Raw genomic sequence first — 72,089 nt, 5'->3', positions numbered from 1 at the left:
TATTTATTTATTTTAAATATATATTTATTTAATTAAATATTAAATTTAGAATAAAATTCTAAATAAAATTTAATTTAATATTTATAAAATTAAACTTAGATGGTTAAGAAAATAAAATGAATTATTTCCATCTTAGTATTAATTTTCCAATAAATATTAAGAAAATTATTTAATTTAAGTTGTATTAATTTAAATTAATTTGCAACTCAAATTTAAATTTTCTATAAAAATATATATTGTATTTCGAAAAATTAAAGTATAAAATTATACAATTTTTGAAATATTTAAAATAAATTAATCTTTACTAGAAAAAATACTTCAAGCAAAAATACTATCTTTCTAGATTTTCTTTGACTAATTAATTCAATTTCTAATAATAATATATTTTAGTTCCTTTATTTTAAATTAATCATTAAATGAAAAAATCATTGATTTAAGTTGATTCAAGAATTAATTAAAATAAATAATTAATTTACAACTTTAATCTATTTTTCAAGATAAATTTAAAGTCATCTTGCATAATCAAATGCAATTTCGAAAATATTGATTAATAAAATAAATAAAATATATTTTGAAAATTATTCAAATTTAAGTTGTTATAAAAAGTTTCCAACTTAAAATAATTTTCTATTTAATTAAATGTCATGAAAATAATAATATTTAAGTATCATGATGAAAATCAACTTAGATATTTAATTTTCAATTTAATTAAATGTATTAAATTCAAGAAATAAATAATTAAGTATAGAGAAGGCTTAATTATTAATTTCTATTTTAATACTAGGAAAAATATTCTTAACTTGAATTGTACCAAAATTAATTATTAAACAATTAATTTTACAATCAATAATATTTTCCTATTTTAATATTAGAAATAATAATTAGTATAGAAATAACTATCTAGAAAATATCTCAATTTAACTAAGTATCTTTTCAAGATTTGGAAAATATCTCATTTAAGTTGTTATAGAAAGAATCTAAAATAAGAAACTTAAAATTTTCCAAATAAAATTTAATTAAATATCAAAATTAAGTGGTAACTACCTAATTTAAGAATATTCCATTTTAAGTTTAAAAACAACTTAAAAAAATATCTTAAAATCTTCAATAACCAATTCCTAGAATTCCTCAACTTAATATTAAATTCAAAAGATATTCAAATTTAAGTTGATAAGGAAAATTAGTTAGAAATAACTAATTTATAACTTAAATATGAATATTTAATGAAATAAATAAAGTAAGTTTCAGAAAGAATCTAGTTAGTTAAAATTTTTTATTTAATTAAATACAAGAAAAATACAAATAGTTTATCTAGAAATAATATCTTAAACTAAGAGTGTTTTTCTTAAAATAAACTTTAAAATATTAAAATGAAAATAAATTTCATATAATTTAAAAGTTAATTATGTTGCTAATCAATTTTATTAGGTTAAACTAATTTAATTAACCTAGTACAGTTATTCAAATTAAGCAAATGGGCGTTCACAATTGGGGTAGTTCATGTGAGGGGGAGCTGGGTTCAGTATGTCGTACCCACTTCTATTGGCCCCCATCTCTCACACAAGGCCCGAAAGAGAGGAATTTAACCTTAAAATAAATAACTGTTATTAATTGAATAGGTCCAAAAACTTAAAGGACCTAAATAAAATCTATCAGGGTGTGACATTTTATTTAGCAACAACCTATATGCATCTATAATAAAATAAACATATAGGCTCACATAGACACACAGATTTGGATGGACCCTATCATGTTACTAGGTCATACACAGATAAAAGAAGAATGTAAAATTTACCTGTTACAAATTATTTACTTGACCTATTGATAATTGAACCATGGGTTAAAATCAGATCATTGGATCTGTCAACAAGTTAACCATGGCAATTTAGATCAAGCAATAATATGTTTCAGAAAAACTTACAAATAATCTAAAACACATACTCCTGCAACAAGTTAGATTGGATAGTTGGATGTAGAATTTATTTAATTTTAAATAATTAATTATATTTCGAAAATAATTGAATAAAAAATATTTTCGGATTTTTAAATGAAATAAAATAATATTTAAAATTAAACCTACAATTTTGAAAAATTAGGTTTCAACTAACCTAAATATAATTTTAAAAAAAATTTGTTAACCTCCTTTTAAATTTCATGTTATTTTATAAATTAAATATTCAATAAAATAAAAAATGATAAATACATACCCTTTTCTAATTTTATAATTTAATTTAAGTAAAAATAACAAAATTTAAAAGTTAGCAAAAATATCTTATTACTATTTAAAATACCATGATTATAGTAATCTTATTTTAAATCTGAATAAGGTCAAATTACTTAAAATAGAATATTTTATAAAAAAAAATTAATATCTGACCTTAGATTTAAAATTAAGATAAAATAATCAAATTTTAAAAAATAAGAAAAATAGTAAGCAAAAATAGATTTTTACCTATTTTTAAATTCAAATTACACTAATATCTAAAATTAATTTAAAAAATCAAATTAATTTATTTCTGATAATTAGATTTAAAATATGAAAAATCAAAATCAAAATACAAAACTACACTAAAAAAATCAGAAGTTAATTCCATGAAATAGCATGAAAAATCAAAGAAAACAAAAAAATTTGCGAGCTAAACGGAAGCACACCATCCAGGTGCACATCCTTGGGCGCAAGGGGCTCCTTGGGCGCATAAAGGGTGCTGCTAGCAGCCAGCCACGCGCACAAGGGTGTGTCACCATCCCCAATTTTTTCAAAACTTCAAAAAATCATAACTAATTCAAATAAAATCAAAATTGAGTTCTCTAAAAAAGTAAATTGCTTAATCTTTTCTAAACTATCCAATAAAATTAATTCCAGAAACAGTAAATTGATTATTTTTTCCCAGAATTTTACAAACGTCAATCAATCATCAATACAACACACAAAACAACATGATACCATCCAAATCACAAACAAATCGTTTTAATTCCAAATTTCTTGCAAGCAAATCAATTACCATGGCTCTGGTGCCAGTTGTTGGAATTTATTTTACCAGGATCTTAGATCTACTCACAAGTATGTTAATTAACAACCTAAATATGAACTTCTAAAACGATAATAAATAAACACATGTCAAGTATGAGAAACCTTAAAGTGGGTGCAGCGGAATAATATGTCTCCTTCCACTCAGATCTCTAACCCTTGATTGCTTTCTGGTGCAGAGTATAATAAAGATCTGAGTCTGAATGTCCTTCTCTTGGATTTGATCCTTCACAGTCTTCCAATCTATGATTAAGGTACTATTTGCTGTGTGTGGGCACTACTCTCTCATTAGGATATCAAAATTGTATCTTTCTTGTGTTGTGATTCACTCATGAAGAATAAGAGATGGGCGGCTATATATAGAGAGAAAAGGAAGGCTCAACTTTCTGAAAGAAGCAGTTTCCTGAATTTCTGAGTAATTGCGTAACTGCCTTATTTGGTGTGAGCCACCACTTTCCATTTATAGATAACTGCTAGGTTTAGGTTAGTAATTAATTTGGCATTAAAATTGAAAATAATAATTGGGAAACACACACACAAGTGGCCGGCCATGGGTGTGAATGGGCCTCACTTGGATTTTGCAGTTTCTACAATTTTATTTCTATTTTCCAAAAAATGCCAATTTTTCAATTCTAACCATTTAAATGCCAAAACTAATTATTTAATAACTAAAATAGATTATTAAATAATATTGTCATTTAATATAATTATTAATTAGACATATATAGTCTCTTAATTAATAAATAAACCTAGAATCTCTTTTCTTTACAATTTCACCCATGCTTAGTGAAAATTCACAAATTAGACATAGTCTAACTTTTAGAATTATAATTGATTAAACATAAATCAATTATTGAGTCTTACAAACAGTATGGTCTCAACTAGAATGGGGACCATGGATCTATATTGCTGAGCTTCCAATAAGTCGAACTGAATTTACCAAGTAAATTCCCTAACTTATTAATTCCTTGTTGAATCCACTCTTAGAACTTGGAATTGCACTCTCAGACTTATATAGAGCATTCTATATGTTTCACGATATAGATATGCTATCTCATTTAACCATTGTTATAATCTTAATGTGATCAAAGATCCTCTATATAGATGATTTACATCGAGATGGGATAAAATTTACCGTTTTCACCCCTCAATGTATTTGGCCCCTTAAAACACTTAGCTACCTGTAAATGATGTTTTAGTGATCTAAGAAATAGTCACTGAAACAAGAGCTCATCCATTTACTTTTATTTAGCTAAGCTCGAAGGGAATCATCACTTGACTTCTATACACCAGTAGAAGCTATAGATTCCATATTTATGTTCAGCGCTCCCACTCAGTCATACTATCATGTTCCCAAAATATACGTATCACCCTGACCCAAAAGTAGGCTTAACTAATAAATCAAAGAACATGAATAGCATTCCTGAGATTGAGCCTAAGCATATTAGGATTTAGATTCTTTTAATCTAAGATCAACTAGTGATATTGACTTGGAAAGATACAACGGTTAGTTTATAATATCTTGACCAAGTTCAATCTCGGTCCAGTCCAAAATATATTCCATACATTCGAAACTAGTATACTTCACCAATGTCCTGGAAAGAACATAACAATTACTCAAAGTGTAAGTATACTTCATCGCTGATTATCACATCAGTGTAAATCCAAAACACTGATGAAACAGGGACTTAGTCTTTTGAATCATATAATCACAATCACATTCCACTGTATTGACAATAATGTAATTGTGAATAAATATATGTTTTGGACTTAACAGATTTTGTGCATATATTAAATATATATTAAACCATAAACATGAAAAATACATGTTAACATAAACCACTTTAAAATTCTTAAATTGATAACTAGTCAGATTGTAATGGGTTTTATTTAGGGCACAAAACCGAATAGATAAGTGGGCTACCTCCAAGACACCCTCAAAGTCCTTCTCGATCTTAGAGATAGGATGTATACATGTATCTAAATAGAGGGCGTGTATCTAACCTCTTTTGAAGGAGAAGGTTGGTACAAGATGAAGCAAGTTCTAGTTCAAGACACTTAAGGTCTCGAGGACACAATCGATCGCATAGGCAAACACGAGAGGAAAGTAGACCTTGACGTTATGCTGACTAAGAAAGCATGAGCAACATGCAAAGCTACCAATCTAAGAGTTAATCACAGACAAGGTCTGTGAGTAATTATGAGCGAAGACAACCTGATCTTTGTGAGCACCTGAATCGAAGACAACCTGATCTTCTCGAGCAAACAAACCAAAATGCACCTAATTTGGGCCATCAACTTAATGCTAATCAGCAGCAGATAGATCCCATCCAATTGCAAATAATTGAACTAGAGGATAAGTTCAGAAAGTATCAGGATGGAAAACATGGAAAATTGCCTGGTTACGATTTGGATGAAGAGACAAATTCGTTTCACCCTGATATTTTGAATTCTGAATGTCCTCTGGAATTCAAAAACCCACATGTTTTGCAATATCATGGGACTACGGATCCAATCGCTCACTTAAACAAATTTAATACTCTAATGCGAGCCAGCAATGTCTCAAATAATTTGCGTTGCATGTTATTCCCGACTTCCTTAACTGGAGCTGCGAGTAACTGGTTTGACAAATTTACTCATCATTCTATAACGTCTTGGGAACAACTGTCTAAGGACTTTAAAAAACAATTTCAAGCTGCTAGAGACAGGTGACCTAAAGCGTCGTTCTTAACCAACATAAAGCAGCAACCATGTGAGTCACTTAAGGCTTACTTAAGTCACTTTAGCACAGCCACTGTAAAGGTTAGAAATCAGAATGACAGTATTCATCTTACAACTCTTTAGGCAGGGATCACAACTGACCTATCTACAGCTGGGCGAGTTGTGGGATGACCTACAAGGTCTCCCAATGAGGAACATTAATGAATTAATGAAAGAGCGCAAGTATTTGTGCTAAAAGAAAAAGCTACAAACGAGATGAAGTTGTTGAAGACTTCCTCGGGAAGTAAACCCAGCACGAGTACTGCAATAGCAAGTACAATCTCCACTAAGGAGGATAATCCTATGGTTCAAACACATAAAGAAAAGATGATTCAAAAGAATCTTCTAAAAATAAAAACAAAAAGAAAAAGCACAACAAGTATGTCTCGATTTATTCAATATACATCGAGTTAAATGAAACTCGTGAAAATATATTTCTCACAAATGAAAACAAGATTGCATTTTGCAAGCCTGAGCCCATGAGGCATGCGAGACATAAGCGAGACTCAACAAATATTGCCAATTTCACAAAGACATGGGGCATACTACTGAAGAATGTCGACAACTGAAAGACGAGATAGAGAGTCTGATCTCGCGTGGATATTTTAGATAATATGTAAGACATCAAGGAAACGAGCCAAACCAGCCCAAACCCTAATAACCCAAATAACTAGAGAATACAACCTCCCCTTGTTGAGGGCAAGGATATACTGGTCATTTCGGGAGGGCCATATCTCGCTAGAAACAGTAATAATGCCCAGAAAGATATATCAATGAAATAAAGAATGGACAATTAGTGTTTGCTCTAGAACCACTTGAAAGAAAAAAAAATTATATGAACCTCCGATTATCTTCTCGGAGGAAGACACAAAACATGTGTAGTATCCGCATGTTGATCCTCTCGTCATTACAATTCAGCTCGCTAACAAAAGAGTGAAGAGAGTATTGGTGGACAATGAGAGCTCAGTCAACATCCTTTGATACATTAAAGAAAATGGGGTTACAGGATGCAAAGTTGAAGCCTTGCATTGTAAGCTTCTGTGGATTCACACACGATAGTGTCACCAGCCAAGGCATCATTGATCTTCCGTTAACTGTAGAAGAGCCACCATTATCAACGATGCTAATCCAGGAATTCTTAGTTGTTGATCTTCCATCAGTTTATAATGTATTGATGGGTCTCCCTACATTAATTGGACTAGGGTAAGTAAGCTCAATCAAACACTTATCCCTAACATTCCCAACACAAGCGGGAGTAGGAGTAGTCCGAGGCGACCAATTATTGGCTCGCGAATGTTATCGCATAAAACTTTGAAATAGAAGAGCCAATCATCAATTGATGGTAGTCATAACAAAAGAAGGCGAGAAGGAAGATGAGGATCTAGATCATAGGATCCAAGACGAAAATAACCAGCTCAAACCTATTGAAGAGCTAGAAGAGGTTATTTTAGATCCAAATAATCTCACAAATTGTGTATACATTGGGAAGAATTTGGATGAAAACTAAAATAGCAATTAATTGATTTTTTGAAGGCAAACTAGGATCAATTTTGCCTGGAGCCACTCAGATATGATAGGGATAAACCCTAATGTTATACTTGAAATTTGGCTACACTTTAGAAGGTGACACGTGTCTTGCAGTGGAATACGAACCACCTAATATAATAAAATTATATCATTTAATGCAAATAACTTGTTAATAAAATGGTTAATAGAAAATATTCATAACTCGGTGACTACACCGTCTTAAGTGAGAGGAGGATATAAGACTATTAAAACCCATATTGACGAGACAAGCACCTGCCTCGAGTTATACAGTCGAAGAAGAAATTCATTATTTCGAAATAGAATGAATACAGTCACACAATGCAACCTTGGGATATATATATAATATAACGAGACAGTCACCTCGTAACATTAACATAAATGAAGAGATGTGACGAGCTGAATTACCTGCCAACACTTATTATTTTTTCTACATCAAGATAAATAAGGGAAATAACCCAGGTTAAGCGAGATACTATTGTCCAAATCAGTATTAACCAAACAGTTAAGCGAGATACTATTGTCCAAATCAGCATTGACCATCGAAAAGGATAAGAATAACAAGTAGTTAAGTAGTTATCAAGTGTTATCCAACATGTGATTTAAATGAAACGTGAGAATTATTCACGTTTCATTAACGATTATATTTTGAATTGATTGTAAATAACTGCCAACCTATATTCCTATAAATAGGGGCAGATTCCACTGTTAAAAGGAACGGAGAATTTCAGAGAGAAAAAAGATATATTATTAATTAAGTATTGTATTTTGTATTCAGAAAATATCTTAATAAGATAGACTCATGGAGTATGCAGATTTAACTCGAAAACCACGTAAAAATATCTGGTGTTATTTTATTAATTCATTTTATTTTTGTGATATATTTATTACAAAAAGGCTCATTAATTTCGGTTAACAAAAATTTGCGTCAACAGTTTGGTGCTTTCATTGAGAGCCTTAGTAATAAAACTCAGAAAATCCCTCCTTACAAACAAAAGTATATCCATGGTTGATAACAATCAAAGTGAAGGAAATTATCATGCAAAAACCACACATCGCCTTGGGAAAGAGCCAATGAGTTCTCAAAGACTCCATACCACTGGAACAACACGTTCAGGGAGAAACTATGGTGGTGATAATCAAAACCCAGAAGGGAGGAACGAAGATACCAATAATACTACATGATATGTACCTAGAAGTGAGGATGCATATGATCCAACTAGGTATGTACTGTTGGAAATATTTTACCAGGATCTAGATTTACTAACAAGTATATTTCATTAACATCCTAATATGAATTCTAAAACAATGAAATAAACACATATAAAATTTAGGAAACCTTACATTGGGTGCAGCGGAATATAATGACTCCTTCCGTTCAGATCTCTAGCCCTTGATTCCTTTCTGTAGCACAGAATTATCAAGATCTGAACCTGGATCTCTTTCTCTCCTTCCTTGATGTTGATTCTCCTTCTTGTTGATTGGATTCTTCACAATCTTCCACACTATGATTGAGATACCACTTGATGTGTGTGGGCACTCACTCATTCACTCAAGGTTGAATAAAATTTAAGGAGAAAAGAGAAGAAGAAGTGGCGGCTAGGGTAAATAGAAAGAGGCTCGGTTTTTATCTGACAGAGTTAAGTGTGAATGTGAGCCATCACTATCTATTTATAGGTAACCACCTAGGTTTAGGTTAGAATTATTTGGCATTAAATTAATAGAAAAATAAATAGTAAAATTCACTAAGTGTGGCCGGCCATAGGATAGTGGATTGGGCCCACTTTGCAATTTTACAATTTTGTCATTTTTCTATCCCATTTTTTCAAAAACGTCAATTTTCAAATTTAACCACTTAAATGCCAATTCCAACTATTTAATAAATAAAAATTAATTATTAAATAATATTGTCATTTAATATATTTATTAATTAGACATATAAAGTCTCTTAATTAACAAATAAAATCTAGAATCTCTTTTCTTCACAATTTTTCCCTTGCTTAGTGAAAATTCATAAACTAGAGATAGTCTAACTTTAGAATTATAATTGATTAATTAAAATCAATTAACTGAGTCTTACAAGCAGTATGGTCTCAACTACTATGGGGACCATGGGCCTATATTTCCGAGCTTCCAATAAGCTGAACCGAATTTACCAAGTAAATTTCCTAACTTATTAATTCCTTTTTGAATCTCTTCTTAGAACTTGGAATTGCACTCTCAGTCATATAGAACGCTCTATATGTTCCACGATATAGATACGCTATTAATTATCCATTGTCATAATCCTAATTTGATCAATGATCCTCTAATAGATGATCTACATTGTATAGGGACTAAATTACCGTTACACCCTTCAATGTATTTTATCCTTAAAACACTTAGCTTCGTATAAATGACATTTCAGCGAAGTGAAATGAGTACTCAACCATTTATCTTTGTTTAGCCAAGCATGAAGGATATCATCTTTTCACTTCTAAATACCTATAGAAGTTATAGATTCCATATCTATGTTAGCGCTCCCACTCAATTATACTATCATGTTCCCAAAATGTACGTATCACCCTGACCCAAAAGTAGGCTTAACTAACAAATCAAAGAACATGAATAATACTCTTGAGATCGAACCTAACCATATCAGGATTAAGATCATTTGATTTAGGATCAACAGGTGATATTGAATTGAATAGATATTACGGTAAATTTTAACATATCTAATCAAAGTTCAATATCGGTCCCTTCCGATATATACTCCATACATCCGATACTGGTAAACTTTGCCAATACCCTGGAAAGGACATAACACTTATCCGAGGTGTAAGCATACCTATCGCTGATTACCATGCCAGTCTAAATCCAGTGAACTGACAAATCAGGGAATAAACTTTCGAACATATAATCAAGATTATATTCTACTGTGTTGACAACACTATAATCATTAACAAATTCATATGTTCTGGACTTAATAGAATTTATACATTATATATATAATCATGAAATAAATCATGTGAACCATGCAACATAAACTGTTATTTCTGATCTTTATTAGTAAATCTGATTATATTGAAATGGGTTCTATTTAGGGCACAAAACCCAACAAACTCCCACTTGCACTAATATAAAACAAAAAGTGCATTTCAAATAATCTCAACACCTTGATATACAAATCAAGTGTAGTATGTAGTATACTCTCCGTAATAGGATCTAACAGGTTGTATTCAATACAACCTTTCCTTCACCATTACATTTCCTTAATCACAAAATCCTGGATATTGTGAAATTCCTCTCTATATGTCTACTCTCTTGGGATACTGGATTCTTTACTGTTGGCAACTACTTTTGTGTTAATCAGGAAGTAACACTAGTAGTTATTAAATGTTGGAACAATGCCAAAAATGTATAGAACTTTTCTTAGACTGAATAAGTACATTTCCTGCAGCTTTAACATTCAGTCTCTCTCTGGTAGACTTAGAGACTTCAGATAGGTTTTTACACTTCTCAAAAATCACTACTCCACCCCTAGAGTAATCACCATCTTATCAGCAGACTTTCTAGCACCAAGGCAAGTCTAGAAATCTGATTTGGTGTAGTCTAAGAGTATTAAATACACCCTTATCGACTAGCATATAGTTCCTCTTCTGGATCTTAAGATTTACTTGATTGTCTTCCAATGTTCCTTTCTTGGATTAATCTGATACCTACTCATTACTCCCACTCAAAAGTAGGTGTCTCGTCTAAGGCATACTAAAGCATATCTGAGACCTCTCACTGTTGATTCAAGGAATTCTTTCATGGCTTTATCTTTTCCGGAATAGTTGAGACTTTCCCTTAGATAAATAAAATCTATGTCTAGAAGTCGAGAAGCTTCTATAGATTGCCATTAGAAAAGAAAATGCTACATCATCTTACTAAAGTAAGTTGCTTGCACTAGAGTAAGTAATTAACCAGGTATACCATAAGCCATAGGTTTAGATTAACTCAAACCTATAATACTAGGAACAAGAAGTTTTGTTAAGTCCATTGAATAGACCTACAAACGAAAATTTCCTTTCTTGTCCTTGTAATAGAAAAATTTTTGGTTATTCCACATGAATGGTTTTAACCATAGTTCTCTTGGCTTTACTTCTTAGTTTCTTATTCTGACAATTCATTACTTGTTTAAACTAACAATGGATGTTAATCACTGGTGTCTTCCAAGTCATAATAGGGTGAGTTCCTTGAAACCCTCCCACTACGACAAGGTACTGTGACTTTTGTCTAAGAATCTAAATGGTATTAACCTCGTCGGCTGTGTTAAGACAACAGAGGCAGTGGGATCATCTTATAAGAATAAGATGATAGAACACTTATGGAATCAAGAAAAAAAATTATCTCCTTTATTTGCTACTTTGTTTTCAGACTTAGTCATTTTCTTAGAAAAGTAATATTTGTTTAAACAAACACTTTCTTATCCAATGACTATGGGATGGTCCACCCCTAATCACTTAGAATAGCTAACAAACATGTAAACCTTGGTTAACAGTTCTAGCTTTTCTTAAGATTACGATTAGGACATCCATGAATCTAGTAATGGTTAACACTAAGTACCCAACCATTTCATCATTCTGAAATTTTTCCTATCATTAGGGTATATCCCTAGAAGGACTTAGGCAACGACTAGTAACTAATCATCAATATGCAAATTGAATTTCTGGGGAGGTAAGTTTGGATATAATTCAAAAATCAACTTAATGATCTTTGAACTGCATATCTACTAACTATTTCTCCACCCCTATCAGTTCGCAAGATCTTTAACCACTTACCTTAATGGTTTTCACCATTGCTAGAAATTCATGAATTTTTCAAACATTTCAAATTTTTTGCATAAGGTAAAATCTAGAGTGATCGTCTTAAGAATATAACGAAAACTCATATCCACCCCTGAATGTACATCCATCTGTGAATGAGATGATTATACTTTCAGTGGATATAGGCATAATGACTCTTTGCAGAGAATGATCTTGTCAAAACCACTATGAACAAGATACAAATGCCATAGATTTATCAGAATGTGGTTGTAGTCTTTTGATGACTTAGGTTCAGTTACATCAATGAGTTCTTAGAATAGTGCAAGTGGATCCTGGTCACAGAATACTAAACTCATATTCCATACTTTAACATACAGTTTTTGAATCCATTGATAGAAGATGGATATTAATCACTTGTGAAAGTGTAACTGTATTCTATTCTAGAAATAGAAATATAAGAAATTTCTATTTGGAATCTGAAATTTAAAGTCAAAGACTTAAATTTATACCAAATATACATGAGTAATTTTTCTCTCTTGGACCACCACTACAAATCTAACTCTAAGTCTGATTTGCCTAAAGTAAGCATTTATTTATACAAGTAGGACATTTCTAAGATTGAGGATTTATATCATTGCAGGATAGAATATCAAAAATATAATCATATTGGTCATTCAATTTCTTAAGAGAAAATATAGAATGACATATATGTGATTTATAAACCATTCATCCAATGATATATTATTGAGCTAATTCGAAATGAATAAGCTAAGAGGAATTAGGATAATTTCGTATTTAAATAAGAACCCAACGATGCTCCGATTAGCGAGAGTCAAAGTTATTCTTATTTATACAATCTTCTTGTTTCATATTGTAAATACTAGTCTAAGGTGTCATCAATTGATGAACAGCTAGATGTTGCATTTACAATATTTATCTATCGAGATCTAACATTTTTATGTTTGTTTAATGGATGACAATCCATTAGGGCTTTGTCCCATTAAAACAACAAGGCTAGTTAGACAAACAATGAAGATTCGAAATTAAACTACAAATAATAACAAAAAATAACATGGTTTAATATAAATTCATACACAATTAAAAAATTATCAAGCATTTAGAAAATAACAAAGACATGTGAAAATACAAAACAGGCACATCTTAAATAATTTCTAAGGTTTCCAACAAACTGATACAGTGTCCCGTTAGGCGAGAGTCAAAGTATCATTCATTGAATAGAGTTGTCAGCTCATCTAAAATGCAAACCATTCTAGCAACCTTTTATTCGATCAAAATAAGAATCCAACATTGTCCCTGTAGGCGAGAGTCAAGGTTATTCTTATTTTATGAGCTTCCACCATTGTTTCATGTTTTATAAGTTTATCTCTAAGTAGTCACTGTAGGGGAGAGTCTAATAGAGATGAAAACTTACAAAACACTTATCAAAAGAGATCTTACGGTTTTAAATGCGTTCAACGAATAACCATCCATAAGGGGGACGAAATCTAGCGTCTCGAGGTTATATTGAAAATATTTAACTATTGTAAGACCAACAATGGAGATCGAATATCCTTATAACTAAAAGCTCATTATTTTAGTGAGTTGTATTTTCTTAGATACTTATTTGAATATATATATATTTATTTAATTAAAATTACCAATTTAGAATGAAAAATTCTAAATATAAATTTCAATTTAATATTTATAAATTATACTTAGATGGATATGAAAATAAAATGAATTATTTCCATCTTAGTAATAATTTCCAATAAATATTTAGAAATTATTCAACCCGAGTTCCTAAGAGTCACCTGGGTTCATCTACAAAAGACAACACGCAAGATGAGTGTTGGACGGAGTATCAAACGAAAAACAAGCAAATATGCCGACCAGGAGTACTCAACAGATTAAAGAACGACTATGTCTAAAGAAAAGTCAAAGCTCAAGAAGTCAGAAAGTTTTCTTGAGTTAGGGCAAAAAAGTTCATAAAGCTTAGAATAAGCAAGATGAAAGAGAGACGTAATGCGGTTCAGAGACAAGCTCTATGGTTGTAAACCCACATGAAGATATGATAAAGAAGAGTTGCAGAAGTTTCTAACCCTAGGGTTTCCTAAGCAGTTTTCTACAGCATAGTTGCATTCAAAGTGTAAATATGCAAAGGAAAGCATAAAGGAAATCAGAAACTTACTCAAAGATTCGAATGTCTGGGTTCGAGCAACGTCAAGCAAACCGGCAGTCGTATGAAGGCACCTCAGAAACTTTGAAGCTAGAAAACTATTTTCGCTCTGGAGTTTACTTAGCAATGAAGGGTGATAAAATGAGTTATGTGCCAATGCTGTGGGTATTTATAGGCAAGTCACGAAAAGAGGTAACTGAATCAAAGGAACCTCAGACGCCTCAGCTTCCCGCCTCAAAAATGAATATGGGAAATCAAAACTAATCGAGTGCAACCGTCAGCCGTGGAGAGAGAAAATCAGATTTTGAAATATTAATTGTCAGAGCATTTATTAGCCAAAACCTGAAGGGATGCCCAGTCAGCTTCACATCAAGTCTCGAACGATCATGCTCGACACGTGTTCCCATCCAAAGGCGAAGCCAGCTCGGAAGAAGTCTACACGCAACCTCGGAGGTCCCGTACAGACTTGGGGGGAAAATGTTATCCCAAATTTTGCACTCTAACGTGGCATCACGAGAATGGTGACACATGTAGTCCACTTGGAGCATCTGCTTGGGAAGATAGGCTGAGTAGGATGCCTCGCTGGCACATCCAGAATAAGATATTCAGCGATTCGTGCAGAGCACTCAACACTTAGCGAATTCAACTTTCGCTTCATGAGTCATCAGCTCAATCCCAATAACTCAGGGATCAACTTACGTGGATATGGCATACACACGATCCCACTATCAGTGCATTCAGCCTCAATCCCACGATCCTTGCATTCAGCATTGATCACACGATCTTTCTATTTATGGACATTGTAACGAGAGAGGAAACTCTTCCTCCTCAAGTTTCCCAGCCCTATAAATAGTGAGGAATGTTCACTGGGCAAAGGGACCGAGAGATTAAAATTCGATACGCAACTAAGTTAAGACTTTATTATTATCTAAGAATTATATATTCAGAGATACTGTTGTAAGAGCTATAAGAAAAGGAATCTTCTTCCTTGTTCTTAAGTCAATACAAATAACGAGGATTAGGCTATTACCAAATTGCTCGGGGCTGAACTTTAATAAAATTCCTGTGTCTTATTATTGCTTTGTTATATATTCATTACGACATATCGTTTATTGCTTGTAAAAATACTGATTGTCGTTGGCTAAAGCGAAGTCAGCACTTACCTTCCCAGAAATTCGATTTGCATATTGATGATTAGTTACTAGTACTTGCCTAATTTCTTCTAGGGATATACCCTAGTGATAGGAAAATTTCAGAATGATGGAATGGTTGTGTACTTAGTATAAACCATTACTAGATTCATGGATGACCTAATCGAAATATTAAGAAAAGCTAAAACTGTTAACCAAGGTTTGCATGTTTGTTAGCTATTCCAAGTGATTAGGGGTGGACCATCCCATAGTCATTAGATAAGAAAGCGTTTGTTTAAACAAATACTACTTTTCTAAGAAAATGACTAAGTCTGAAAATAAAGTAGCAAATAAAGGAGATATTTTTCTTGATTCCAAAAGTGTTCTATCATCTTATTCTACATATGATGATCCCACTGCCTCTGTTGTCTTAACACAACCGAAGAGGTCAATACCATTTAGCTTTCTTAGACATAATTCACGGTACTTTGTCGTAGTGGGAGGGTTTCAAGGAACTCACCCTATTATGCCTTGGAAGACACTAGTGATTAAAATCCATTGTGAGTTTAAACAAGTAATGGATTGTCAAAATAAGAAACTAAGAAGAAAAGCCAAGAGAACTATGGTTAAATCCATTCATATGGAACAACCAAAAGTTTTCTATTACAAGGACAAGAAAGGAAATTTTCGTTTGTAAGTCTATTCAATGGACTTAACAAAACTTCTTGTTCCTAGTATTATAGGTTTGAGTTTATCTAAACCTATGGCTTATGGTATACCAGGTTAATTACTTACTCTAGTGCAAGCAACTTACTTTAATAAGATGCTGAAGCATTTTCTTTTCTAATGGCAATCTATAGAAGCTTCTCGACTTCTAGACATAGATTTTATTTATCTAAGGAAAAGTCTCAACTATTCCAGAAAAGATAAAGCCATGAAAGAATTCCTTGAATCAACAGTGAGAGGTCTCAGATATGCTTTAGTATGCCTTAGACCAGACACCTACTGTTGAGTGAGAGTAAGGAGTAGGTATCATATTAATCTAGGAAATGAACATTGGAAGACAATCAAGTGAATCTTAAAAACAAGAAGAGGAACTATATGTTAGTCAATAAAGGGTGTATTTAATACTCTTAGACTACACCAGGGTGTATTTAATACTCTTAGACTACACCAAATCAGATTTCTAGACTTGCCTTAGTGCTAGAAAGTCTGCTGATGAGATGGTGATTACTCTGGGGGTGGACTAGTGATTTTGGAGAAGTGTAAAAACCTATCTGAAGTCTCTAAGTCTACCAGAGAGAGACTGAATGTTAAAGTTGCAGGAAAGGTACTTATTCAATCGAAGAAAAGTTCTATACATCTTTGGCATTGTTCCAACATTTCTTAATTACAAGTGTTATTTCCTGACTAACACAAAAGTAGTTGCCCATAGTAAAGAATCTAGTATCCCAAGAGAGTAGACATATAGAGAGGAATTTCACATTATTAAAGTTTTTGTGATTAAGGAAATGTAATGGTGGAGAAAAGGTTGTGTTTAATACAACCTGTCAGATCCTATTACGGAGAGTATACTATATACTACACATGATTTGTATATCAAGGTGTTGAGATTATTTGAAATGCACTTTTTGTTTTATATTAGTGCAAGTGGGAGTTTGTTGGGTTTTATGCCCTAAATAAAACTCATTTCAATATAATCAGATTTACTAGTTAATAAAGATCAGAAATAACATTTTTATGTTGCATGGTTCACATGATTTATTTCATGATTATATTTAATGTATAAATTCTATTAAGTCCAGAACATATGTATTTGTTAATGATTATAGTGTTGTCAGCACAGTGGAATATAATCTTGATTATATGTTCAAAAGTTTATTCCCTGATTTGTCAGTTCACTTGATTTAGACTGGCATGATAATCAGCGATAGGTATGCTTACACCTTGGATAAGTGTTATGTCCTTTCTAGGGCATTGGCAAAGTTTACCAATATCGGATGTATGGAGTATACATTGGAAGGGACCGATATTGAACTTTGATTAGATATGTTAAATTTACCGTACTATCTATTCAATTCAATATCACCTAGTTGATCCTAGATCAAATGATCTTAATCCTGATATGATTAGGTTCGATCTCAAGAGTATTATTCATGTTCTTTGATTTGTTAGTTAAGCCTACTTTTGGGTCAGGGTGATACGTACATTTTGGGAACATGATAGTATAATTGAGTGGGAGCGGTAAACATAGATATGGAATCTATAACATCTATTGGTATTTAGAAGTGAAACGATGATTTGCTTCGAGCTTGGCTAAAAAGAGATAAATGGTTGAGTACTCATTTCACTTCGCTGAAATATCATTTATACGGAGCTAAGTGTTTTAAGGATAAAATACATTGAAGGGTGTAACGGTAATTTAGTCCATATACAATGTAGATCATCTATTAGAGGATCATTGATCAAATTAGGATTATAACAATGGATAATTAATAGCGTATCTATATCGTGGAACATATAGAGCGTTCTATATGACTGAGAGTGCAATTCTAAGTTCTATGCGTGGATTCAATAAGGAATTAATAAGCTAGTTGATTTACTTGGTAAATTCTTGATCTGCTTATTGGAAGCTCAGTTATATAGGCCCATGGTCCCCATACTAGTTGAGACCATAGTGCTTGTAAGACTTAATTAATTGATTTTAATTAATCAATTATAATTCTAAAGTTAGACTATGTCTAGTTTATGAATTTTCACTAAGTAAGGGCAAAATTGTGAAGAAAAGAGATTCTAGGTTTCATTTGTTAATTAAGAGACTTTATATGTCTAATTAATAAATATATTAAATGACAATATTATTTAATAATTAATTTTTAGTTGTTAAATAATTGGAATTGGCATTTAAGTGGTTAAATTGGAAAAGTGGCGTTTTTGAGAAAATGGGATGGAAAAATGACAAAATGGAAAAATTGCAAAGTGGGGCCCAATAACTGTTAGGTTTTATGCCCTAAATAAAACTCCATTTCAATGTAATCTATTTTATTCAACATCAATAAAGAAACAGAAGTATTTTTCATTCATTTGTGTATGTTTTGGTTCACTTTATCAATTGCTTGTCTAATTGATTTATAAATTCATTTTAAACCTTTTTCACATACTTGATCATGTTTATTGTGCTGTCATCACATTGGAAAGTAAACATGACTATGTGAATAAAGTTTCCTAGATTTATCAGACACAGGGTTTTACTGATATGATAATCTACAACAAGAGTTTACTTGTATTTGGAGAAATACTATGTTCTTTCCAGAACATTGGTTAAAGTAAAGCTCAGGTTGGATGCATGGAGTATACATCGGAAGGGACCGATATTGAACTTTGATTTAGATTTAATTAAACTTACCGTAAAATCTATTCAAGTCAATATCGCCAAGTTGATCCTAGATCAAATGATCTTAATCCTGTTATGATTAGGCTCAATCTTGAAAGGCTATTCGTGTTTTTGATTTGTTAGTTAAGCCTACTTTTGGGTCAGGGTGATACGTACATTTTGGGAACACGGTAGTGCAATTGAGTGGGAGCGCTAGCATAAACATGGAATCTATAGCTTCTATCTGGCAAATAGTAAGCAAAGGATGATCTCCTTCGAGCTTGACCAAACGAAAATAAATGGTGGAGATCTCATTTCACATAAGCTGAAATATCATTTATACGGGGTCATGTGTTTTAAGGATAAAATACATAGTAGGGTGTTACGGTAATTTAATCCCTTTACTGTGTAGATCATTCATATAGAGGATCATTGATCAAATTAGGATTATAACAATGGATAACTAATGATGTGTCTATATGGTGGAACATATAGAGCATTCTATATACCGAGAGTGCAATTCTAAGTTCTATGCGTGGATTCAACGAAGAATTAATAAGTTAGTGAATTTTAGTGCTAAATTCTTGATCTACTTATTGGAAGCTCGGTTATATAGACCCATGGTCCCCCCACTAGTTGAGATAATATTGCTTGTAAGACTCATGTAATTGGTTTTGATTAATCAATTATAATTCACGAATTAGACTATGTCTATTTGTGAAATTTTCACTAAGTAAGGGCGAAATTGTAAGGAAAGAGTTAATAGGGGCATATTTGTTAATTATGATACTTTGTATGGTTCAATTAATAAATATGATAAATGACAATATTATTTAATAATTATTTATAGTTATTAAATAGTTAGAATTGGCATTTAAATGATTGAATTAGGAAATTGGCATTTTTGAGAAAATCAGATACTAAAGGTGTTAAAATTGCAAAATTGCAAAAATCAAGGCCCAGTCCACCTAGCCAGGGCCGGCCACCTTTATAGGTATTTTAAATTGATTTTTTCATTATTTTAATGCCATATAATTCAAATATAACCCTAGTGGAATGCTATAAATAGATAGTGAAGGCTTCAGGAAAATTACACTTTCTGAATCAGAAAAACCTGAGCCTCCACTCTCTTCTCTAGCCGCCACTCTCTCTCTCTCTTCCTTCTTCCTTTGAATTTCGAAATTACTTTAGTGATTAGAGTAGTGCCCACACACATCAAGCAATACCTCGAGGAAGATCGTGAAGAAAGATCATCAGCAAAGGAGATTCAGCATCAAGGATTCAGAGAAAGAGATCCAGGTTCAGATCTTGATAATACTCTGCTACAGAAAGGAATCAAGGGTTAGAGATCTGAACGGAAGGAGTCATTATATTCCGCTGCACCCAATGTAAGGTTTCTTAAACTTTATATGTGTTTAATTTATCGTTTTAGAAAGTTCTTATTTAGGATGTTAATAAACATACTTGTGAGTAGATCTAAGATCCTGGTAAAATAATTTCCAACAATAACATCCTATGGCCGGCCACACTAAGCAATTTACTATTTATTTTTCTATTATTTTAATGCCAAATAAATCTAACCTAAACCTAGGTGGTTACCTATAAATAAATAGTGATGGCTCACACTTAAGGTGGATGAAATTTCTTATCTTCAGAAAGTTGAGCCTCCTATTCTTTTCTCTATAGCCAAAACCATTCCCTCTTCTTTTCTTCTTCAATAATTTTGAACCTTGAGTGAATGAGTGAGTGTCCACACACATCAAGTGGTATCTCAATCATAGTGTGGAAGATTGTGAAGAATCCAATCAACAAGAAGGAGAATCAGATTAAAGAAGGAGAGAAAGAGATCCAGGTTCAGATCTTGGTGATGCTCTACTACAGAAAGGAATCAAGGGCTAGAGATCTGAACGGAAGGATTCATTTTATTCAGCTGCACCCAATGTAAGGTTTCCTAAACTTTATATGTGTTTATTTCATTGTTTTAGAATTGATATTAGGATGTTAATGAAACATACATGGTAGTAAATCTAGATCTTGTAAAATATTTCTAACATTTATTACATGTCTTAAGTGATATAAATTCAAAGTCGCACGCACTATATAACAAAGATCTTTGTATGAAATAAAGACATGTAAGTAAATTATTATTTAAAAAATATGTATGGTTGTCTATGCAATATGATTCGTAAATGATTTATTGTGATAGACTCTTGAAGAATTTTTTATTATATTATATAGATATATGATCATTTGATATAGAAATTAAGATCATACAACAAGAATAGAACAAATATATAGTCTTAGAGTACCATCATTGTCACAAATGAATATTTATATTATCATTAATGTGTTATGTTCATATTACTTGAAATTTTAAACTTTTGTATGAACAACATTGTATATACACATGCATTAATGATTAAATAAGTTGGATAAATATTGATATTCTGGGAATTCCTCATCCATAATTTAGAAGTCCACACATATTCCGGAAAGAGTTACAGAAAATATATGATCATAGATAATATACGATAATATTTTAAAAATGATAACAATAAATCTTACGAGATATATTATCACTAAATAATTATGGATCATATGTGCATAAAGGAGAGACATATCCATGTTGCACTCTTTTTCTCTTAGTTCAGGTTTTGTCCCACTAAGTTTTCCTAGTAAGATTTTTAATGAGGCAACTTATAAATAGTTATGAAAATAAAATATGTACTACACTCTTTTTTCCTTAGCTCAGGTTTTGTCCCACTTTATTTTCCTGACAAGGTGTTTAACGAGACAACTTTAAATCATGTTAACATACTTGCACTTTATGAAGCAAGTAGAGAATGTGTGGGAGTGAGATCATTGACATAACATATTCAGGAAATATATGGATTGCACTCAATAAAGAAGTATCAACACAAGTAGTACTCTATGAAGATAAATATTACTTGCACCGCTCAACTAAAAGGAGGGTACATTGAAGGAGATAGAATTAAAATATATTTTACCAAATTCTTCTTTATACATTTCAAGAGAATGCATATTGGTGTTCAACAAATTCAATCAAGTGTCAACCTTGCAGGCTTATTCACAAAGTCATTACCAACATCAATATTTGAGAAGATGGTTCACAAGATTAGAGTTCGTCGATTAAAAGATCTCTAGAATGCCTAAATGAAGGAAAGTTAGTTTATACTGTACTCTTTTTCCTTTGACCAAATTTTTCATCAAGATTTTTAATGAGACAGTTGTTATGGACATCCAAGGGTGAGTGTTATGAAATATTATTTATGGATGTCCAAATCACAAAATTAATTATCACCATTAATGCTTGGTTATATTTTCTTTTATTGCATTGATTTATTTTCCCATTCTATTAGTCATATTTTTGTATAAATAGAGGTTCACCCCATTGGAATAAATAACTGATAAATTGTCATTCAGTTTCTCTTTCTCTCTTCACCTTCTTCTTCTTTTCTTCTTATATATTTTATATTATTTTATAACAATAATATAATTAATTAAGACTAATTGTCTACTAGTTCTATATTCTAAGTATGTGGTCAATGTTAGACTTTTATTTAGGCTTACATTAAATTTTATTGGTTTTATTAAAACTTGGGTTGATTGGATAGTTCTTTGCTGTGTTAGCCCATGTTGTTGGTGATCAATTGTTAATGGGCTTAGCATCTGTGTGTAAAGTCTAGGTGAAGCAGAAGTGTGGGCTTTTCTAGTTGACTGAAGCCTTTGATGAGCAGGCCTAGCCCAACTGGAGTTTTGTAGCTAAGTCCCCTCCCTAACTCTATAAATACATATTGTCTCATCACAATTGTATACCTTTTTGATAATCAGATAAAATAAACTGCTTCTGATTTAGAGATCTAGGGAGGAAGACTTAGTTGATAGTATTGCACTATCAAATTGGAGTAACTGCTGTGGATCAAACTGAGATAATTGCTATGGATCAATCAGGTACACATACCTAATTATTATGTATTACTATTGTGTTCTATGTTATATACAAATAGATCTTGGGTTTATTATTAATTTTTCTAACATGTGGTATCAGATTACCTATTGTATATGATTTAGAACCTAAAATTAGTATAATTAATTTGTATATGTTAATTATCTATAATTACATATTAATTTCGTTATTATTTTATGTTCAATTTTTTGTTTTTAAATCTTAAAACTTTAGGAGTTTTGTATATCATTAAATTCTCGTACTATTGATATATTATATGCATGAAATCTTTATGCATATTAAGAGAATTTTAAATTTAAAGTTTTAGGGTTTATATAATTATATTATGAAATTATAATTTGTGTGTTTTGATTTTATTGTTTTTTAATCTAAAATTGATTATAGATAACTCATTATCAATTGTTTAAGAATGTTCCTACATGATCAATTTCGGATTTAAACCGAGATTGGCATTACAATTTTTTTTTCTTTTGTGTTCTTCAATTTTCGGATTGATTTTAGCAAAATATTTGCACATTTAATCTTTAATACTCCAAATTAGTAGCGTAGATCCATTAGAAATTCCATCCCAACCGAAACCCATGCAAAATTCGGTGTTTTTGTCGATTTTTTGGCCGGAAAACACAAGCAGACCCGACTGGACGAACCGGGTCGCGTGACCCGTATGCAGACCCACCTGAAGGTTGAAGGTGACTCCCAGCCGCGAAGCCCACTCGCGCAGGCGGCGCGTGGGGGCGCGTGGGGCCACCTCGGATATCGTTTTTCGACGTTCTTTTTTACAGCGTGCTTAAAATTCAATTTTTGATTTTTCTATGATTTTTAATTAATTTTTTTGACTGCGTTTCATAATTATTATTATTTTAATGATAATTATGTAGTTAAAAAAATTATTAAAAATATTTTATGATAATTTTTCGAAATCTGTCGATCATAGAAAATTTTTTGAGTTTCTTCTCGTTCCATATGACATAGTCATTCTCTTATTTAATTTATTTTGACTATGTAGTCTCTACCAATTTTCTTATATTCACATCTTTTGATTATTTGTTGTTCTAAAGTTATAAAACTTAGTTGTTTGATACAAAAATAATGTGTTATGGTGGACACTTTATTTTTTGATTATCAATATAATAAAAGCAATTATATATCTCTTTTGGAAATTTGGTTGAAAATTATTAATCTTCAAAGATTGTTTTATTACCAAATTTCACATGTTGAAGAAAATATTATATCTTTTGGTTGACTATATGTGTAATTACTTGCCCAAAGGTAGTATTTACATATATTAGTTCACATTCCATGAAGTGAGTTAATATTAAATATATATATTTTAATTATTTGCCCAAAGGTAATAATTTAAATATATAAATTTATTATTATTTTTTGCTTGAATTAATACATATTTTTAAGAAATTTATTTGCCCAAAGGTAATAAAATTCTTAAATGATATGTATTTTTTCTTTGTTGTTAACTTCATGAAGGTAGATCATGTGTGTGTTATATTCTCACCCCAAAGGGGAGTTTATAATGACGAGTTGATTCTACAATATATTCTAATACATTGCTCATATTGCTTATTCAAGTTTTAATTTTTTGAATTTTTCAGTCTCCTTTTCTGTGAACAACAATAATGCTTCCATCCATATTTTGAATGCTTCCAACTACAAGACATGGAAACGAGATGTGGAATTTACTTTAGGCATAATGGATTTGGACTTGTGCCTACGAGAAGAAAAACCTCGATCTTACCGATCGCAAAGATACCGCCCAAAGAACTCATCATGCACAATGGGAAAAGTCAAGTCGTCTTAGTCTTCTTACTATGAAAAGATCCATTCCTGAACATCTATTGAGTGGTTTGCCAGAAACTACAAATGCCAAAGAGTTTTTCAATGCTGTAGAAAAACTATATGACACTGGTGAAAACGCTGAAGCTGGACATCTTATGGATGAAATGATAACCATTAAGTATGATGAACTAAAAGGAGTGAGAGATTTTATTTTGAAATTGGTGAATATTCGGTCCAAGTTGAAAGATCATAATATTCCTCTTCCTGACTCTTTCATTATTCATCGAGCTCTTCATGCACTTCCTGCCTCTTTCAGCCTTATCAAGACAGCCTACAACACTTACAATAAAACATGGACTATCAGCGACCTAATTTCTCAGTGTGTAGCTGAAGAAAGCAAGCTTAAAAGGGAGAAGAATGAATCTGCTCACTATGTTTCTCACCTCAAGCCCAACAAAGGAAAAGGAAAGTTCAAGAATAAAAATGATGGTGCTACTAAACAGAATGGTAATGGTAAGGAGCATAAGAATAAACAGAAGAATTACAATGGAAAGTCCAAATACTCTAATGTGAAGTGTTACTTTTCTGAAAAATTGGAGCATCGGAGAACGGACTGTCACAAATTTAAGACTTGGTTAGAAAAGAAGCAAGCACAATCAGGTAATCCATTAGCATGTGTTTGTTTTGAATCTAATCTAGTTGATGTTCCTATTGATTCTTGGTGGTTAGACAGTGGTGCTACTGTTCATGTTTCTGCTTCCTTACAGGGGCTAAAGGATCTCAGGAAGCCAAGTGAGAGGGAGTCCAAGCTTAAAGTGGGCAATGATGTTGGAGTTGACGTTATCTATCTTGGAACATTTATTCTTGAATTACAGTCGACTGTTAAGATTATTTTGAACAATACCTTTTATGTTCCTACTTTTAAAAGGAATTTAGTTTCGCTTCCGCTTTTGGTTAAACAAGGATATTCTTTTCATTTTGCAAATGACAATGTTGACATTATGCTTGACTCTCGAATTATTGGAAATTATTTTTATTCTGATGGTCTTTACAAGTTGTCATTGGCTCCTTTAGATTCCTCTTTTAATGTTGTGAATACTGTGGGTAAAAGACCTCATATTAAAAAAACATCCTTATTGTTATGGCACAAAAGATTGGGTCATATTTCCAGAGAAAGGGTTGATCGTTTAATTAAATCTGAAATACTTCCTCCTCTTGATGCTTCTGATTGGGATACTTGTGTTGATTGTACTCGTGGAAAATTGACTAAAACAAGAAAGAAGACTGCAAACCGCAGTCAATCTTTATTGGAAATTATCCACACAGACATCAGTGGTCCTTATTCCACCACGTTGTGCAGAAACAAGTATTTTATCACTTTTATCGATGATTTTTCTCGTTATGGATTCACCTATTTAATTAAAGAAAAATCTGACGCCCTTGATAAACTCAAAATTTTTCGAAATGAGGTTGAGAAACAATTAGGAAGAGTCATCAAAGTTGTTCATTCTGATCGTGGAGGAGAATATTATGGTCGTTATAAAGAATCTGGACAACACATGGGGCCTTTTGCAGAATACTTACAAGAAAATGGTATAGTTGCTCATTACACTATGCCTGGTTCACCTGAGAAAAATGGCGTTGCTGAAAGGAGAAATCGCACTCTCATGGATATGGTTAGAAGTATGATGAGTAGAACAAATCTTCCAGAGTTTTTATGGGGTGAAGCACTTATGACTTGTAACACCCTAACTAACATAGGCGTATTACGTGATTTTTAAACATACTGTGCAGCTCGTTGCTAATCAACGAGGTTTATGGAAAAACGTGATTAATTAAAATTTTACTTTTTAATTAAACTTATAAAATAATATTACAAAAGACTCGGGATCCCGATTATAAAATCATTTACAAAAAGTTTTAACTGATTAACTGATACATAAAATAAAAGTCGTCTAACGACCAATTACAAAATTAGCCTCGCTGTCCCGATGATCGTACGCTCCAGGCCTAACCGCCCCGACATGTACAATCTTCACAAGCTCGCTCACGGTCCATCAGCTTTAGCCTTGCCTTTACCTACACATAAACGTAGAACTGTGAGTCGACAGACTCAGTAAGAAAAGCATAATAATACTCATACATAATTCTAACTGCCGTGTCCAACACGATACTAAGTCCCGCTACTGCCGTGTCCAACACGGTACTGAGCCACTACTGCCATGTCCAACATGGTACTGAGTTCTGAACGTTCATAGGGACGGTACTATTGACACGTAACAACCTGATCGGTCGAACCGGTCATACTCCGCCGCCGGGTCATACTCCGGCTGTACCGACGTGTTACTATATCCTCCCGATCGGTCGAACCGGTCATACTCCGCCGTCTTGGTCATACTCCAGCCTGTACCGACGGGATACGTCAATAGTACGGAACCACCAACCAAGTGTCAGCCTGATCGGTCAAACCGGTCATACTCCGGCTGCTGGTCATACTCCAGCCTGTACCGACGTGACAGGGTTGGATGGTTCGAAGCCAACATACATATCTAATGTAATCTAACAGGCTTCCTACATGCACGCTAAACATGTAATCTACATATGCATACTGTTATACTAATCTTACCTGGATTCTGAATTCAGGTGTGCCGGTCAACCTGACTGGAACTTTAGCTGAGCGGCGGATTACAGGCTCCTAAACCAAAAGAATCACAACACTATAAGTGACACGCTAAATCACTTCCCGGGGACTTAAACTAGGAACTAAAAGTTTCCCTATCGATAAAAAGCATGGCAATACCCCCTAAAACATAAAAACGAGGAAAAACACGGGTTCTGAAAATTCCCCAACCGGTAGAACGGTTGCCCAACCGAATTCCTTCCGGGAAATTCAGGACCCTCATCCGAATTCGGATGCACAACCGAATTCCGGTTCCTCGCAGGCAGCAACATCAAATTTTCATATCTTGCTCAAATCAACCCCAAATCACCTCAAACTTTCCAGACCTGTTCTATACCTTCCCTAGAACATATCCAAGGCATCAAAACAACCCAGAAACCTCAAACACGAAAAATGCCATTGGAGCTCAAGCTTTGAGTTCTAAACTCAAACTTGAGCAAAACCACCTAATCATGCATTCCACTAGCTTAATTCTACTTAAACTAGCATAAAATCATCTCTGAAAACTATTAAAAACAACAGCAACATCACAGAAACAGATTACACAATTTTCATGTTGAAAACCAAACTTTTGCATAATAAAACTCTAGCATGCTCAACCTAGGAATCACACTTCACAAATAGCTTAATTACCAACTAAAAATCATGCTTTTAACCTCAGAAAATAACCACAAAATACAGCAGCAGCAACAACCAAACTCATGCATGCATCACCAATTAATCAAACTTATCCTAAGAAAAATAAGAGAAAAAGCTAGAAATCACCTACCACAATCAAGAAATCACTAGAGTTTGCAAACCAATGCTTGAATCACCACAAAAATCCAGCTCCAAGCACCCCCATGCACAGCCGAACATAGAGAGAAAAAGAGTGTTTTTCCTTCAAAATTTCTAACTTTGTGTTTTTTGTGAAAATGAATAAAATAGAAATAAAGTCACTTTTAATATTTCATTTCAGCCAAAAATCAATTAAAATAAACATTAATTCCATTTAATAACTCACATAAGACAAAACACTAATGGGGCAAAAAGACCATTTTGCCCCTCCACCATAAAATCACATAAATCATACTAAAGGGGTATTTTTGGGAAATTCTAAATTCCCGGACATTCCCGACATTCCCAATGTCTAAAACCCGTCCCCAAACTACTAACATACTAAGTTGTGATTTCTACTGAGCCAAACGCCGAGTTCCAAAATACCGGGCACCGGAAATGCAAAATATGAAAACTACTGAATAACATAACCATGCATTTCTGAATTCCATAAATAACAGTATAATAAATTATTTAAATAGCTATAAATAATTTCATAATTAATCATAAACAGCTGCTAATTTCCAAATTAACTAAGCGGGCTTTACAACTATCCCCCCCTTAAAAGGATTTCGTCCCCGAAATCTAACCTGAATAACTCTGGATATTGAGCTCTCATATCTGACTCAAGCTCCCAGGTGGCTTCCTCCACCTTGCTGTTTCTCCAGAGAACTTTGACCAATGCTATGGTCTTATTCTGAAGGACTTTATCCTTTCTATCGAGGATCTGCACTGGCTGTTCCTCATAAGTCATGTCTGGCTGTAGCTGAAGACTCTCATAACTGAGTATATGAGAGGGGTCTGAAACGTATTTTCTCAACATTGAGACATGGAATACGTTGTGAACTGCTGATAAGGCTGGAGGCAATGCTAACCGATATGCCACTTGACCTATCTTTTCGAGAATCTCGAAAGGTCCTGTAAATCTAGGGCATAACTTGCCTCTTTTCCCGAAACGTTTAATCCCCTTCATCGGAGATACTCGTAAAAACACATGGTCCCCTACTTGGAACTCGACATCTCTGCGTTTCGGATCTGCGTAACTCTTCTGTCTGGTCTGTGAGGCAAGCATTCTAGCTTTTATCTTTTCTATTGCCTCATTGGTCCGCTATACTGACTCAGGACCTAGGTATTTCCTCTTCCCTGTCTCATCCCAGTGGATAGGGGATCTACATTTCCTACCGTATAACAGTTCGTAGGGAGCCATCCCTATCGTACTCTGATAACTGTTGTTGTAAGAAAATTCTATCAACGGTAGATACTCATTCCATGAGCCTTCAAAATCCATAACACAGGCTCTCAACATGTCCTCCAATATCTGAATTGTCCTTTCGGACTGACCATCTGTCTGAGGATGGAATGTTGTACTAAATTTCAGCTTTGTACCTATTGCCCGTTGCAAACTTTGCCAAAATTTGGAGGTAAACTTCGAATCCCTGTCCGAAACTATAGACTTCGGTACTCCGTGAAGTCTCACTATCTCTCTGACATACAGTTCTGCCAACTGATCCACTGAAAATGTTGTTCTAACCGGCAGAAAATGAGCAGATTTCGTAAATCGGTCCACTACTACCCAGATGGAATCAAATAAACCCGTGGTCCTAGGTAACCCGACCACAAAATCCATCGTAATATCCTCCCATTTCCATTCTGGTAGGGTTAGAGGCTATAACAACCCTGCTGGTCTCTGATGTTCAGCCTTAATCTGCTGACAAGTGAGGCATCTCGATACGAATTCTACCAAATTCTTCTTCATACCGCTCCACCAGAAGTACGGTTTCAAATCTTGGTACATCTTAGTGGTGCCGGGATGCAGAGAATACGGGGTAGAATGAGCCTCCTCAAAGATCTCATTTCTAAGTTCCACACTATTCGGAACACAAACCCTGGCTTTATACAAAAGCATCCCACTGTCTGACACTGAAAAGTCCTTGGCTTGACCAGCCAACACCTCATCTCGGATCTTCACTAACTCCGGATCTGTCATCTGAGCGACTTTTATTCTTTCCAACAGATCAGATTGCAGCGTTAAGTTGTGAAGCTGACCTACCACAAACTCAATGCTGGATCTAACCATATCCTCTGCTAGCTGAGGTGAGATCTGAACTATACTAGCTACTTGCCCGGGACCCTTTCTGCTCAGGGCATCGGCCACTACATTGGCTTTTTCAGGATGATAGAGGATCACACAATCGTAATCCTTCACTAATTCCAACCAACGCCTTTGTCTCATGTTCAAATCTTTCTGAGTAAAGAAATACTTGAGACTTTTATGGTCGGTATAGATCTCACACTTCTCCCCGTAAAGGTAATGCCGCCAAATCTTCACTGCAAAAACCACTGCGGCCAACTCTAGATCATGAGTCGGGTATCGCTGTTCATAATCCTTTAACTGACGGGAGGCATAAGCGATGACCCGATCGGCTTGCATCAATACACACCCCAAACCCTGTTTGGATGCGTCGCAATATACTACGAACTTCTCCTTGTCCGAAGGCAAAGCTAGCACTGGAGCGGTAATCAACCTCTGTTTTAGCTCCTGAAAACTAGCTTCGCACTTGTCTGACCAAATAAATCTCTGATTCTTCTTTTTAAGTTCGGTTAGGGGCATTGAAATTTTGGAGAACCCTTCGACGAACCTACGGTAGTACCCAGCTAAACCCAAGAAGCTTCTGATCTCTGTCACTGTCTTCGGTCTCGGCCAATCCCTGACGGATTCGATCTTCCCGGGATCCACCTTGATCCCATCTTTGCTCACAATGTGCCCTAGGAAAGACACCTGAGATAACCAGAACTCACATTTCTTGAACTTGGCATAAAGCTTATGTTCTCGAAGCCGTTGCAGTACCATCTGAAGATGTAACTCATGCTCCTCTTCTGACTGAGAGTACACGAGGATGTCGTCGATAAACACAATCACACAGATATCGAGGAAATCCTTGAATACTCTATTCATCAGGTCCATGAATGCTGCATGAGCATTGGTTAGTCCGAATGACATAACCAGAAACTCGTAATGTCCATACCTAGTACGGAAAGCCGTCTTTGGAATGTCCTCCTCTCGGATTCTCAACTGATGATAACCCGAACGGAGATCAATCTTAGAAAAGACCGTCTTCCCCTGCAGCTGATCGAAGAAGTCATCGATCCTAGGTAATGGATATTTATTCTTCACCGTCAGCTTGTTCAATTCCCTGTAGTCGATGCACATCCTCATAGATCCATCCTTCTTCTTGACAAATAAAACCGGGGCTCCCCAGGGTGACACACTGGGCCGAATGAACCCTATGTCAAGCAACCCTTGGAGCTGAATCTTTAATTCCTTAAGTTCAGCTGGAGCCATTCTATACGGGGCTTTGGAAACCGGTTCCACCCCTGGTGCCAAGTCTATCACGAAATCAATCTCCCGCTGAGGTGGTAACCCTGGAAGTTCTTCGGGAAAAACATCCAAAAATTCCCGAACCACTCTGATGTCTTCTGGCCGAATGGTATTTGGCCGAGTGGTGTCCACCACCACGGCCAGAAACCCTAAGCAACCGCCATGCAATAAATCTCTAGCTGACATGGCCGAAATCACCGGGATCCGAGATCCCTGAACTGAACCAACAAACACAAATGGTTCTTCCCTTTCCGGTTGAAAGATCACCATCTTCCTTTTACAATCAATACTCGCCGAATATTTAGATAGGAAATCCATTCCTAAAATAATATCGAATTCGACTAAACTCATCTCTATCAGATCAGCACTTAACTCTCTACCATCTATCCTGATCGGCATAGACCTAATCCACCTATTGGAGATAACCAATTCTCCGCCAGGTAACAGGGTTCCAAACCCTGATTCATATCTATCATGCGGTCTACCCAATTTACTACAGATTCTAGCAGCCACTCAAAAACAACCTTGACCCAAGCACTCACCCGGAGAATGCCTCTTACTAATAAGACACTCCAGTAGGAATAACAGGTCTTAACACTACCCTGACGACCACCTTGATTCTGGTTCCCTCGGAACCTCTTGTTCTGCCCTGAGCCACTAGATGCAGTGGATGATTTCCTCCTCCAGTCCATGGCCGAACCACTACCTCCCCTGCTGAAACCTGACGCAGAAGGGGTAGGAGCCCCGCCACATTCCGGAGTCCTAACTGATTCCACATACATCTAGTTGCGCCCTCAGCTCACCATGCTTTCTCCGCCATCTCAGCATAGATGGTCTTATCGTCGGTAGCGATCATAAGGTCATACTTAATCTTCACATTAAGTCCATCGAGATATTTTCTTTCTTACTGAAATCGGTTGGCACAAATCCTGAGGCTAACCTCGCCAACCGGTTGAACTGAGTAATATATTCCGTCATGCTCATATTCTCTCGCTGGGTCAGGTGGGCAAACTTTTTCCTCTTGGCGCTTCTGTCAGCCTCGTTATAATATTTAGCGCTGAAGAGTTCCTAAAACCTTTCCCAGGTCATAGTGATGACGTCATGGATCTGAGACACCATGTCCCACCAGACCAGAGCGTCTACTTGAAACTGGAAAGTGGCACACACCACTCTGACATTACCGGTGACACCCATGAAGTTCATGATCTTGGTAATCAGCGTCAGCCACTGTTCGGCTTTCATCACGTCCGGACCTCCCAGGAAAACCGGAGGTGCTTGCTTCCGGAACCGCTCGTACAAAGGTTCCAATCTATTGGCCGCCACCACTGTCTCGGCCTGAACAGCAGGGACAGGTGCCGCTGGAACTACTGGCACCGGAACTGCAGGAGCACCCTGCTGCCTCAACCTCTGAATCTCGAGGTCTTGCTCTTCGATCCGGGCTTGCATCTCCGCAAACCGTAACTCCCAATTCTGGGCTTCCTGATTGACCTGGGCAGCCTGTGGCGAGTTGACGTCACTCCGACCACGAGCCCTGCCCCTGGGACCTCTACCTCGGCCCATAACACTTGGGGGAAGAACTGAGCTCCTTGACCTTGATCTGACCCGACTGAGATGCCCTGACTCCTAATATTTCGTCTGGCGTCCATCTAGTTTGAACCGCCTCGAAATCCCGAGTTGGCAACTCAGGTCACGACCATCAAGAGCTTACTAATGCCGCTTAATTTGGAAATTTAAAAACGAAACATGCGCCTATTCTACTATCAGGCTACTAACATGCTTCCTAACAGGCTTTTCTTTTTCATAACTGAATAAAATAAACTACTAAAGCAATAAAGGCTTACTGAACCGTGAAACGAGCTAACTGCTGATGATGATTGTACATGTCGTGACGATCTTCGGAAGACAACCTGGCGGCTCTGATACCAAATTGTAACACCCTAACTAACATAGGCGTATTACGTGATTTTTAAACATACTGTGCAGCTCGTTGCTAATCAACGAGGTTTATGGAAAAACGTGATTAATTAAAATTTTGCTTTTTAATTAAACTTATAAAATAATATTACAAAAGACTCGGGATCCCGATTATAAAATCATTTACAAAAAGTTTTAACTGATTAAGTGATACATAAAATAAAAGTCGTCTAACGACCAATTACAAAATCAGCCTCGCTGTCCCGATGATCGTACGCTCCAGGCCTAACCGCCCCGACATGTACAATCTTCACAAGCTCGCTCACGGTCCATCAGCTTTAGCCTTGCCTTTACCTACACATAAACGTAGAACTGTGAGTCGACAGACTCAGTAAGAAAAGCATAATAATACTCATACATAATTCTAACTGCCGTGTCCAACACGATACTGAGTCCCGCTACTGCCGTGTCCAACACGGTACTGAGCCACTACTGCCATGTCCAACATGACCCTGAGTTCTGAACGTTCATAGGGACGGTACTATTGACACGTAACAACCTGATCGGTCGAACCGGTCATACTCCGGCTGCTGGTCATACTCCAGCCTGTACCGACGTGTTACTATATCCTCCTGATCGGTCGAACCGGTCATACTCCGGCTGCTGGTCATACTCCAGCCTGTACCGACGGGATACGTCAATAGTACGGAACCACCAACCAAGTGTCGGCTGATCGGTCAAACCGGTCATACTCATTCTTGGTCATACTCCAGCCTGTACCGACGTGATAGGGTTGGATGGTTCGAAGCCAACATACATATCTAATGTAATCTAACAGGCTTCCTACATGCACGCTAAACATGTAATCTACATATGCATACTGTTATACTAATCTTACCTGGATTCCGAATTCAGGTGTGCCGGTCAACCTGACTGGAACTTTAGCTGAGCGGCGGATTACAGGCTCCTAAACCAAAAGAATCACAATACTATAAGTGACACGCTAAATCACTTCCCGGGGACTTAAACTAGGAACTAAAAGTTTCCCTATCGATAAAAAGCATGGCAATACCCCCTAAAACATAAAAACGAGGAAAAACACAGGTTCTGAAAATTCCCCAACCGGTAGACCGGTTGCCCAACCGGAATTCCGGTTCTGGGAAATTCAGGACCCTCATCCGGAATTCCGGATGCACAACCGGAATTCCGGTTCCTCGCAGGCAGCAACATCAAATTTTCATATCTTGCTCAAATCAACCCCAAATCACCTCAAACTTTCCAGACCTGTTCTATACCTTCCCTAGAACATATCCAAGGCATCAAAACAACCCAGAAACCTCAAACACGAAAAATGCCATTGGAGCTCAAGCTTTGAGTTCTAAACTCAAACTTGAGCAAAACCACCTAATCATGCATTCCACTAGCTTAATTCTACTTAAACTAGCATAAAATAATCTCTGAAAACTATTAAAAACAACAGCAACATCACAGAAACAGATTACACAATTTTCATGTTGAAAACCAAACTTTTGCATAATAAAACTCTAGCATGCTCAACCTAGGAATCATACTTCACAAATAGCTTAATTACCAACTAAAAATCATGCTTTCAACCTCAGAAAATAACCACAAAATACAGCAGCAACAACAACCAAACTCATGCATGCATCACCAATTAATCAAACTTATCCTAAGAAAAATAAGAGAAAAAGCTAGAAATCACCTACCACAATCAAGAAATCACTAGAGTTTGCAAACCAATGCTTGAATCACCACAAAATCCAACTCCAAGCACCCCCATGCACAGCCGAACATAGAGAGAAAAAGAGAGTGTTTTTCCTTCAAAATTTCTAACTTTGTGTTTTTTGTGAAAATGAATAAAATAGAAATAAAGTCACTTTTAATATTTCATTTCAGCCAAAAATCAATTAAAATAAACATTAATTCCATTTAATAACTCACATAAGACAAAATACTAATGGGGCAAAAAGACCATTTTGCCCCTCCACCATAAAATCACATAAATCATACTAAAGGGGTATTTTTGGGAAATTCTAAATTCCCGGCCATTCCCGACATTCCCAATGTCTAAAACCCGTCCCCAAACTACTAACATACTAAGTTGTGATTTCTACTGAGCCAAACGCCGAGTTCCAAAATACCGGGCACCGGAAATGCAAAATATGAAAACTACTGAATAACATAACCATGCATTTCTGAATTTCATAAATAACAGTATAATAAATTATTTAAATAGCTATAAATAATTTCATAATTAATCATAAACAGCTGCTAATTTCCAAATTAACTAAGCGGGCTTTACATGACTGCAACTTATATTTTAAATCGTATTCCGAGTAAATCTGTTCCCAAAACCCCTTTTGAGTTGTGGACTGGGCGGAAGCCTAGTCTGAATCATCTTCGTGTATGGGGTTGTCCAGCTGAAGTAAAGATTTATGATCCTAATTTGAAAAAGTTAGATCCGAGAACAAATCGTTGTTATTTCATTGGTTATCCAATGCACTCAAAAGGCTATCGCTTTTACTGTCCTACTCGTGGTACGCGAATTGTTGAATCTCAGACTGCTAAGTTTCTGGAATTTGATGTTGCTGAAAATATTCCTTCAACATCTCTTGAAATGGGGGAGTCATCTAAAGGAATTTGTATTCCTATGTCATTTTCAAGAGATGATAATAGTAGTCTCAATCCTACTCCAGTTGGTAATGCTCCCATTGTTGATGAATACATTGCTCCCGATATCGAAGATGATGAAGGTCCTATTATTGATGAAGGGCCTATTAATGATGAAGCTCTTATTGTTAATGAGAATCCTGTTATTGAAGAAATTCCAGTTGTGGAAGATGTTATTCAAAACAATGATCAACAAAGAGAAGTTATTCCAGAAGTACCTCCTCTAAGAAGATCTCAGAGTCAAAAGAAGTCAACAAAGTGTCATGATAATTTTGTTTATCTTGGAGAAGGAGAATATGATATTGATCATTTTGTGGATCCTGTCACTTTTAGTGAAGCACTTAATAGTCCACAATCTTCAAAATGGTTAGCAACTACGGATGATGAGATTGACTCCATGAAGAAAAATGGTGTATGGGAGCTAGTTTTATTACCTGATGGTTTTAAACCAATAGGTTGTAAGTGGATTTTAAAGGCTAAAAGGGATAAAAAGGACAGATTGAAAGGTTTAAAGTGCGTTTAGTGGCTAAAGGCTTTACTCAAAGAGAAGGTATTGATTACACTGAAACTTTCTCACCTGTTTCCACTAAAGATTCATTCAGAATTATTATGGCCTTAGTTGCGCATTTTGGTTTAGAGTTGCATCAAATGGATGTTAAAACTGCTTTTCTGAATGGAGAATTGAATGAGAAAGTCTATATGTCTCAACCTGAAGGCTACAAGGAGAAAGGAAAAGAACACTTAGTTTGCAAGTTGAAACGATCCATTTATGGTCTTAAACAGGCATCTCGCCAGTGGTACTTGAAGTTTGACAAGGTTGTGACATCGTTTGGTTTCGTAGAGAACAAGTTTGATCAGTGTATTTATATGAAGATCAGTGGGAGTCGTTATATTTTTCTTGTTCTTTATGTAGATGACATTTTACTTGCCAGCAGTGATTTGTCACTACTAAATGAGACCAAAAATTTTCTGTCTTCCAATTTTGATATGAAAGATCTTGGAGAGGCATCCTATGTTTTGGGGATTGAGATCCATCGTGACAGGAATCGAAAAGTTCTTGGCTTATCTCAAGAAGCTTACATTAATCGTGTGCTCAAAAGGTTCAACATTGATTTGTGTAAAGCTGGTTCTGTTCCTATTTTGAAAGGGGACAAGTTCACTAAGCAACAATGTCCTAAGAATGACTTGGAAAGAGGAGCAATGAAGAACATCCATTATGCAAGTGTAGTAGGGAGTTTGATGTATGCTCAGGTTTGCACTCGACCTGACATAGCATTCGTAGTAAATGTTCTTGGGAGATATTTATCTGATCCTGGCCATGATCATTGGGTTGCAGCGAAGAAAGTTTTGAGATATTTGCAAAGAACGAAGAGTTTTATGCTTGTGTATAAGCATGTTGACAATCTTCGAGTTGTTGGTTATTCAGATTCAGATTTTGGTGGTTGTGTAGATGATTTAAAGTCAACTTCTGGCTATATTTTCACCTTGGCAGGTGCTGCTATTTCTTGGAAGAGTGTCAAACAGACTTTGATCACATCATCTACTATGTATGCTGAGTTTGTTGCATGTTATGGGGCATCTTTGCAAGCTTTGTGGCTGAAGAATTTTATTTCGGAGATACGAGTGGTTGATTCTATTTCCACACCTATGCTAATCTATTGTCATAATAATGCTGATGTTTTCTTTTCAAAGAATAACAAGATTAGTAGTGCTTCTAAACATATGGAAATAAAGTATCTCATTGTCAGAGACTTGGTCAAGAAAGGAGACATTGTCATTGAAAATTGCAAGACCGAGTCGATGTTAGCTGATCCTCTAACCAAAGGGTTAAGTGCCGTGCTGTTTAATAAACATGTTGTTAATATGGGCATTTTAGAATCTTTTGATCTTTTGGGTTAGTGGGAGTTTTGTTTTCTGTTTGTTTTTAGAAATTATTATTTATAATTTTGTGAATAAAGTTATGAACTACATTTTATGTTTCAATTTTTTATTATTGAATGGATATGTTTTCAATTATGTTTTGTTATATTCTCGAGAATGATTGAATTGAAAGCATGTGGTTCATATTGTTGTGATCATTGTCTTTTAAATTTATTTGCTTAATGGCAATGATATGTTGTTGGCTTAATGTTTTAAGCAAGTTTAGTGACACTTACTTATTTATTAAGTAGTGTATGTTTAATTTCACTGGCTTATTTATTAAGCATCACGGTATCAGTGAAATTGAGGACTGATAAGGATATTATGTTATTTTAAATTGATCACATGTTGAACATAATTCCTTACCACACTACTAGACTTATTGACCATGTCGATTTAATACTTTGGTATTTGTGATTATGAATGTCTTTTGTTGAGTTAAAAATAATATGATTGTCATAGTTCATTATCAAAGGTTAAATTGGACCGGTATGTTGAGATGCTATCAGAGAACTATCATTTTTTAAAGTAGCCACAAATGTTTTCCTATTGTTCAACCCATGAGTCGTTTTCAAACAAAATTATTTTGATATATAATATATATGTATTAAAATCAATGTAGCCCAAGTGGGAGAATGTTAGACTTTTATTTGGGCTTACATTAAATTTTATTGATTTTATTAAAATTTGGGTTGATTGGATAGTTCTTTGCTGTGTTAGCCCATGTTGTTGGTGATCAATTGTTAATGGGCTTAGCATCTGTGTGTAAAGTCTAGGTGAAGCGGAAGTGTGGGCTTTTCTAGTTGACTGAAGCCTTTGATGAGCAGGCCCAACCCAGCTAAGGTTTTGTAGCTAAGTCCCCTCCCTAACTCTATAAAACATATTGTCTCATCACAATTGTATACATTTTTGATAATCAGATAAAATAAACTGCTTCTGATTTAGAGATCTAGGGAGGAAGACTTAGTTGATAGTATTGCACTATCGAATTGGAGTAACTGTTGTGGATCAAACTGAGATAATTGCTATGGATCAATCAGGTACACATACTTAATTATTATGTATTACTATTGTGTTCTATGTTATATACAAATAGATCTTGGGTTTATTATTAATTTTTCTAACAGTCAATACATTTCGTATTGCCTATATGTTCGATTTATTCTGCATTTCATACACGATCATATCTGCTTCATATTTTACATCTAAATTTCTAGTGATGAACTATACCTTTACAATTGCTTAACAAAATGGTTGAATAAATACTTCCCATTATCCCACGTGGCCACGTGGTCTGACTTTCGACTGACGACGGAAGCTGGTGTGGTCTTCCGATTTTGGTGGTGGCTAGAATGGTGGTGTGGTCCTCCGATGTGGTCCTCTGAGATTCGTGGTGGTGGGAATGGTAGTGATTTTTTTTTTTTTTTTAAGTTTTTTGAGAGAGAGTTTTTGAGCTTTTTGAAAAAATTAATTGGGATGGTAGTTTAGGTGAGCATAAGAATTAGTAAGATAAGATGGTATAGAATATTTTGGAGGTATTTAGTAATTGGGTGATTTTTTAAGTATAGTAAATGAAATTTTCCATTATACACAAAAGTGACCCGCTCATTATAGAACTCCTCTCTCTATATATTTTTTTGGGTGATTCTACAATGCACCCCCATAAAAGGGATGTATTGATGCACTCTTAACTAATTTCAACACTCAGAAAAATTTTTTAGTCTAATTTTTTTTCATATTCATGTACATTATAGCTATTTAAGATATCCTACAAATTTTTGAGAAATTTGGAATAATTTACAATATAGAAAACAATGTTCAAACAGTCGATTTTACACGCGTATAAAATAAAATAGTCACGCGTGCAATACACTGTTTGAACGTAGTTTTCGGCATGTTAAATTTTTTCGAATTTTTTAAAATTTTGCAGGATGTCTTAAATAACTATAACGTACATGACTATGAGAAAAAATTTGACCAAAAAATTATTTCGGATGCTAAAACAGATAGGGGTGCATCAATGTATCCATTTTAAGGGAGTGCATTGTAGAATTTCCCTATTTTTTTTTTTTTTAAAAAAAGACTAATAAGAAATTGATATTTTCTTAATAGTTATTTGTAGTTTCTTAAAAAATGAAAATAAGAAAAGAACGTTCAAATGCTACCTACCAACTAAGCAAATTTTGCAGTTTTCTGTCATGGATGATGTGGAACTTTTATATTATTTTACCGCAACAATGGTTTTTATATGCAGTCTTAGTCAATTTATTAATACGGTGATGATAAAGATATCATTAAATTCCAAAAATGAGTACCTTGGCACTTAGTCTGTGCTAGTGACGTAGTTTGCATTTAGTAAGAGAAACTATAATTTTTACTTCATCAATTTATTAATAAAGTGATAATAAAGAAAAGAAATATCATAAAATTTTACTTCATCAAAAAAAAAAAAAAGAGAAACTAGAAATTTTACCCCTATTTTATTAAAAGAAAAGCAAAATTTATACCTAATAATCTATGTACTGTTGGATTTCAAAAAAAAAAAAAATCTATGTACTGTTATTATCTTATCGAAAAAACATTATATATGTACTATTATCTCAAATTTAATATTTATGCATTGTTAAAAAAAATAAAACTAAATGATATTTATGCAAATAAAAATTCTTGGAGGTAGATATAGAATCGACGGTAGTTGTAGTTCGACAATGTAGTAGTAGTCACGTGGAGGACCATTACGCAAAAGACCAATAAATTAGGGGAGCTAAATGCAAAAACAAAGTAAGAATAAAAAAGAAATGGGACCCAAGTTAAGGCGAATAGAGAATATGAAGCCCCGCCTTTAGGCCAAAATGGGGAAAAATACATGTTATGAATGATGGCCGGTGGCCGACCTTTTCCCCTTTTCCGTTTCTCAGTTACACAAAATTTTCCAATTTCTAATCCTCACAAAGCGGAAGTCAGCTCTCTCTCTTGCCAACCATTTTCTAAAATTATTATTACAATATTAATACAAAAATAAAAAAGTTCTCTTTTTTTTCTTGGACCATCTACTTTTGAACTTTTCTTTCTTTCCTTCTAAATTATTCATTATTGAAGGAAAGAAATCCTAAATTACTTATACAGAACAAAAATCCAAAGAGATATCCATTAAGATAAAAAAATATATATATAATTACAGATAAAGAAACAGCTGATGTTTATGCCTGGAAAGAGGTTAATGAAAGGTGTTGCATTTTTTTCTTCCTTTTCTAGTTATAATTTTTTTTTTCCTGAATATTAAATTTATTATTATTTTAGCCTTTTTGCTACTTATTTTTGAATGCGGTTAGCTTTTTACTGTTTCTGATTGATTATCTATTCAATTCCAACCAAAACCCAATTAACTTTTCCATTAGCTATTATTATTATTATTGTACAAATTATTACATTACTAATTTTTATTTTATTTTTTGAATTGAAAAGAATATATATTTAAATACAGAACTAGGTTGGGTTTGAAATATTTAAATGCTTGAATTTTTATTTATATTTGTCATAGAAAAAGATAATTAATTTGTTAGATTAATTAATTAATGAGAGAAGATTTACAGTTCATCTGAGGTTGTGGGGAGTGCTCTTTTTTGCTGCCTGTTAGTGATAAGCACGCCTGGCAACTCATCATTCCCTCCAACCCATTCTCTCTCTCCTAGCTTTTTTTTTTCCTCTCTCTCTCTCTCTTACCATTTTCTTTGTTTCTTTCTCTCTCTAAAGTTTCCATTTTCCCTTTCTTTCTTCTTCTTCTTCAGCCCCCACTTTACTCTGTTTCTGTTCAGCTTTTCCTTCTTCACCTTTATTTTTATTTCTTGGTTTTTCGATTAAAAAAAATTGGTTTGATTTTCTCTTGAATATTTCGATTAGATTGGATCTGGGTTCCGATATAGTTTTGATTTGGAATCGGGTTTTTCTTCCTCATCCGCTAAAGGTACGGTCTTTTCTTTATAAATTCCTTCACTTTTCACTTAGATTTTGATAATGTAACGGTTGTTTTGCTCAATTCAATGAGATGTAGCTTTTTTAATGATTTTTCATGGATATTAGCTAATTTCAGAATTTGTTGTTTTTACTTTTTCAATATCTGTGTTTGATCTGATTGAGTAATTGCTCGGTTCTAATTCGGTTTTACTGATCCATGACCAACTGTGACGATATTTTGCTGAGTTTCAGCTGTGAATGTGTTTTTGCCTCCTCTTTTTATGTGTTTGAATCTTGTCATATTTTAATTTTAGTGGTATTGGGTTTTGGACATTTCGAATTTTGTAATAAAGTACATAGGTCTTATGATGTCATTAGAATTTTGGGTGTTCCAAGATCAGTTTTTGGTTAACACATGGTATGTGTTTCGTATTCAGTACAACTATTTGATTGTTTTCTTAGTTAATTCTGTCACTGTTGCCCATTGTTTCGTGCACGTGTGTCTCTCTATCAGCTATATGTATATTTATATCTTTCTCTTTCCCAAAGCTTTCACCTGTTTCATTTTGATCAGTCTACATCATTTTCCCATATGCTTCCTGGGTTTTCCGTATCGAATTCGGGCTTAAATGCAGTAGCCACTGAAACAAGTATTTTTTTTTTTTTGGTTTACATTGAGAGTTTTTTCTTTCGAAATTTCTCTTGGTTACTGCTCATTTATCCTTTTGCCTCTCTTTTGTTATCTCAAGTCTAAAATTTGTTTTACTGTGTATGTTGGTACTTTTATTGTTTTTTTTTTCTTAATTTTGTGTTGTTGACTGTGATTTTAAGATGGCTATATTTCATTTGCATCTGTATATGATTATAAAAATGATTACTGGATTCTGCTTTGAGTCTCTTTAGATGATATTTCTCAGTTTGTTACAGACAAGGAGTTTGAATCATTGTCAAGAAGTTTATCGATACTAAATGTCTGTCCACAATGAATGCTAGGTCAATTATCAACAAACATAAAATATAAGGAAAATGTGCTATTTTTTTTAAGATTCAACAAAATGATCATACTGTCTATCTTGTGGAGATTATAGAGTATGAATGCTTCAAATTGCTTATGAAACAATAAGATGACATAGAACATGGCATGGATATTAAGTTGTTATATTATTAAAATTGTGGATTTTGATAGCAACTAATTTTGTGTGCCTCCTCATCTGAGTGGTGGTGGATGTAATCATGTAAGGTATTTTATTTCTTCTAAAGAATAGAATGCAATCAAAACTGACATTTTTGATAGTTAAAGAGGTTCCTGTAATTTGTGGGTGGGTGAATTTTTAATGTGAAGCATATTTGGTAGCTTGGGAAGAATCTCTTCTTATAATGCTCAAAGAGTAAACAAATTTTTTGGCTCAAGAATGCTAGTACCTTGTTTTGCTAGGTTTTCTTATCAATGATGAACATCTTTCATTATTTCTATCCTTTAAGCATCTGTCTTTATTATAATAATGCATTTCCTGCTAATTTTTATCATGTGATGTTCATCATGTCACATATGTTATGATTGTCAAAGTACCCTTAAATATTTAATCACATTTGATAAGTTCTATTTGATTCTATGCTCTCAAAATATGTCAATCTCAGTTTTATTGCTTTCAGGGTAATCTTTTGTGAGCCCAAGTTCTAAAATTTTAAACAGATAGCTACGAACGACCACATGGCAGTTTCCATGAGAGATTTAGATTCAGCTTTCCAGGGAGCTGGTCAAAAGGCGTATCCTTCTTTGTAATCAAGTTTTCGGCATTTAAGATGCAAATTTTCTGCTATCCAAAATTACAAAAAATTCAAACATTTAAAATTATAATGAAATAATAATAATATCTGTGTACAGTTACTCTGCTAATCTTATTGTTTTTGTTGCTCTTGTTTTTTTTTTTTTCATCATCTATTATTTATTATTTATAAGATTTCTTGCTGGGTTGATCTGATATCTACCTTGGAAAGGTTGCTGTTATTCCTTGACAAAATTAAGTGGACTTGAAATATGGCGTATTGAAAACTTTCGACCTGTTCCTATCCCAAAGTCTTCGCATGGGAAGTTTTTTACAGGGGACTCATATGTGATCTTGAAAGTAAGTACTCTGAAGTATTTTTCTTATTAGTTTGTTAATCCAATTTTAGATTTTTGACATGTTAACTTGAATTTTATTTTATGAATTCAGCATTATTCTCCCTTTGTTTGTTTCTCATATTCGAGAGGCAACTTGTCACTACCAGAGCTTTTGTATAAATATTCTGATTCTTATTGAACCTATTTCTCATTTAGTATTTTGCTTATTAGTTTGTCAATCCAATTGTAGAATATTAAAATAACACAAATTTTATTTCATCACTAAAATTTTATTGTCCCTTTTGTTTGTTTCTTCACCTATGAGAGGAAACCCACTCTTTCACACCAATTTGTCACAACTAGAGCTTGTAGAAAACACTCTATTTGAGATCTTGAACCAGCCTTGTTTTTCTATTCTGCTTTCATTCAAATGGATCCTTGGTACAAGCTACAAATTATCATTTTAAAGGAATTCTTAATATTTTCTAGGTCCGATAAAGTTTTGCCATTAAACAAATTTACTTTTCCTGTAGAATTAAAATTGAAAAGAAAGTACTGAACTGTGCCAATTTATTTAAATGTTTTTCAGTTATAAGAAAGGAAAAAAGATATAAATATAATAGTTTATAGGAAAGTACAAGAAGTATCACATTAAGACTACCACTCCATCATGTTTTCGCTGTTGATTCTGTTATTCATCTTTACCTAACAACCTGCCGTAACCTTACATTTTGACAAAGAAATAGCCTTTTCTTTATGCAAGCAAGATAATTTATTTATTATATTATTGTTGGTATAATTTCTTACTAATTCAGTTTTTATTGTGTCACTATTTCTGTGCAGACAACAGCTTTAAAGAATGGAGCCTTGCGCCATGATATACATTATTGGCTTGGTAAAGATACCACTCAGGTAAGTTATTCACTCATGGATTAATTTGTCCAAAATTGAATTCCCTTGTGTGCTTCATTTGACATGGAGATTTGTTAGAATAGGATGAAGCTGGTACTGCAGCCATCAAGACAGTTGAACTGGATGCAGCTCTTGGAGGACGTGCTGTTCAATACCGTGAAGTACAGGGTCATGAAACTGAAAAATTCTTGTCATATTTTAAACCGTGTATTATACCCCAACAAGGTGGAATTGCAACTGGGTTCAAACATGCTGAGGCTGAAGAACACAATATACGGTTGTATGTCTGCAAAGGAAAACACGTAGTCCATGTTAAAGAGGCAAGTCCTTAAAAATAGATGATGAAAGACAAATCTGATTACAGCTGCATTATTGATATAAATGTGATGCTTATTTCTCATTTATGTGTATCATTCTCTTCCCTTTATTAAGTTGTAGTGATTGTCTCTCGCAGGTTCCATTCGCCCGATCTTCACTCAATCATGATGACATTTTTATTCTTGATACGAAGTCTAAAATTTTTCAATTCAATGGTTGCAACTCATCTATTCAAGAGAGAGCAAAAGCATTGGAAGTTGTTCAATACATTAAAGATACATATCATGATGGGAAATGTGAAGTAGCTGCTGTTGGTGAGTGGCTAATTGATTAAGAAATTCAATAATGATATGTTATATCACTTATTTTCAGGATTTTTATATTACTTTTTTGAGTGTTTTTACTATCTTTCATGTAGAGGATGGGAAATTAATGGCTGATCCTGAGGCTGGAGAATTTTGGGGTTTCTTTGGTGGCTTTGCTCCACTTCCAAAGAAAGCGGCCAGTGACGAGGATAAGACCATTGGTTCTCATCCTACAAAGCTTCTTTGGTATAGCTCTCTGTATTTGCTCCTTGTTACTTTCCACATTATCGTTTCGACTTTGGATCACTCCAGAGTGCATCTCATTGTTGCTAAGTCCAATTTTTTTAAATGGCTGGCTTGACTTAACATGTGTCCTTGTTGGCAAGTTTTAAATGTTGTCTTGCTGTTCCCAAATTCTATAACAAAAATCTTGCACGACATTGCTCACTTATGTGTCCCTCGATCCAAATGGTAGATAATTGTCGTATAAATATTGTGTATTGGCGTGTCTTAACTAGTTATAATGAAGTTCCTTGTATTATAGAAACTATGGGATCTGATTATACTCTGGTTGTGACGAAAATATACATGCTTTTGAAGTGTTGTGAAGGGAAAGGCAGAACCTGTTGAAGCTGATTTGTTGACAAGGGAGTTACTCGACACGAATAAATGCTATCTATTAGATTGTGGGATAGAAGTGTTTGTTTGGATGGGGAGAAGTACATCACTTGATGAAAGAAAGGCTGCAAGTGGAGCCTCAGAGGTAATAACCGGTTCTCTATCGTATTCAGCTACTCTGCTTTATTATTACTTAATCACACTTATTTTATTCTTGATTGCATTTATTAGGAATTGGTTAGTGGTGCTAATAGACCAAAATCCCACATAATCCGTGTGATCGAGGGCTTTGAGACAGTGATGTTTAGATCTAAATTTGATTCATGGCCTCAGACAGCTGAGGTAACTGTCTCAGAGGATGGTAGAGGCAAGGTAGCAGGTCAGCAACTATTGAAATCATTTTGTATTTGTATTCCTTGCGGTACAATTTATTGTTATAATCACAGTATTCATGGAAAATTCAAATGCTTTTTCATTGATTTTGTAGCACTTTTGAAGCGTCAAGGTGTCAATGTGAAGGGCTTGTTAAAAGCAGATCCTGTTAAAGAAGAACCCCAACCATACATTGATTGCACAGGGAACTTACAGGTGCACACAAACCTATATCTATAGTAATATACCTAAGTGATTTGTTTCTTTCAATTATTGAAGCCCCCCTTAATTGGCCTTTTCTAAAATAAAAATAGTTTTAACATTTATTTTCTATGGTTTTGGAAGTACCTTATATTATTTTTTGCTTCCTATGGCAGCTTGGCTTTTAGAGAGTATATAAATGAGGTTAGACTCATCGAGTTGTTATGCTAATTAATGGTAGTTTTACAGGTCTGGCGTGTTAATGGCCAGGAAAAGATTCTTCTTCCTACTACCAATCAGTCAAAGCTTTACAGTGGAGATTGTTACATCTTTCAGTATTCTTATCCTGGGGATGACAAGGAGGAATATCTTATAGGAACATGGTTTGGCAAGCAAAGTGTTGAGGTAAAATATATGCAATTATGCTAATGCTTAACAACCTCTTTGAACATTCTGTTGGGCTACCTATAATACACGCATATTCAAGGAGAAGGAGAAGAACTAATTTGGGAATTAATTAGTGTGTGTTGACTTTTAATTAGGAGTCTTTTAATTCATATAAGTGAGTCAGCAAAAGTTAATGTAATCCTACTTGTTGGGAGGGTCTTAGACAAAATGTATAAATAAGTCTTGAGAACTTATTTTAGGGGGTGAATAATTTGTGATTGCTTTGCATAGAGATAATTCTCTTTTGGAGTCTTTGAGGTACTTGAAACCTTTACACCATTTTATCCCTACGAATAGAGAACACCTAATCCAATCTAACGTTTTTCTCCTAATTCGATCCAATTCAATTAGACCTCAAAATCCAATTTAATTATTAATTAGATTGGGTCGGTTTTTTAATTGGATATCCAATTACATGCCTAATTTTTAATATTAACTTAAAAACATGCAAAAAAATACCTAAAGACTATATAAACCTTCATTTAAGTTTAATACTACATAAATATAACATCCTTACAAGTTTAAAGCAACCAAAAGTTTGAAATATCTAAAACAACAACACTACCAACTAATACAATAGACCAAAAAACATCATGAAAATAAATACACAAAACAACCAAGTATTACAAATTCAAAAAAAAAATGCTAGTAAAAATATAATAATAACATTTTTTTTATTATATATAAATAATTTTTTTACTATGTATTAGGTGTAATTGGATTAGATTGGTTTTTAATTGGATTTTGAGATTGACATCCGATAACCGATCCAATCCAATTAAAATCCAACTTTAAACATCAAATCAAATCTAATTATAATTGGATATCCAATTTCTTGTAATTGGATGGAATTGGTTCGGTTCAATTGGATTAGATTGGATCGTGTCCGCCCCTACCTACAAATTTAATAAGAGATTCTTCTCTTCTCCATGTCAAGTGTCTGTCAAATTGGTACCAGAGCCTTCAACAAGACCATGGTTAGTGCCAAGAAAATGATGACACGTGAACACCATGGAGGACCACGACAAGCAGGCAGCAACAACGGAAACTATGGTACAATAAAATCTACCCCTACAATGGTGTCTCCTGAGGAAAAATTTCCCTGCACATGTCCAAGTTTGAAGAACGCTTGGATGCTTGGCTTGAAGCAAAATTTGAAATGTTGTCTAAGAACTTGTCTTCTTTTTCCCTGACCTTCATTAATGATGGAATTTCTCTCCAAAATCCACATTTGGGGTTCAAGAGCCCACCTCCTGCCCCAACACGATCCAAGAACTTGTCCTCTTTTCTAACCTCCAAGAATGATGGAATTCGGCTTCGAAGTCCGCATTTAGGGTTCATGAACTCACCTCTTGCCCTTATACTAATGCTACCACCTTCGTTTGGCACGTTTCCAGTAGACCACTTCAACCATTTCTATGACTCCAGATGTGATTGGAGATGCCAACTTTTGAAGGGGCAACCCCGATGGTTAGAGTTTGAAAGTAGAAAGATACTTTTCATTGTAGCTATTTACCAATGCCAAGAAAATAGAAGTCGCGGTCATTTCCTTTGAAGGTGATGTGATTCTTGGTTCTAAGTGGAAAGCAAAGGAAGACCAATGAACCATGAAATTGCTTTTGTTGCATCGATTTTGCAGCCACAATGATGGGGTTTTATTTGACCAATTTCTTGTGGTTGGCCAAGAAACCACAATCAAGGAATACTATGGCTGCTCTATTGAATTGTTGGCACCCTTGGACAATATTTCAAACAAAATTGTGCTAGGTACCTTAACTAATGCCATCAAGAAAGGTCTACGTGATGAGCTGCGGGTGTTTTGACCACATTCTTTAGAAACATTCATGGAATTAGCTCTTTCCACAGAGAGTAAAAACAGAGGCAGCTCAAAATACTAGTTATCCAATCCTTCACAGCTCACAAAAAAAATTCCTAGCCTCAATACTCAATGGGCTAACTCTGCTACACCCATGGGGACATTCAAGAAAATGATAGAATCGGAGTATGAAAACAAGAAAAGGTTGTGTGTTTTAAATGTGATGGCAAGGGGTACAAAGATCATGTTTGCGAAAAACAAAGAGCTAAATATCTTGATTCTTCTCGATGATGATGTTTTCTAGGAGGATTAGCTCCTGGCCCACAAGCATGAAACAAATTTGGATTTTGTGGAAGTGAAAACATCAGTTGAAATTTCCCTCAATTTGGTGGCTGGTCTAACGGCTCCAAAGACTATGAAGATCTAGAGTGTCATTCACAACCAGCTAGTGGTAACTCTAATTGAACTTGGTGCTACTCACAATTTTATTACTACAACTTTGGTCCAACAGGGCTGCCAATATCCAAAATTGAGGCTTATGGTGTGACAATGGGATCATGGGCATTCAATGACTTTCTAAATTGGCTATGACACACTAACTGGAACACTAAATTCATGTAATTCTAGCTAGTTGACCAATTCGTCACTTTACATGGAGATCCTTCTCTTGGTAGATCCCTCATTTCTTCAAAGGCCATGCTCAAGACGTTGATGCAAGAACGGACAGGTATCATAGTGGAGTTAAATGAAGTCATGGTGTATTAGTGGAGGTGGTATTGATAAGCCACACCAGAATAAGTTAGACTTTAGGCTTAGTTGTTAACTCTCTTTATTTTAGGGCACCTTACACTATATTAGGGGAGGGGATCTCTTAGAAAGGGCATGGATAAAATTGATTGGAGTTGAGACTTATTGGGGAGAGCCCCAATCATCTCAAACAGATTGGAGTAGGAGAGACAAGCCTCTCGAAAGCTCGTGATTTGTAATTTTGTCCATCAATTCTATAAAGTTTCTGCAAGGAATTTCAGCTAATCTATTTGCGTAATTACAGAAGTTAATTCTACCCAAGAAAGAACCTATCTGTTGGGAGGGTCTTAGACAACATGCATAAATAAGTCTTGAGAACTTATTTTAAACAAGCTATTCTTCTCTTCTCCATATCAAGTGTCTATCACGTTTTTCCTGGGTGATATCTACACTCAAATTAAAATGTTTATGACATTTTTTTGATAGTTTTAGAAATGTTGAAGACATTTATTTTTCTTTCTCAAAACTAGAAAACTTCCTTATAGTTCATGTACAATTTATATACAAAGCAAATTCATTACTTAATATTTAGCACACTTTTAATTTATATACAAAGCAAATAGATTACAAATTGAAAATAGAAAGAACTGCCTTGCAAATAGAATTTCCTTATAATTCTTCAAGGCAGTTCTTTGTACTTTCTGCAAACTTTTTATTACGAAAGCTTTTTCTAATTTTGGCTCTGCCATGGCTGATAAACTACAAATTTGTGCTATGCTGTCTATGGCTGATTATATTGTAAAACTATTAGCTTGCTTGAGCACTAATCAGGTATTCATGTTGAAAACAGGATGACAGAGTTTCAGCTGTTTCATTAGCAAGTAAGATGGTTGAGTCACTGAAGTTTATGGCTGCCCAGGTAACTTTTGTATGCATATACTTACAAGACACAACTAGTTGTGTTGTACATGTCGACAAGTACAACTCACACTAACAATTTCTTTTCCCCATTGGTTTTCTAGGCTCGCATCTATGAAGGAAATGAACCAATTCAATTCTATTTAATATTCCAAAGCATTATAGTTTATAAGGTTAGTGAAATTTTGAGATAACAAACATATAGAATACATTTGGCATGTTTTTTGCCATGAATCTAATTAATAATAGTTGTTTTTAGTTGACCACCATATGATTTTCTAAATTCAATCAGGGTGGTCTTAGTGATGGCTATAAGAAGTACATTGCAGAGAATGAAGTTCCAGATGAGACATACGAAGAAGATGGTGTTGCATTATTTCGAGTACAGGGCTCTGGGCCTGATAATATGCAAGCAATCCAAGTCGACACAGTATGTCAATTTATTTATTCTTATTTAAGAAATGTTTGCATGTGTCCTGCATGGAAGTATTATTCATTATTCTTTGTCATTTCACCAGGCTTCATCATCTTTGAATTCTTCTTACTGCTTCATCTTACATAGCGGGTCAACTGTGTTTACATGGACTGGAAGCCTGACAACCTCGGATCACCATGAGCTTGTTGAAAGGCAACTTGATTTAATTAAGGTTTGACCTAATTTTCTTTCTGCTAAAAACTTTGACTGAATAGTGCTCTGTCATGGCTTTAACATATGCACACTGAGATAGCAGAGCAGCTGAGGTTTTCCATTTCCGCTTTTTATCTTCAATTGTCATAAGAATCTCCTGATATTATGTTAGAGTCAAACAAGTGATCTGGTTATGTTGAAAAAGTATTGTTTCAAGAAGGTTGCTCTCATTTATTGTGCATTATGTTTTTCATCAAAATCCGTAGTCCCTATTCATGTTATGTTATAATCTCCTTGTTAATATGCTCTATTGCAGCCTAATATTCAGTCAAAACCACAAAAGGAAGGTTCAGAATCAGAACTGTTTTGGGATTTGTTAGGCGGAAAGTCTGAATATTCTAGCCAAAAGGTTGTAAAGGATGCCGAGACTGATCCTCATCTTTTTTCTTGCAATTTTTCAAATGGTATGGATGATTCTGTCAATAGATGGTAAAGTTATATTATTTCTGAACTTATATTTTTTTCATTTATCTGACCTGTAATTTTCTTGAACTTTTCTTTTCTTTTCGTTCTTTGGGCCGGCCAATGCACGCAATTTGCAGGAATTTTGAAGGTATATTTTATTCATTTCTTTACGAGTATACCAGATGCTCTACTGAATGTTTTCCTTTCATGTTTATTACAATATTTTGTTTCTCTCTAATTTATATAACGTTTTTTCGAAACAAAATAAATTATGTATTAAAGTAAAAGTACAGTGGACCTATCCACAGAAAAAAAAAGGATTTATTTAAAGAATTATCATTGTTTCAGGTGACAGAGATATACAACTTTACCCAGGATGACTTAATGACTGAAGACATATTCATCTTGGATTGTCACTCCGATATCTTTGTTTGGGTTGGCCAACAGGTTAATTCCAAGAATAAACTGCAAGCTTTGACAATTGGGGAGGTATGAGTTATTAGGCTTTGCTAAACTGAAATATACCAGCCAGTGCTTTAGTTACAAACATATCAATGTGTGTTTGGCCTAGTAGTAGCTTTTTGGAAGTTTATACTATGTTAAATTTTTGTTAATGACATCTAGATGTCTCTGCCCCTTAGTGACAATTTAACCTACTTATTAACCTAGTTTATTTTTAACAAAATCAACAACTGGTTAGGATTTCTTGTCTCATTTGAAGCAATCTATTTACCTTTCTTCTTCTCTTCTACAGAAATTTCTTGAGGGTGATTTCCTTCTAGAAAAATTGTCTCGTGAAGCCCCAATTTATATTGTCATGGAAGGGAGTGAGCCACCTTTCTTCACTCGCTTCTTTACATGGGACTCGACAAAATCTTCAGTAAGTGACCATCATACACATTGATGAATCAAATACTTCTGTAATTTTTTTTCGCATTTAAAAACTATGTAAAATTTTCATTTTAATGCAGATGCACGGAAACTCATTCCAGAGGAAACTTAATCTAGTGAAAAATGGGGCACCGCCAATTACAGAGGTAAGGCCCCTTTGTCCAGTTTAATTGCATTAAACTTTGATATTTTCTTCTTCTTCTTCATTTTAATCGTAAACAGAACAGATATTCATTGCATCACAGCGTAATGTATTGTATTGTGATGCATTGCATTGCATGCATAAATAGAAATATATAAAAAAAATTGACAGTGCGTGAAAATATGTCCTGGGAACAAAGTTAGATGCATAAATATTTTAAAGGTGTTTTGCATTGGGGGAAAAAAACATAACCTATGTATGTTTGCAGTGAACTCTTTTTGTGATAAACATTGAACAATCTTTTTTTTATATCAACTGTTTTCATTAAAAATCACACTTTCAAGTTGTCATTCCTACGCAAAAAAAGAAGGAAAAGAAAAAAGAAGAATCCAACGTTTAAGGGTGTTTTTACCATGTTAGTGCTTTATATGACAGCCCTAACTGTTTTTCAAAGTTATCCTAAAATATATTCATTTGGAAATAACCTCTAGTTTATTTTGAAACTAAAGAATTTGAAGCTTCAAAGTAATAACTAGACCCTTCTGAGTTTGATCATGCCAATGCTCTGATTAGATGTTTGTACTCTTGATGTATGACTAGAAACCAAAACGGAGAACTCCTGTTTCTTATGGGGGAAGATCCAGCGTCCCCGATAAATCTCAGCGTTCAAGAAGCATGTCTTTCAGCCCTGACCGGGTTCGTGTGAGAGGGAGGTCTCCAGCTTTTAATGCCCTGGCAGCTACTTTTGAGAATCCAAGTGCCAGGAACCTTTCTACTCCACCTCCAATGGCTAGAAAAATATATCCAAAATCTGTGACTCCAGATGCAGCAACGCTGGCTTCAAAATCTGAAGCTATAGCGGCACTCACAGCTAGCTTTGAGAAAACAGCTCCTCCTAGAGAAACTATGATACCGCGATCTGTTAAATGTAAAACTAATGCTTTGTTTTATTTTAGAAAACTAATGTATTTTTGCACTCATTATTTATGGCTACCCATGCTAAAATAACCTCTCACTCACTCTTTCTCTTTGGGGTTGTGGTGAAGTGAGCCCAAAAGCGGCCGAACCAAAAATAGATACAAACAATAAGGAGAACTCCATGAGCAGCAGAATAGAATCACTCACGATACAAGAAGATGTGAAAGAGGGTGATGCGGAAGATGAGGAAGGCCTCCCAATACACCCATACGACCGCCTTAAAACAACATCAACAGATCCTGTTACAGATATTGATGTGACTAAAAGAGAGGTAAAAGTGTTCAAATGACATTTTATTATCAGAAGTACATGTTGCTTTGTCTTTTAGCTCTGACACTTAAGGTTTTGATGCATGCAGACCTATCTCTCATCGGTGGAATTCAAGGAGAAATTCGGGATGACAAAGGAAGCTTTCTATAAGCTGCCCAAATGGAAACAAAACAAGAATAAAATGGCTCTTCAACTGTTCTGAATATCCTTGTTATCTCTGGCATCTTTGTCTTTCTACAGTTTAGGATGCAGGTGGTGGGAAGCTTACCTGCAAATATGTACATCTCTTTCCGACCAGTACTCTTTTTGTTTTTCTTCACTGTTTACTTTTCATGTTTCTTTCATAACTGAAGTATAAGTATTCTCATTGCAAAGCATTGTTTTGTTTTTCCAGTGGGGCGACTGCAATTCAATTTCTCAGGAGTGAAAGGGACAGCATCAGTGCATTTTTAGCTGCTTCTGCTCCCAAGAAGTTTGTTTTCAAACTGAACAACTGAACCCAAAAGTTTTCCATTTTTCTTCCTTTTTGGCCTTGCGAGTTTGTTTGAATGTCTAGGTTTGATAATTTGTTGAGTTATTAGCGGCTTGTTATTTATTCTTTATGGTCACAGGTTTGGTGTGAGGTTGCTTTTTTTTTTTTTTTGTTTTTTTAAGTTTCTTTTCCCCACATTTATTTAATTTTATTATTTATTCAAAATTGATTTTATGTTAGATCAATTAGGGGGGCTTGCTAATGCAGTCTACTTAGCTTTGTATGGATTACTGAGGATGGAAGTGTGTACAGCAGAGTGTAAAAGCCAGTCTCACTCTTTATTTTATTTTTAACAATAAAAAAATGTGTGATTTTGTCATTGTTCCTGTCAATTTCTTATTTGTACCCAGTCACAGAACGAACAGTCCTTGAATTTGAGAGTACTTGATATTGAGCTCCAAACCAGGTGGTATTCTTTGTAGAAAGATGATGCATCATTTGAATTGGAAATTCTAATGAGCATTCGAAGGTGTCCAATATCATTATATTATTATATATGTGGAATACACTACTAAAATATACCAATAAGATGTCATCATTTCTATCAACAACAAATCTCACAGCATCTCCATAATGGGTAAAAATAGTGATTTAGAGCTATATTTTGTTGAATAATTAGTATTTTTTTCTTTTTGGACTTGTGACCCTTGAACTTTTATATTTGCTACAAAATTTCTTTATGTTATAATTTTTATACACTAAATCTTTTTATTTTTATTTTTTTGCAGCAAAATCTCCTTCTTTGCAAATTTGATACGCCAGTTAAATATTACCGTTAAATATCAACTAATAACTACTACATACACATGTGTATATGTAACAATAAAACTTTGAAGTCAATATAGTAGTAATTTACTTGGTATTTAATGGTAAGTAGAAATTACACAATATATGATAAAATTACAAGAGTTTATTTTTTTATGGCATAAATAAATAATATCATGAGGTTATGATTTTTTTTTTTTATATGGGATTTTTTATACTACATTTTTGTAAAAAAAGATGGAAATCTCATATTTTTAAAACAATAATAAGTTTCGTGTGGAAAAGTCACTGGCGCCGGAAAAGTCAATAGTGTCAAAAAAGTCACCGAAAAAGTTAGTGTCGTCGAAAAAATCATCAGAAAAGTTGCCAAAAAAGTCATCGTCGTCGGAAAATTCACCGTCGCCGAAAATAGTCACTAGAAAAGTCACCAGAAATAGATGTCTCAGATATAAACAAAAATAGAACCGGTTACATAGCATAATGAATAAAAATAAATAATACAAAATAACTCAAACCGTTTATAATTGAAATATAACCGGTTCTGTAACATAATGAATAAAAACAAATAACACAAAATAATTCAAATTAGTAATTTAAAATAGAACCGGTTCTATAACAGTGTTATAATGAATAAAAATAAATAATACGAAATAACTCAAACCGATTATAACTAAAATAGAATCGGTTATATAACATAATGAATTGATATTTTTTGGGTAGATATGGTATGGGTGTAATTATTTGGTGGGTTGGAGCATGTTGAATGAATGTTTTTGTTTACATTGTTTTATTTAACTGATTTTTGTGTGTGAATTTTTACCTTAGTTACTTTACGGAACCAATTTTTTTGTCTCAAATTTTTAACCAGTTGATAAATATAACCAGTTTCTTTATATTATATTTGAGTTATTGTGTGTTATTATTTGTGTTTATTTATTTTGTTATGGAATCTCGGTTCTTTTCATATTTATGCCTTAATATTTTTTGGAATTGATCCCCATTTTTTTTTTTTAAAAAAAAAATTATAATCGGTTTTATGATGTATTATGTGTTATAAGGTATTTTGTTATAGAACTAGTTTTATTTTTAATTTATGTTTTAGTGTTTTAGGAAATGATTTACTCTCTATTTTTTAATTGTGATCGGTTTGAGTTATTGTGTGTTACTTGTTTGTATTCATTATGTTATATAACCAGTTCTATTTTAGTTATAATCGGTTAGAGTTATTTTGTATTATTTATTATCACGTTATTATAGAATCGGTTCTATTTTAATTATAACTTATTTGAGTTATTTTGTATTATTTATTTTTATTCATTATGTTACAGAACCAGTTATATTTTAATTATAACCAGTTTGAATTATTTGTTTTTATCCATTATGTTATAGAACCGGTTCTATTGTTTGTTTATATTTGAGACATTTACTTTTGGTGACTTTTTCAGTGACTTTTTTCCAGCGACGGTGACTTTTTCGACAATTTTTCTGGCGATGGTGACTTTTCCGGCACCAACGACTTTTCCAGCGACAATGACTTTCCCAACGACTTTTCCGGCGAACCTTATTATTACAAGTTTAATCAAATTTATTTATTGTTTTCCCCATATTTTAAACTATAACTATTTTTTAATCCCATATTTTTTTGCATTATTTATTTATACCATAAAAATATAAACTCTATTACATTTTCTCATATTTATGAAAAAAAAAACCCTAACGATAATATCTAACTAAAACTTTAAATTTGTAAGAAAAAAAGTAAATTTAAGGGAGTTTTGCCACAAAAAAAAATGAAGAAGTTAAATGTATAAAATTAAAACATAATTAGCTTTCGCCGCAAATTTCTCATAAAAAATTAGTTATTGTGCAAGATTTCCTCTCATTTATTTTACTATTTAAATATTGATGTATTTTATTTTTTGTAAATTATTAATTTTATCTTTTAAATTTTGACAACAATCAAATTGTATTTTTTTTGTAAAACATTCAACGTTTTTTTTTTTCTCTCAAATTATATGTATTTCTATAATTGGTAAAAAGTAAATTGAGATGGAAAAATAAATTATGATTAAGAAAATTTAATAGAAGAAAATAAAATCATAAAACTAATTAAGAAATTTAAGAAATTAATATTCAATTTTGTTGGAACAAGCTTGAATTTATTTTATTTTCACAAAATCTAGGTTTGTTAAAGTAAACATAATATTTTTTTAGTTTAAATTTTCATTTTTTTTTTGTTGGATTTTTAATAATCTTATAAAATGCAAGTTTGTAAATATAGATAAGTTTATTTTTTTTTCTTTTTTGACAAAATCTTTGTTTGCTTAAAATATTTAGTTTTATAATATATTTTATTATTTTTTAAGATATGTGTTTGTCAATAAAATTAAGCTTGGATATATTTTTCTTAAGAATTATTTAGATTTTTTTATTAAGTAAACTTAATATTTTTTTTAACTCCAATTTCTTTTTTATTATCTAAGAATTTTATCAGGCATTTAATAATTTTCTTTATTTTTTATGAATTAATAAAATATTATAATTTTAAAATTAATTTTTCAATAGAATGGAGTAAATTTTGATGTTAGTCAAAGTTCAAGCGGTAAAAATATTAATTACTAACGACAAAATAAACAGAATCTAACAGAAGATGCATGATTATATAATTGTTATATTTTTGAGAAATTTTTAATAAGCTGTATATTTTAAAAGGCATAATTTGGTAGTGTCAAAAGTTTAAAGGGAAAAAAAACTATTAAGTATATTAAGTCTCCTGCTTCTTTTCTATACTGTTATATACTGTTCTACTCCTTCTTGACTTAGCTGGTTTATTGTTAAAGTCAAGTTTCCTTTTTCAGTTATTTGTGTCAGAAGGTAGTTAATTAGTCGGCTCCTGTTAATTAGGTGTTAGTTTTATTCCTTTTGCATCTGTATATATACTCTGTTCTTCCTTGTATTGTGTTAAGTCATTTTCAGATTAATAAAATGAATTACTTTCTTTCTTTCTTTCCGCATTATGGTATCAGAGCGGGAAAGATATACTTTCCCTGATCGATCCTAGTCCTCTTCTTCGGTGACGGTATCGCGATTCTTGTTCTTCTCCGATACCTTATTTGCTGCGTATTCTCTCTCTATTCTTCTGTTCTTCTATCATGTCAAGCGAACATCAAGCTGAAACCCAGATGGAAGGTGAAGATCAAACACCAAGAATGGTTCGAAGTCCTTCAGCTTCAATTGGGCATGCTAATCAAGATTTGCAGTTCATCAACTCAAGAAATCCTATTGAAGATCCAACAAACCCGTACTACATACATCACGAAGATAATCTAGGTAATGTTTTTGTCTCTCAACTTCTTATTGGACAAGAAAATTATGTTTCTTGGAGTAGAGCTATGCAGCTCTCTATCTCTGTCAAAAATAAATTGGGTTTCCTCGATGGATCTATTCCAAAACCTTCTTCTTCCGATTATACTCTGTATAATGTCTGGATCCGTAACAACAATATCGTGATCTCATGGATCCTAAATTCAGTATCCAAAGAAATCTCTTCTAGCATACTGTACGATGAATCTGCTGCCAACATATGGACAGATCTCAAAGTTCGTTTTCATCAAAGAAATGGGCCACACATCCACAACCTAAGAAAGAGTTTAATGAATCTTAAACAAGAAACACTCTCCATTGGCATGTATTTTACCAAGTTAAAGACTGTTTGGGAAGAGTTGGCCAATTACAGACCAAGTTGTACATGCAATGGGTGTACATGTGGAGGAGTTAAGAAACTCTAGGAAAATCACCATATGGAATACATTATGTCCTTTTTGATGGGTCTATCGGATAAATTTTCTCAAGTTCGTGGAAGTATACTGTTAATGGATCCTCTCCCAGAAATCAACCGGGTTTTCCACCTTGTTACTCAGGAAGAAAACCAAAAAGGAAGTATTGCTGCATAAAGTAATCCAAATACAAGTCATGCTTTTGCATTTCAAGGTGACATGAACAACAGACCTGATCCTCAAGGCCAAAAAATCTCAAGCACCAAAGAAAGGGAGGCCCTTTTGCACTCACTGCAACATCCATGGTCATACCATAGAAAGATGTTACAAAATTCATGGATATCCTCCAGGATATAATAAGCCCAACAAATCTAAAGATGCAGTGGAAAACCAGGTGCAATCAAGTGAAGAAACTGTTGGATTTTATGCCCTAAATAAAACTCTATTTCAATGTAATCCATTTTATTCAACATCAATAAAGAAACAGAAGTATTTTTCATTCATTTGTATATGTTTTGGTTCACCTTATCAATTGCTTGTCTATTTGATTTATAAATTCATCTGAAACCCTTTTCACATACTTGATCCTGTTTATTGTGTTGTCAACATATTGGAAAGTAAACATAACTATGTGAATAAAGTTTCCTAGATTTATCAGACACAGGGTTTTACTGATATGATAATCTACAACAGAGTTTACTTGCATTTGGAGAAATGCTATGTTCTTTCCAGAGCATTGGTTAAAGTAAAGCTCAGGTTGGGTGCATGGAGTATTCATCGGAAGGGACCGATATTGACTTTGACTTAGATTTATTAAACTTACCGTAATATCTATTCAAGTCAATATCGCCTAGTTGATCCTAGATCAAATGATCTTAATTCTGTTATGATTAGGCTCAATCTCAAGAGGCTATTCGTGTTCTTTGATTTGTTAGTTAAGCCTACTTTTAGGTCAGGGTGATACGTACATTTTGGGAACACGGTAGTGCAATTGAGTGGGAGCGCTAACATAAACATGGAATCTGTAGCTTCTATCTGGCGAATAGTAAGTAAAGGATGATCTCCTTCGAGCTTGACCAAACGAAAATAAATGGTGGAGTACTCATTTCACATAAGCTGAAATATCATTTATACGGGGTTAAGTGTTTTAAGGATAAAATACATTGTACGGTGTAACGGTAATCTAATCCCTTTACAGTGTAGATCATTCATATAGAGGATCATCAATCAAATTAGGATTATAACAATGGATAACTAATGATGTGTCTATATGGTGGAACATATAGAGCATTCTATATACTGAGAGTGCAATTCTAAGTTCTATGCGTGGATTCAACGAAGAATTAATAAGTCAGTGAATTTAGGTTATAAATTCTTGATCTGCTTATTGGAAGCTCGGTTATATAGACCCATGGTCCCCCCACTAGTTGAGATAATATTGCTTGTAAGACTCATATAATTGGTTTTGATTAATCAATTATAATTCTCAAATTAGACTATGTCTATTTGTGAATTTTTCACTAAGTAAGAGCGAAATTGTAAAGAAAGAGTTTTAGGGGCATATTTGTTAATTATGATACTTTGTATGGTTCAATTAATAAATATGATAAATGACAATATTATTTAATAATTATTTATAGTTATTAAATAGTTAGAATTCACATTTAAATGGTTGAATTTAAAAATTGACGTTTTTGAGAAAATGAGATGCAGAAATGATAAAATTACAAAATTGCAAAAGTGAGGCCCAAATCCATAATTCAAACCGGCGATATAATAATTCAAAAGTGAGGCCCAAATTTTCATTATTTTAATGCCAAATAATTCAAACCTAACCCTAGTGGAATGCTATAAATAGATAGTGAAGGCTTCAGGAAATTTACACTTAACTTTCACACTTTCCTTCAGAGAAAAACCTGAGCCTTCTCTTTCTAAACCCTAGCCACCACTCCTTGCTCTTCTTCTTCCTTGAAATTTTGAACCACTTAGTGATTAGAGTAGTGCCCACACACAGCAAGTGATACCTCAATCATAGTGAGGAAGATCGTGAAGAAAGACATTCAACAAGAAGGAGTTTCAACACTAAAGAAGGAGAGAAAGAGATCCAGGTTCAGATCTTGATAATACTCTGCGACAGAAAGGATACAAGGGTTAGAGATCTGAACGGAAGGAGTCATATTATTCCGCTGCACCCAATGTAAGGTTTCTAATACTTTATATGTGTTTATTTCATAATCGTTTTAGAAGTTCATATTTAGGGTGTTAATCAACATACTTGTGAGTAGATCTAAGATCCTGGTAAAATAATTTCCAACAACTGGCCTCAGAGCCATGGTAATTGATTTGCTTGCAAGAAAATTGGACTTAAAACGATTTATTTGATGTTTTGTATGGTATGATGTTGTTTTGAGTGTTGTTTGATGATTGATTGATGTTTGTGAATTTTTGTGAAAAATAATTGAATATCTGTTTCTGGAATTATTTTTATTAGATAGTATGGAAAAAATTAAGCAATTTACTTTTTTACAGAACTCAATTTTGATTTAATTTGAATTAGTTATGATTTTTTGAAGTTTCGAAAAATATCAGGAGTCGTGCATCATCACACGCGCGCGCGGACGAGGGGCAACCTTCGGACAACACGCGCACAGACAGGATTCTTGTCTGAAACTGAGCCTCGCGCGTGCGGAGAGGCTGCTAGCAGCCTCCTGCGCCGAGGTTTCTCGATCATGCATGCTGATGTGCGCGCGCGGACAGTATGCAATTCATACTGTCCGTACAGCTCACAATTTTTTTCGTTTTTCTTCGATTTTTCATGCTATTTCATGGATTTAACTTCCGATTTTTTGTGTAGTTTTGTATTTAGACATTTACTATTCCTAATTCAATTCTAAATATCATAATTAAATTAATTAATTTTTTTTAAATTAATTCATGATATTAGTGTAATTTGAATTTGAAAATAGTAACTTTTTTGCTTAATTATCTATCTTATTTTTAAATTTGATTCTATCTTATCTTATTTTTTAATTTAAGGTCAGATTTTAAATTTTAAATTAAATATTTTTTTAAATAATTTGACCTTATTTAAATTTAAAATAAGATAACTATAATCATGTAATTTTGAATAGAAGTAAGATATTTTGCTAACTTTTAAATTTTGTTATTTTATTTATTTAAATTAAATCATAAAATATGAAAAAGATATTTATTTATCTTTTTTATTTTTATTGAATATTTAATTTATAAAATAACATTAATTTTTTTTAAAAGTAGTTAGCAAATTTTGAAATGATTTTAGGTTAGTTGAAACCTAATTTTTCAAAATTGTAGGTTTAATTTTAAATATTATTTTATTAATTTCGAATATATATATTTTATTATTTTTTTTCGAAAATAAATATTTTTTTATTTAATTATTTTTTGAAATTTAATTATTTAAAATTAATTAAATCCTACATCCAACTATCTAGCTAACCTTGTTGCAGGAGTATGTGTTTTAGCTTGTTTGTAAGTTTTATAAAACCTATTATTGCTTGATTGCAAATAGCCATGGTTAACTTGTTGACAGATCCAATGGTCTGATTTTAACTCATGGCTCCATTGGTCAAGTAAATAATTTGTAACAGGTAAATTTTACAATCTTCTTTCATCTGTGTATGACCTAGCAACATGATAGGATTCATCCAAATGTGTGCCTGTGTGAGCCTATATGTTTAATTTTGTTATAGATGCATATAGGTTGTTGTTGCTTAATAAAATATCATAGTTTTTGATAGATTTTATTAAGGCCCATTTAGTTTTTGGGCCTATTCAATTAATAACAGTTGTTCATTTTAAGGTTAAATTCCTCTCTTTTGGGCCTTGTGTGAGAGTTGGGAGCCATAGTAGTGGGTACGACATACTGAACCCAGCCCCCCCTCACATGAACTACCCCAATTATGAATGCCCATTTGCTTGATTTGAATAGCTGTACTAGGTTAATTAAATTAGTTTAACCTAATAAAATTGATTAGCAACATAATTAATTTTATTTATTTTGAAATTAATTTAAGAAAACCATAGTTTAAAGAATTTTATTCTAAGCTAAACTATATGTATTTTCTTGTATTCAATTAAATATAGAATTATAACCATCTAGATTCTTTCTGAAGCTTAATTTCAATTTTTCATTAAATATTCCTATTTAAGTTGATATTTAGTTATCTATAACTAATCAGCTTAAATCTGAATATCTTTTGGATTTAAAATTTCAAAATTAAGTTGAGGAATTTTAGGAATTGGTTATTAAGATTCTATAGATATTTTTTTAGTTGATATTTTTTCAAATATTAACTTAAAATGGAATATTTTCAAATTAAGTGGTTACAACTTAATTTTAATTTAATTAAATCTAATTTGAATGATATTTAAGTGGATTTTTTAGATTCTTCTAAAACAACTTAAACAAGATATTTTCAAATTTGTTCCATTTTATTCGAATTTATTTTTTGAATTTAAATAATAATTGAAATTTAATTAAAGTTGATTTTTTATTTAAACCAACTTTAATTTGTAATTTTTCATTATTATAATACGGAATAAATGATTAAATAAAATACATATTTTTAAAATAATGAGCTTTAATCAAGAGACATTCGATCTCCATTGTTGGTTTTACATAGCGTTTGTTTTAGTGAGTAATCCTCCCTAATGGAGGAACGTTCATTAGCAAGTTCGCACCGTTTAATCTCAAAAGATAAGTAGCTTTGTAAGTGTTTTATATGGTATGGATCACCCTAATGGTGGCGACCATATTTGACTTGAAAAATATGAAACAATGGTGGAAGCTCATAAGATAGAATTGCCTTGACTCTCGCCTAAACGAGACAACGCTGAATTCCAATCTTGATCGAATAAAAGGTTGCTAGAATGATTATCATTTTAGATGAGTTGACAACTCTATTCAATGAATGATGCTTTGACTCTCGCCTAAATGGGACACTGTATCAGTTTGTTGAAAACCTTGGAAAATAAACTATGTTAGATTTAGTATTTTTATAACATATGTGATTATTTGTTATTTTCTGAACATGTGTATGAATTTATGAACCAAAACCTTACTTCTATTTTATTGATGTGTTGTAGTGCCAATATGAATAACCCTCACCCCGATCCTCTCCTAGTTAATATCTTAGCAAAAGAACTCTATAGTGTGAAAATGCATCCTGGTAGTTGCATAAACTCGCACCTGTTGATGATGAATCTGAAGTTCCAAAAGGCAAATCTACTAGGGATTGATTTATCAAGAGAACAATGGGTCCAATTCATTCTTAATAGTCTTCCTCCAGAGTATAATGAATTTGTTGTTTCTTACATGATCAAAAATTTCAACTCCTCCGACATGGACAAGCTCGAAGCAAAATTACGAGCCCATGAACGGAATCTGATTGCAATGGGTCCTCCTGGGTTTGCAAATCTTAATCAGAGGAAAAGGATTAAGCATGAAGGCTCTAGCAAAGCTGCTTCTTCAAGTACAATTATCAGACATAATCTTCTATGTTCGAATTGTAATGAAAAGGGACATCAAGAAGAACGATGTCCCCGGCTTCTAAACAATTCAAACGAAGGTAATGCTTTTGTCTTTGAATCATGTGTTTTAGAGAACGACAAATCCGCTTGGATTGTTGATTCTGGGTCTACTAACCATGCATGTTCTTCACTGCAGCTGCTTGAAACTTGGGAAAATCTGCTTCCAGAAGAGTTAAAGCTTAAAGTTGGTAATGGCGAGTTAGTGTCAGTCAAAGCTAGAGGAAAAGCTCGCATCAAGTTTCAACAAAGATTTTTAATTTTAGAAAATGTTTTATTTATTCCAAACTTTAGCAGAAACTTGATTAACGTCTCATGTTTGCAAACACAATCTTATATATTGAATTTTTCGAGTTCTAATTGTTCAATTTCTCGTAATGGATTTCAAATATGTGTTGCTACCATGGAACAAGGGCTTTATGTTTTAAGACCAAATACACAAATCTCACTAAACAGTGAACTTTTCAATGTAGCTAAACCTAGAAATCTCAAAAGAAAAGAGATTGATAATGATGATCAAACTTATCTATGGCATTTACGTTTAGGTCATATAGGCTTGGATGGACTCAATAGGCTAACCAAAGACGGTCCATTGAAAAATGTCGTCTTAGGTGAATTGCTAGTATGCGAGTCCTGCCTGGAAGGAAAAATGACTAAACGTTCTTTCTCTGTAAAGGGAGAGCGTGCCAAACAACCCCTAGGGTTAGTGCATTTCGATGTCTGCGAACCTTTGAATGTAAAAGCCCGAGGTGGTTATGAGTATTTTGTCACTTTCATTGACGATTACTCTAGATATAGTTTTCTTTACCTAATGCAAAAGAAATCTGAAACGTTTGAAAAGTTTCAAGAATTTCATGCTTTGGCTCAAAACCAATTAGGTAAAACATTAAAGATCTTGCGAACTGATAGGGGTGGAGAATATATGGATATGCAGTTCAAAGATCATTTAATTGAACTTGGAATTGAATCCCAATTCACTGCCCTGGCACTCCACAACAAAATGGAGTTGCAGAAAGAAGAAATCACACTCTTTTGGAAATGGTTAGGTCTATGCTGAGTTATTCAACTCTGTCTACGTCCTTCTGGGGATATGCTATACAGATGGCTAATGACATTATAAATGTTGTTCCATCTAAAGTAGTCCCTAAGACACCCGTCAAACTTTGGAATGGTCGTACACCTAGTTTACGCCACTACAGAATTTGGGAGTGCCCTGCTCATGTCTTGAGAAAGAAAGAAGGCAAACTTGAATCACGAACTGAAGTGTGCATGTTTTTCGGAAATTCTAAAGAGACTAGGGGTGGACTATTTTATAGTCACAAGGATAACAAAGTGTTTGTTTCTACAAATGCTACTTTCTTGAAGAGAACTATATTAAAGACAACAAACCGAAAAGTAAAGTTGTTTTAGAGGAAATGCTTTTAGATATAACTCCTTCCAATGTTCCGTCCTCTTCCACTCAAGAAGAGGACAATCCCACTCCCTCAGTCGAACCAACTGAGAAAACTACTACCAAAGTTCCTGTTCAGAAGATCACCGCTCCTCGTCGTAGTGGGAGGATTTCAACAAAACCAGCTCGTTATGGCTTGGATGGTGAAATCAATATGGTCGTTGGTGACGGTATTGAAGACGATCCATTAACCTATAAACAAGAAATGGCTAGTCCGCAACGGAAATGATGGTCAGCTGGCATGGATTCAGAAATGGATTCCATGAAAAAGAACAAAGTCTGGGAATATGTAGACGCACCTGATGACTATCATCTGATAGGATGCAAGTGGGTTTACAAGAAGAAAAGAGGCGCTGGAGGTGAAGTCAAAACTTTTAAAGCTAGACATGTAGCCAAGGGTTATACCCAAAGAGAAGGCGTGGACTATGAGGAAACTTTTAGTCCTGTTGCCATGCTCAAATCCATCCGAATTCTTCTCTCCATAGCTGCTGCTTTCGATTATGATTTCTAGCAAATGGATGTCAAGACTGCCTTCCTTAATGGGGTACTTGGAGAAACCATCTATATGGAGCAACCAGAAGGCTATGTTCTTCCAGGGCAAGAAAAGAAAGTTTGCAAACTAAATAGGTCTATCTATGGACTTAAGCAAGCTTCTCGCTCATGGAATAAAAGGTTTGATGAAATCATCAAGACCTATGGCTTTCTTCATAATGAAGATGAACCTTGTGTTTACCAACTCAAGGAAGACAAAGTAGTAGTATTCCTGGTCCTTTATGTTGACGACATTTTGATTATTGGAAACAATATCAAGAAAATGACTCACATCAAGGAATGGCTTAACACTCAATTCGATATGAAAGATTTGGGTGAAGCAGCCTATGTTCTTGGTATTCAGATTATCAGAAACTGGAAGAACAAATCTCTTACTCTCTCTCAAACAACCTACATTGACAAAGTTTTAGAGAGATTCTCCATGAATAACACCAATGGGGCAAACATGCATTCTAGATATGGTATTCGTCTATCTAAGGAACAGTCTCCTACTGATCCTCGAGAGATAGAGGACATGGCAAAAGTTCCCTATGCTTCTGCAGTTGGAAGTCTAATGTATGCAATGTTATGCACTAGACCTGACATCTGCTATGCAGTGGGAATCGTAAGCAGGTATCAGTCTAATCCAGGACAGGAACATTGGAATGCAGTTAAGTATATTCTGAAATACTTAAAGAGTACAAGAAATCTAGTATTAGTCTACAAGGGTGGTGCTTTAAATCCCATAGGCTATACTGATTCAGATTTCCAGGCATGTCTTGAAGACAGGAAATCTACATCTGGGATGGTGTTTACTCTTGGGGGTGGAGCAGTGGTTTGGAAAAGTGCAAAACAAACCGCGATATTGGAATCGTCAATGGAAGCAGAATACATAGCTGCAGCAGAAGCTGCTAAAGAACTTATCTGGCTAAGAAAGTTCTTCACCAGTATCGGTGTCGTGCCTGGAATGGAAAAGCCCCTGGTCCTACTTTGTGATAATAATGGAGCAATAGCCAACAGTAAGGAACCTCGAAGCCACAAGAGAAGCAAACACATAGAAAGGAAGTATCACATCATCAGAGAATATGTGGCAAGAGGGGATGTACTAGTTGAGAAAGTGGACACAGAAGACAACTTAGCTGATCCATTCACCAAAGTCTTGGCCGTGACTGCATTTGAAAAGCACCGTCAGAATTTAGGATTAATTGATATGTACTGATTTGTTTTATATTAGTGCAAGTGGGAGTTTGTTGGGTTTTATGCCCTAAATAAAACTCCATTTCAATGTAATCCATTTTATTCAACATCAATAAAGAAACAGAAGTATTTTTCCTTCATTTGTGTATGTTTTGGTTCACCTTATCAATTGCTTGTCTATTTGATTTATAAATTCATCTGAAACCCCTTTCACATACTTGATCCTGTTTATTGTGTTGTCAACATATTGGAAAGTAAACATGACTATGTGAATAAAGTTTCCTAGATTTATCAGACACATGGTTTTACTGATATGATAATCTACAACAGAGTTTACTTGCATTTGGAGAAATGCTATGTTCTTTCCAGAGCATTGGTTAAAGTAAAGCTCAGGTTGGGTGCATGGAGTATTCATCGGAAGGGACCGATATTGACTTTGACTTAGATTTATTAAACTTACCGTAATATCTATTCAAGTCAATATCGCCTAGTTGATCCTAGATCAAATGATCTTAATCCTGTTATGATTAGGCTCAATCTCAAGAGGCTATTCGTGTTCTTTGATTTGTTAGTTAAGCCTACTTTTAGGTCAGGGTGATACGAACATTTTGGGAACACGGTAGTGAAATTCTATCTGGCGAATAGTAAGTAAAGGATGATCTCCTTCGAGCTTGACCAAACGAAAATAAATGGTGGAGTGCTCATTTCACATAAGCTGAAATATCTTTTATATGGGGTTAAGTGTTTTAAGGATAAAATACATTGTAGGGTGTAACGGTATTCTAATCCCTTTACATTGTAGATCATTCATATAGAGGATCATTAATCAAATTAGGATTATAACAATGGATAACTAATGATGTGTCTGTTGGAAATTATTTTACCAGGATCTTAGATCTACTCACAAGTATGTTGTTTAACACCCTAAATATGAACTTTCTAAAACGATAAAATAAACACATATAAAGTTAAGAAAACCTTACATTGATGCAGCGGAATTAATGTCTCCTTCCACTCAGATCTCTAACCCTTGTATCCTTTCTGTCGCAGAGTATAATCAAGATCTGAGCCAGAATCTCCTTCTCTTTGAGTTTGATCCTTCACAGTCTTCCAATCTATGATTGAGTTACCACTTGCTGTGTGTGGGCACTTACTCTATCACTAGGGTCGAAATTTAGGAAGAGAAAAGAGAGAGAGGGGTTTCGGCCAAGGTATAGAAAAGGGAAGGCTCAGTTTTTCTGAAGAGAGAATTTTCTGACAGAAAAGGTTATTGAAAACTTGTGTTTGACTAAGCCATCACTTTCTATTTATAGGCAACTACTAGGTTTAGGTTAGGAATTATTTGGCATTAAAATAATGAAAATATCAATGTGAAAAACTTAAATAAGTGGCCGGCCATGGTGTAGATAATGGGCCCACTTGATTTTGCAGTTTTAACAAATTTTATTTCTATTTTCTCAAAAACGCCAATTTTCCAATTCTAACCATTTAAATGCCAAAACTAATTATTTAATAACTAAAATAGATTATTAAATAATATTGTCATTTAATTTAATTATTAACTAGACATATAAAGTCCATTAATAAATAAATAAACCTAGAATCTCTTTTCTTTACAATTTCGCCCCTGCTTAGTGAAAATTCACAAATTAGACATAGTCTAACTTTAGAATTATAATTGACTAATCACGAATCAATTATTGAGTCTTACAAGCAGTATGTTCTCAACTAGAATGGGGACCAAGGATCTATATGCTGAGCTTCCAATAAGTGAACCGAATTCACCAAGTAAATTCCTACTTATTAATTCTTCGTTGAATCCACTCTTAGAACTTAGAATTGCACTCTCAGACTTATATAGAGCATATTATATGTTCCACGATATAGATATGCTATCTCATTTAACCATTGTTATAATCTTATTGTGATCAAAGATCCTCTATATAGATGATTTACATCGAGATGGGATAATTTTACCGTTCTCACCCCTCAATGTATTTTGCCCCTTAAAACACTTAGCTACCTGTAAATGGTGTTTAGTGATCTAAGAATTAGTCACTTAAACAAGAGCTCATCCATTTACTTCTATTTGCTAAGCTCGAAGGGAATCGTCACTTGACTTCTATACACCAGTAGAAGCTATAGATTCTATATTTATGTTCAGCACTCCCACTCAATCATACTATCATGTTCCGAAAATATATGTATCACCCTGACCCAAAAGTAGGCTTAACTAATATATCAAAGAACATGAATAGTACTCCTGAGTTGAGCCTAAGCATATCAGGATTTAGATTCTTTTAATCTTAAGATCAACTACTGATATTGACTTGGAAAGATATAACGGTAAGTTTATAATATCTTAACTTAGTTGCAATATCGGTCCAGTCCAATGTATACTCCATACATTCAAAACTAGTATACTTTACTAATGTCTTGAAAAGAACATAACACTTACTCCAAGTGTAAGTACACATCATCGCTGATTATCACATTAGTGTAAATCCAAAACACTGATGAAACAGGGACTTAGTCTTTTGATTCATATGATCACAATCACATTCCACTGTGTTAACGATACTGTAATTGTGAATAAACATGTGATCTAGAATTAACTGATTCTGTATGTAAATGTAATAAACATATTAAACCATTAGCATGTAAAATTCATGTAAACATTAATCACTTCAAATTTCTTATATTGATAACTAATCAGATTGTAAAGGGTTTTATTTAGGGCACAAAACCCAACAAACTCCCACTTGCACTAATATAAAACAAAGTGTGCAAATAGGTCAATCTAATGTTTTGATCTTTAGATCAAGTGTAATATATCTGAATCCACCCAAACTTCTGGAAACTAGTTCATAAATACACTTATGAAACATCATTTACTATATGCTTTACTCATCAAGGGATACTGAAATCTTTACTATTTTAAAGTACATCTGAATAAACAGAAGACATATCTCTCATATTTTAAAATATGAAATTGAGATAATGCAGCGTAGACTTTTCTTCAGCAATATAACTTTCTGGTAATTTCAAATTTACAAAGTTATAATTCTTCTCTGTTAGACCTTGAATTATTATAAGAATAACTCCTCCACCCCCAAAGTAAGCACCATCTCAAGAATTTCGAAATGAGATGGTGAGATACAAGGACAACTGATACACAGTTCCTTTATATCTAACATATAGATCACTTTCATAAATCTTTCTTGAATATCTTCTAATGTTCCTTATTTGATTACATCTCAGATAGCTCCCACTCAATAGCAGATATCTAGTTAAATAATACTTTTAACCTCTTATTGTTTGGAGAGTTATCTAGTTGTGACTTTTGTATTAGTCTGAAACTTTAAGTTAAGACTAAGTCATCAACATAGCAGACTAGTATTTGAAGTGAAAAATACATGCCAGAGATTAAGTAATCAAAATTAAGATACCATAAAATTTTATGAGGATTAAGAATTCTTGGTTCAAGTCATTCGAATAGACTGAACTAGAGTTCTTTATCTTATTCTCATAATTCTGATAAGTTATACCTATCCATGTGTATGGTTAGATTTGCTTTTCAGTAGTGTTCTTAAGTACCTATCACAAATATCAATCTGATGAAGATGGGAATAGAATTTTAAAATTCTCCCACTCAATTAAGGTAGTGTGAAACTTTATCAAAGAACTTTTATAGGTATCAAACTTTTTACTACAATAGTAAAACGAAATGGAACATACAATCAAGATCAAGGATTTAAATAGCTAAGCCATTATATTACTTCCATGTTTAAAGAAAATATGTGTTACATAGGGAATTGTGGAATAGACTCCATTCCTAAGTATATACATTTAGGGTATTGTGGATAAACTCCACCCCTAAGTATATAGAGATTATGATCCACCCCTAAAGGTTGTAAAGATCATGATTCTCTAAGTGTGATAGAGTTTATGTGGAGTTGAATACTATCCAGAGTTCATTATATATAAAAGATCGTTGAACTGCATAATTTTCTTAACTTTTCTCCACCTCTATCAGATCAAAAGATCCTTTTACTAAACAAATTTTTAACAATTATATTAGAATTAACAAATTCATTATATATAGAATTTGCATCAATAATAAAAACACTTACACATACAAATATATAAATATAATGTGGTAATTGTTGATGAATATGAAATAAATAAAGCTCAATCTCATAAATT

General features: G+C 33.7%; 1 protein-coding gene across 3 annotated transcripts; it reads left to right on the top strand.

Annotated features, from left to right (window-relative positions):
• The first annotated feature begins 40,861 nt into the window (after window positions 1-40,861).
• LOC115695937 (villin-4) lies at window positions 40,862-54,915 on the top strand. 3 transcript variants are annotated; one of them, XM_030623037.2, is made up of 25 exons: window positions 40,862-41,205; window positions 41,879-41,942; window positions 43,586-43,699; window positions 43,959-44,058; window positions 44,880-44,948; window positions 45,032-45,268; window positions 45,403-45,580; window positions 45,685-45,817; window positions 46,172-46,334; window positions 46,421-46,568; window positions 46,677-46,777; window positions 47,012-47,167; window positions 50,623-50,691; window positions 50,795-50,863; window positions 50,983-51,120; window positions 51,209-51,337; window positions 51,635-51,782; window positions 51,921-51,931; window positions 52,132-52,272; window positions 52,538-52,663; window positions 52,755-52,820; window positions 53,417-53,744; window positions 53,863-54,065; window positions 54,153-54,342; window positions 54,459-54,915. In XM_030623037.2, exons 3-24 carry the CDS (start codon window positions 43,644-43,646, stop codon window positions 54,264-54,266), a joined length of 2,883 nt encoding a protein of 960 aa, XP_030478897.1. In that variant the 5' UTR covers window positions 40,862-41,205; window positions 41,879-41,942; window positions 43,586-43,643; the 3' UTR covers window positions 54,267-54,342; window positions 54,459-54,915. The 3 variants fall into 3 exon arrangements, with proteins under 3 accessions (XP_030478897.1, XP_030478899.1, XP_030478900.1); XM_030623039.2 differs by having other exon boundaries at window positions 43,571-43,699; XM_030623040.2 differs by lacking the exon at window positions 41,879-41,942.
• Window positions 54,916-72,089: the final 17,174 nt, after the last annotated feature.

The sequence above is a fragment of the Cannabis sativa genome, chromosome 6, assembly GCF_029168945.1.
Source record: "Cannabis sativa cultivar Pink pepper isolate KNU-18-1 chromosome 6, ASM2916894v1, whole genome shotgun sequence".
Classification (NCBI taxonomy): Eukaryota; Viridiplantae; Streptophyta; class Magnoliopsida; order Rosales; family Cannabaceae; genus Cannabis; species Cannabis sativa.
The sequence above is the reverse complement of the archived record's forward strand: the minus strand, read 5'-3'. Positions and strand labels throughout refer to the sequence as shown.

What these genes read in the sequence shown, in the direction of transcription:
- LOC115695937 (XM_030623040.2), top strand. Translation starts at nt 43,644, where the DNA reads ATGGCAGTTTCCATGAGAGATTTAGATTCAGCTTTCCAGGGAGCTGGT. An exon ending in GGCAACTTGATTTAATTAAG is followed by an intron (nt 51,338 to 51,634) that starts GTTTGACCTAAT and finishes GCTCTATTGCAG; the next exon opens with CCTAATATTCAGTCAAAACC. An exon ending in AAGCTTTGACAATTGGGGAG is followed by an intron (nt 52,273 to 52,537) that starts GTATGAGTTATT and finishes TCTCTTCTACAG; the next exon opens with AAATTTCTTGAGGGTGATTT.